This window comes from Vigna umbellata, chromosome 9 (assembly GCF_029865625.1).
Source record: "Vigna umbellata cultivar VRB3 chromosome 9, Vumbellata_1.0, whole genome shotgun sequence".
NCBI lineage: Eukaryota > Viridiplantae > Streptophyta > Magnoliopsida > Fabales > Fabaceae > Vigna > Vigna umbellata.
The window spans coordinates 31647009-31715022 of NC_142173.1; the positions used below are offsets into that span (position 1 = coordinate 31647009).

A 68014-nucleotide genomic window follows, 5' to 3' on the forward strand; every position below is an offset into this window, starting at 1 on the left:
TTTTAAAATTTGAAAATTTAAAGGATTATTTCAAAAGAAAATATTTTTATGAAATAAATGTATAGTGTCAGGACCATTAAATTCAGCAGTGAGTGGGAGTCAGGTGTAGGTGTAAGGATTTAGAAATCCAGAAAGTGGAAGACAAGTGTGTGTAGCTGATTGGCCAATCGGTTTTTGACAGTAGTATATAAGTAAATTTTTTAAAACGTCGAGTCACTTTCTGCATGCATCTCTTCTCTCCAAACTCTCTGAGTTTTTCTCCTCTTTCTCTCTACAATTCTCCTTCTTCTCTCTACAAATTCTCACTTTCTCCTTCTTCTGATCATCATCTAGGCGGTGTCTGAGTTTTTTCTTGGTGGCAAGAGTTTTCCTTTCCATTAATCTAGCTGTTGTGTGAAGTGGAAATTTAGTAGGTTGCCTTAGAAGTTGTTTGCTAGTTAGTCCAAACAGTGGATGTAACATCCCAAAATATAGTAATTACCATAATTTAGAATTAATTACAATTAACAGTAAATAAGCAGTCTTTACATTAATAAAGCAGAGTTCAAAAGCCGAACGACTTGGATAATAAAAATAGCGTACGCTTAAACAGAAATGGAGATCATTAGGACGAACGGCTTTACAAAATACATAGCCGAACGTTCAAATTACTCTAACATTTAAACGAGCGCTCTAAGGCTCGGTCTTTACTTCCACTTGCACCAGATTTGCTTCTTCTAAATTTTCTTCTTCCAGCATTTCTTCCAGGGATGCACCACCATCTGCTCACATCCACAACGGATGATCATTGCATTTGACAAGACGGAGATACGTATACAAGACAACACAAGGAAATGCAAGGGTAAGCTTATAATATTTAATTCATACGTTCATCATACACATTCAACGTATCAATGCACACGTATAACATACACTTTAACATATTGGAATATAGAAATTTTTATAAATATAAAAGACGACCGTCCGGACTGTATGAACCGTGTAGCTACAGGCGTCCTTGCACCCGAGTGATGTAGTAACTGGGATACCCTCAACAGCTGCCACTCGAGGTTAATCCTTCGCCCCTGCTAAGTGAGGGATACGAAAGACCTCCTGCCATTCCCACACATGACTACTCTCTTCTACGTGAAGATGAGCATCACGGAATATCAGGATGGACCAAGCCAGCATTAGCTAACCATAGTCATACTTTACCAATTCAATCTTTCAATATATATATATGAGACGTTCCTCCCTGGAACGCTCGTCCAAAATCCAACATCATAAATTCAGTTCTCATAGTGTTCACACTTTAACTTATCATAATTCATCATCTTTCACATCATTAGGTTCAGGAGTCAAAAATGACGAACGTTCAGTCCAATGAAGGGTGAGGACGAACGTCCAAATGAATTTACTGGATAATCAGTAAAAATATATAACGAACGTACTTTCTGTTTGACCAATTAAATGAACTGACTCAATTTTGAAGTGTACTGGTACTTAGAAAAATATTTGGGATAAAAACTTGCACCAGATTTAATGCACAATGGAGGATCAAGAACACTTAGAATTATTTTTGAAGAGACTTGCATATGAAAACCACTGCCAGGAATGGAACGAACGTAAAGAAAATTGAATATTTAATACTTTGGACGAACGCTGTTTTATCAAATGAGTATTCAATTAGAACGAACGATTGGTCTGAGACATTGCGCAATTTAGAACGAACGCTCGTTATAAGACCGAGCGCTATTTTAGGACGAACGCTCGACATAAGGCCGAACGCTATCAAAGACGAACGCTCGACATAAGGTCGAACGCTATCAAAGACGAACGCTCGACATAAGGTCGAACGCTATCAAAGACGAACGCTCGACATAAGGTCGAACGCTATCAAAGACGAACGCTCGACATAAGGTCGAACGCTATCAAAGACGAACGCTCGACATAAGGCCGAACGCTATTACGAACGAACGTTCGACATAAGGCCGAACGTTCTCATTTCAGCATTGTTTAATTTAAGGCGTACGACAACTCTACGTTGAGCCGAACACTCAAACATAGTAACTCAATAAGGACGCTCGTTCTCACACCGAATTCTTCCCAAATGAAAGAATTCAATTCTAAGCCTTTGCAGGGAAACCGAACGGTATAAGACCGTACGGTGACGAGCGTTAATTATCATAGGGACTTTCTCAGATACAGATTTTCAACCTTAACAGGATTCCAGATTTTTTTTTTTCCAACTTATCTTAACTCAATATTTCTCATGTAATTCATACTTTGTAATTTTAAATCAACACAATTCCAGACTTTATACAATTCACATTCATACGTATCAAATATACTCATACATCACAGCCAACACATATTCCATGCATCCAGTTCAATCAACGTTCATTCATACATGCTAAAATCAACATATTGATCATACATACAGTTCATATCATACGTTCATGATTCATACAAGTATAAATTAAATTTATAAGCTCCCCTTACCTGGATAGCAGTGTACGCCCTAAAATATGATTTCCACACGTTCAACTACAGTTCTTCTATACGCAACAGCCCCTTAAGTTCCTTCTACTCAATCTAACCACTTGATCTAAACACCCACAACCAGAATTTATTCAGATACAGTACATGCATAAACCGATAGCATGGTTTCGCATGAAACCCTAATGGACAGCTACTAAAGAGAGGAACTTACCAGTTGGATTCCAGTTCTGTTCGGTCCAAAAGGAAGACCACAGCTGGATGAATGTTCCTACGGTGCTGAAAACGGGTTTGGAGAAGTAACGTAAGATTAACAGTAGAGAGAAGTTGGAAGTTTTAGAGAGAAGATGGAGAAAATGGAGGTTTGGGTTCAGAGGAAGACGAAGAGTGCGTGGTGCAGGTGAGAGGGTTTTCTGAAAATCCAGTTTTGTGAAATTCACGTTCGTTTGAGCGAACGTACCCCAAGCTGACACGTGCCCACTAAATTCTGAACTGGAAGCTTCTTCTGCAACACGTGGCGTGTGTGCAGGGGAAGCCATGTGCGTTTTCAGAGAATGATGGGCGTGGTTTCAGTGAATGTCAGAGAGTTTATCAGATTTGAAAATGGGTTTTAAAATGAGATAAGAATGGATTGAGGGGTGTATTAATGGTGATGTGACAGGTAATTACAGAGAAATTTTCAGGGTCTCACAGTGGAAGCTTAGGAAGTGTCTGGTTTATTCGAGGTAAGGGAAGCTAGTAATTTAATTATGTTTTTCTATGTTTGGAATTATGTTTGAACGCTTGCATGTATGAATAATGGTATGTTTGATTGAATTGTATTCAAATTCTGTGTTTGGCCGAGACATGTGAAATGGTTTGGAGTTTCCTGCTGTAGAACGTTCGGTCATTTTTGGTTTGGGAAAAAGAGTATGTGAAAATGTGAGTTGGAGTCAGTGTGAAATAGGTTCAGTGGAATAGGTTTAAAATAACTTAGGAATCAAGTTTGGAGGTTTACAAATTAAGAGAAAATATCTTATTTTGGTCTAAGAAGTGTTATTCAGAATCTTGTTTTGTTGACCGTTCGGCCATGTCCCGTACTCAGTCATTAACTGGGTTTGGTCTATTAGAGGTGTTATCTATTTATAATCGTTCGATCTAATCACAGTTTTTTTATATTAAATTAATGTTCGGTCTAATCACAGTTTTTCGATATTAATTTTCGATTTATGACCATTCGATATGTAATGAATTGTATAAGTCTGTTTGTAGAATCGTTCGGTTTAGTTTTCTATGTTTTGTATCAGACTTATATTACTCTGTAAAGTTTTTAGTTTTATGGTTATTTTGGATAACTGTAATGTTAAAATACTTTACTAACTCTTGAAGAACTGATCTATCATATTGGTATATGTGATTAATCTATGATATAGTATTATGTTATATTTTGGATGTTGCATATGATAGTAAAAGGGAAACATGTAAACAGTAACAAAACTTGATTTGAAAATTTTGGAAGAATTACAGATTTTAGAGAGTTGAAATATTATTTAATGCACAATATTTATTTTAGAAAAATTAAAGAATCCACAAGTTGTCATGCTTTAATTTTATTAAATTTAATATCATAAAAAGTAATTATACGAAACTAACGTGTTTTTGGATAACCATTCTAACTCTCAGAAACAGATTTCCGAATTGAAAATTGAAAATTGAAAATGTTTATTATTTTTTTATTTCCAGTATAAAGTTAAAATTAATTAAAAAATTAAATCTAACCCAAATTCTAAACTAAACAAGATGTTATTGAGTCTGGATCAATAGAATTTGTTGCAATGAAGACCACCATGTGCACATGCATGCGACAAATAACCTTCAATCATGGCTATCTATTCTTCCACTCCTCTCCCTTTCCACATATCATCATATATATATTTTAAAATTTTCAGAAAAATCATTTTTCCGAATATTATACAAAATCCAAAAAGAAACTCTCAATTATAGGAGTCACAATTTAGAAAATAAAATGGCATTAAACAATAGTGTTACTTAGCCTGGAAAAAAGAATAAGTAATGTTTAATTAATAATATTTTAAAACTAATAATTAATTTCACCCACGAGGATCTCACTTTTATTCCTGCTACAATATTCCTCATCCTCACATATTTCATACTTCAAAGGAATGTTTCAGACTCAGACACAGTCACATAAATTGTATCTAAAAACTTTTATGTGTTCAGTGTCTCTGACATATATTCTGGAATATACCTCGGATCTTCCTTTTGTACCACTTGCTGATCATATATTCTGCAATCCAAAAAGAATGGGATATAGCTACATGCACAACTCAGACATAGTATTTCAAATATTTTTTTGTTTTTATATTTTTACAATTAAAATTTGAGTTTTATTGTTTTAATACATATTTAATATATTATTTTATTGTGTATAGTATTGAATTAAAAGTACAATTTTGAGTTTAGAACTAATATTTAGTATCTATATTAATTTGTTCTGTGATGTGGGCTGTGTGTGATGGTCTGGACCACACTCGTGTGGTTCGGTTCCTTGATGACGTAAGTGAGTGAACTTTTGTCTTGTTTGTTGGGATCAGCTTGAAGGAATGAAAGAAGATAGTTTAATTTAAGTAATGAGTGGAAAGAAATTATTTAGAAAAAAAAAAAGAATTGTGGTGGTCCAATGAGAGTTGTCACATGCATACCATATCTCTCTTTATATGATTGGCTTTGCCTCATCTATATATAATTGTTTCTCTCTTTTTATGATTGGTTTTCTGGCTTTTCACAATTTATACTTTATTGTATAACGTTAAATATTAAAAAATTATACAAATGGGCCCTCAATTTTTTTAATATTTTTAAAAACTATATATAGGAAGATATGAGTAGAAAATTATTTTTATGAAGGAGTAAAAATAAATAAATACCATTAAAAAAAGTAAATATAAATTATATAAATATTATCGATATCGAAATTTCAATAGGTTGATTGAGGCTCCTCAATGCTGTGGACCACCATTCAAGCATATTAAATGAACCAATTGCTTGCACCATTTTAACTCCTTAGGAAGTTGCTCTTAATCACTTTTCTTGAATCGTGGAATATATATAACTTGTATTATTTACTTATTCCATTGAAAGTGCATGCAACCTAGATGGAAAACATCAGCGTTACATTCAATGTTTGTAACGTTAAGTAGATGTACGGTTTATGAATACGTGTATGATGATGTATCTAACATGATTATATACGACAATATAATTATCTAAAATATATTAAATGTAATAAGTACAATATCAAAAAGTTATAAAAAAATCATAAAGCATAAGGAATATAAAAATTTAAATTTAAAAATATAAATAAAAATTAAAACTTTATTTCATCAATATTATTAAAAATGAATAAATTATAAATATTGGTCATTATAAATTTCTCTTAATTATTTACAAATTGGTGTCAATTTCATTACTTTCTTAATCATCAAATAATGGTTCTATATTATATATAAAAATATATATTTTTTAAATGGAGGTAATAATAAGAGAATTTTTTGAGTGATTTTTATGAGCATACTAATGCTATTAGCACTTTAAAAACTCTTCACATTTATAATTTGGGTGTTTCATCCTGGGTCTCTAAGTTTTTCCTCCTATACTTCCAATTTCTTAAAATATCTCTAATTAATAAGATGATTTTATATTAATTTTATGTTTGTTGAGAATTTTTGTGTTAAGCATTGATTACACTGGCCCCCAAGCCCAGTTTCAACACTGGCCCCCAAAGCCCAGTTTCCACACTGGCCCCCCAAAGCCCAGTTTCTACACTGGCCCTCCAAGCCCAGTTTCCACACTGGCCCATAAAGCCCAATTTCAACACTAGCACCAAAGCCCAGTTTCTACACTGGCCCACAAAGCCCAGTCCACACTGGCCCCCCCAAGCCCAGTTTTCTTTGGCATCCTAAGTTCAAGTGTTCTGCTAGGCAATGATCGAACTTTCTTTGTCGCGTCATGACACTCTTCATTGATTTCAATTATCGTATTTGGATCAGTTCTTACTCTTGCTTTTTCTCTTTTGAAATCCAGACGAAATTAGTGTTTCAATCTTTACTTAGCTTTTACTCAGATAATACAAAAATATCAAATTTCATATTATCCGGTAATATCTAAGTAAAGAGGGGCAGCTCTCAACACTCGATTTCGTCCGAATGACTAGATAACAAGATAATAATGTTTTTATTATTATTTTATTTTGTTTGATCTTATTATATTTATTTTTATATTATTTAATTTTTACTTTATTACCTTAATTCTATTTCATGTATTATTATTATTATTATTTTCTATTATTTTTATTATATTTCATTATTATTACATTAGTTTATTTCGTTTCTTATTTTATGTTAATTATACGTTATTTTATTTTATTTCGTATTTTATTTTATTTTATTTTTCATTTTATATTATTTATTTTAATTCTTTTTATTTTACGTTATCGTATTTCATTTCTTTTTCATTTTGTTCCACTTTACTTTATTATTTTAATTCTATTTTTATCATACTATACTATATAATTATTTTATTTCATTTTATGTTATTATTCTGATTTTATATTAGTTTATTTTATTATATTTTATTTAGTCTCTTTTAAAGGAAAAAAAAACAAAAAAAGTGATGATCAGATTGCACTTAACGTTCATTTCTGTTTTCAATGCTATCAACTTTTTTTTGTCTTAAATCTTTGCGCATCTATCATTTTTTTGGTGAAAATCTTTGGCTCAGACCCATGCTGCAGCAAGAAGCAATAGCTTTAGCCAATTGCAGTAAGAAGAAATGCTGGCAATAGGGTGGCACGAAGCAATGGAGTGTCGGGAGGCTGAAGTCCTCACGCAAGGAAAAAGACAAAAAAAAAAAATCAAAGAATGATCTTGGGAGCAATATTCGCTGGGTTCAGTATTCACCCTTCAGATATTATTCATGTGGGAACCATCAATAACCTGGGGGCACAGACAAAATGGGATGGAGAGTTCCTTTTCATATCTCTGTCGTCCTAAAGACCTGAAAAAAGAAAAAAAAAACCCTAGCCATTCGTTGAACGAATTCATCTTGCATTCCAGTAACCAGAGAAGCATATATGTGAACTTCTGATGAACCCACTTTCGCCGGCATTACATCCATCATTCACCTCTCACCCTCTTCTCTATTTCCTCATCACGCACATCGCAGGAACCCACTACTCCCTCGACCCACACCATTAACTGCAAAAACAAAATCCTCCTCCATTCACTCGTTGGATATCACCATCAACTGGAGTTCACTCTCATGCCCATTCTCCCTGGAAAAAGGATTACAAGGACTTACGAGAGGAAAACGCAAACATACAAGGTAAGTTCCCCTTAGCTCCATCGCTCGCAAAGGTTATGAATGTTAGATGATTATAATCTACTCTTAATTGGGTTTCTGCTTCTGTCTTGACTTGATAACGCCTGGCTTTATCTGCTCGTATTGAACTTGCAATTATATTGAGTATACATGATTTGCTTCTGCACATTGTTGGTTATTCATTCATCCCAACAAACAGAAACCCAAATTTGCTTAAGCTGATTCTTCCATTCTCTGTCAACACCCACGGTCCATATCCATCCACCAACCACCAAGAATCCAAGAGCCAAACCAGATATTGATACTAAGCCTTCACGCCTCTGTTCATCTCTAACCATTAACAAGGTTAAATCATAAAAAATCATAAGCACACCACAACATCAGAGTAAGAACCCATACATAGAACCCCCAGAGATTGTCTCGGCAAGCCTCAGTGGAATCAATGGAGAAGAGGGAGGAAAGAGTCACGTACGCCGGCAGCGAGTTGCGTCACCGGTGCGACCTGGTTCGCGATTCGGAGGCGGCGACGACCAGTTCCAGTGTAGGCTATGTCCGTTGGCGACCTTGGCTGTGACGGGTGACGCCGGTGGTGTCTTGATTCGAGACGTCTGGGCTCGCTCAGGCGGTGTTCGACGGAGAAAAGGGAAAACTTCCCGCTCGCGGGAAGAAGAGAAGGAAAGGAGGGTCCGGCGCCATGACCGGTAACGACTCCGGCCGGCAATGGTCTCGACGGTGGGCGGCTGAGCCGGCGATGGCTTGGACGGTGACACGCGGTGGTCGGTATGGCGGGGGCGGCAGTGTGCGCGCAGAGGTGATGACCCTTCGTTAGGGTCCCTGGCTGGGACAAGAGAGGGTCTCTTGTTTTTCTGAGATGGAAAAATGAAGAAAAATTGAGCAAACCCCTAGTGGGTTTCTGAATAATGAGGCTTTGGGCCTAGCATGGGCTGCTTTCTTTTCTTTATGTTGATACATATTTCCCATTCACACCCATTTCTGTTTGGGTTGAAGCCTACTCCGTTTTTTACAAATCAAGAGAGCCTCAAGTTTTATTTTACACCCCCCTCTCATCCTGGCACCCCCGTTTTTCTTTTCTTTTCCCCTTTCTTAGTTGGGCCTCGAGCCCATAGGCAAATATGAGTATGTTTCCTCTTTGCAGTTACCTTTTTTAGGTTTCTACCTCCCCATTAATAGTTTGGCCATGTCTCCTTTTTAAAATTTTCAATTTCTTTTTTATGTTGTCCATTTGTCTTTTTTTGTTTCTTATTTTATTTATTATATTTTCTTTTTTGTCTATTTATTTATTTATTTTTCGTGTTATTTCCTTTTATTGTGTTATCTTAGTTTTATTTTATTTTATTCTCATTTTATTTTGTTTTATTTATTTTTCTTTTTTCTCTCTTTTCCGTATCTACTTTTTAATTATATAAATATTAAAAATATTAATACAAAAATATTTTAAAAGGTTTAGGCACATGTGTGATCGCACGCATCGTCCTTGTGCTAAAACCTTTTCTTCTTCTTTTGTCAAACAATAACAAAAATATTTAAAAAGATTTAGGCACATGTGTGATCGCACACATCTTCCTTGTGCTAAAACCTTTTCTTCTTCTTTTCTCAAATAATAATAAAATATTTTAAAAGGTTTAGGCACATGTATGATCGCTCGCATCGTCCTTGTGTTAAAAACCTTTTCTCTTTCTTAAATAAAAAATTACAAAAATATGTTACAAAAGGTTAAGCGCATGTGTGATCGCTCGCATCGTCCTTGTGCTAAAAACCTTTTCACTTTCTTTTTTTACAAAAAATGTCAAAAAAATATAAAATCTTCAAAAACTAAAAACATCAACACTTTCAAGCAAACAAACAGTCTTTCGGCCAGAACTACGTGTTCCTTGATTCTTCATCAAAAATGGAGATACGTAGGAGCAAGGTTAGCCCTTGTCAGGTTCACTTCCCAAAAATCCAAAATCATTTCAAAACAAATTTTCAAACAATTTCCAAACAAATTTCTCAAACAGATTCAAAAGAACTACGTAACCCTGATTTTTCTCATTTTGAATGAGAATACGTAGGAGCAAGGTCAATCCTTGTCGGGCCCAAAAAACTAAAAAAAATATATTTTGTTTATTTATAATTTTATTTTAGGGGATAGTTAAACATTTTGAAAACCACATCAGATTCGTGCATTTAGTTAAAGGTACTGCCTTAAGGTAGGCGTTGTAGGGTGTTAATACCTTCCCTACACGTAACCGACTCCCGAACCTAGAATCTGGTTCTTGTAGACCACGCTTTATCATTTTATGGTTTTTCCGTAGTTTTCCATAATAAACTATGGTGGCGACTCCAAATCTCTTTTCGAAACCCGTTTCTTTTTGGATCGTCGTCCCGTCGCGATTCCGGTTGCGACAGATGGCGACTCCACTGGGGACGTGAAGAGAGTCAGGCCATTTAATTAGATGTGCGAACTCGATGTGGTTTTTTGTGTGTTTTTCTTCCCTTTTTCTTTATCTATGTCTGATATTTGGAATAATTGCATGTGAGTTCTTCTGCTTGTTTCTTTAGGTTTGAAATAATTGTGGAATATTGAATTCTAGAATAGATAACATGCTTATATCTGTCTGGGAGAATTTTCTGGTTGTTTTGCAGGTGGAGGTTTGGGTATGCATTGCATTATCCCTTCACACACGCGCATTATGCATATCATGAGTGGGGCCCTATACCCGGGTCTGAGTGTAACTTAGAAATAGAGGGGTTGTGTAGCGGTGCCATTTGGGACATACTTCCTGTTTGGCTATCGTGAGAACCCCAGCTAGAGTCTGTTCTCTTCATTTGTGTTTTCACATCTAGTTGATTACTCGATTGTTGTGGAGATGTTGTGAAGGGGGCCATAGCTCTAGTGACCATTGACCTTTAGGCTCAGGGAACCATCCTTGTGAGATTGCATATACTTAACCTTGAATCTTAAGTGTCGAACCTTCTCTAGGGCACAAAGGGAGATGGGTGCAATTTTCATAACCCTCATGTTTGCTTAAAAAAATCACGCACCTTGAATATATCATCATATCTATTTATACATTTATTTTTTCTTCTTTCTTCTTTTTGCCTTCTTTCTTTTTAGCTCGTGTTTTTTATGGTCTTGTCACACTTTGTGGATTATAGTCGAGAAATTATAAATTTGTGACTAAGCCTTTAAGATAAAATGGGAATTAACATGAGATCTGAAGTAAAGGAGGGTAATATGGATGGCCTGAGAGAACTGCTGAAGAAAATGAAGACAACCCCAAAAGGATGCATTCAGGAAGGAGTATGGGAATCTGTTGAGCCTGTTAAAGGTGAAAGTTCAAACACGGCCATTACTGTTTTAGCCCAGTACTATGAATCACCACTAAGATGTTTCACTTTCTGGGATTTCCAATTGGTGCCTATGGTAGAAGAATTCGAGCAAATTTTAGATATACCTCTCAAGGGAAAAATTCCCTACAACTACCTGGGGCAGTATACCCCTATCTTGCAGCAAGTGAGAATCATAAGAGTGCATCCAATGAAGTTGGAAAGAGGATTCATGCTTAAGGGTAAAGCGAGGAACCTTCCTCAGGGTTACCTAGAGTGGTACCTGTATCGTTCGGATAAGGGGGAAGAGTGGGAAACAATTACGAATGTGCTAGCTCTTGTCCTCTATGGTGTCACGCTCTTTGCTAATATCTCGGATTTTATCGGCTATGTCACCATGAACGCATTTTGTGGGATACAAAGTTTTCTCTAAAGAATCCACTCCCTATTGTCTTAACTGAAGTTTCCAAGACCCTTAGTCAAGGTTATGATCCATGTAGAGAGAAGATCTCTCGCATGAGTAAGGCCATTTTGAATGCCACATGTCACGTGAAGAAGTTGTTGCGGTGTAAACCAAAGATGAAAGAGGCAAATGAATGAGCGCAACTCTGTACGGGCTTAGAGGAGGAAAGGTTTAAATGACGTGTTTTCTGGGCAGCAAGGACCACACATCATATATCATTGCAGGAAGTACCCTAATGTACCCCTCATGGGTATTCGATGTTGTACTAATCACAATACTGTGTTAGCACAAAAGCAATCTGGGTAGCGCCCACGCCTGCATCTCTGGCCATATCGCAGATCTTAAGAGGAAGGAACCTTTGCTGAATTGCTTCATCAGGTTAGAGACACTTGGGGCAATGGTCGGAGGGAGGCTCAAGATTATGGATTATTAATGAAAGTTTTCCTTAGGAAAGGGAACGTAGAAAGGGTTAAGACAATCAAGTTGTAATTCACGTTAATTTCACCTACCCAAATTGTGAAAAACAATTTCAAAATGATGAGCAGTGGATAAAAGCAGTAGTGACAAAACTGAAGAAGGAACGCTGGCATCGGGCTGGATCAGAGAAGCAACATAAAGAATTGATAATTCAAATGAAGAAGCATATTGTTGAGCAAGGGGGAATTGAAAGAGAGGTCTCTCATAACTAGCTTCCCTCGCCAATGAAGCCATTGAAGGTCTTCTAAAGTTATTAGCTGATGCTGAGTCTGCAATACCAATCTCTAACACGCCCAAGGGGATTCAAAATTTCCTCAGTTGTTGCAAGAATCTGATGGATGAGGCCCGAGTCAGTTGACCAAGACTTCCTATGACTCACTTTTTTGGAACTTCTGAATGATGAGTCATCCTATTGGCTTTGTTTCATGTTAATTTCCAGATTATACATTTGGCAATGTTTTCACATCTTTATAATTTCTTACTATAGTAATTGCGTTCCTTTGTCTTTTCTCTTTTTCTTCTCGTTTTTATTTTCGTTTTCTTAATTTATTTCATCTAATGAAATTCAGATTTAAAAATAATAATACGGCTAAATCTCCAAAACACCCTAAGGGACACGGACCAGTGGAAAAATCATGGAGAACCAAGGAGAAGTTCAAGAGGGGATGAAAGCCGATATCCAAGAGCTGAAGGGACAAATGAGTCAAATCTTAGAGGCTCTGAATGCCTTACAAAGCCCTGGAGATTCGTGCGCACAACGACCACGACAAAGAGTTCCAGAGGCACAAACTTTCCCTTCCTATGGTCTTCCCCCGAATTACACTCCACCCTCAGTAGTGGACTTGGAACATCTTGACGCTCAAAAGGCCGAAGACAATGCAGTTGAAGTACAAGACGAGCCTGCGGCAACCACTTTCACAATTCCGGAGAAGACGATCCAACCAGGTATTGAGAGCATGATAATGAAAAAACAACCTGAGATGAAGTCAACATCTTATGTCGTTACACCAGCAGATTTTAAGGACGACAAGGGTAAATTAGAAATGCTCGAGAAGAGGTTGAGAGCCATAGAGGGCGAAGGGAGTTTTGAATTTGGAGATGCTAGAAAACTATGTTTAGTTCCTGATGTGGTGATACCTCCAAAGTTCAAGTTGCCAGAGTTTGAGAAATATCGGGGAAATACTTGCCCAAGGAGTCATATAACCATGTACTGCAGAAAAATGGCAGCTTATGCCAACGATGAAAAACTTTTGATTCACTTCTTCCAAGAAAGTTTAATTGGCGTGGCTTTAACATGGTACATGCGCTTAGAAACGACTCACATCTACTCATGGAAAGATCTGGTTGATGCATTCCTAAGGCAGTATGAATATAATAAAGATCTAACACCTGATAGAGTACAATTGCAGAACATGTTGAAGAAAGAGTCTGGATCATTCAGAGAATATGCCCAAAGGTGGAGAGAAATTGCTGCTCAAGTAGAACCGCCTCTGAGTGACAAGGAGATGACTACCATATTTCTGAATACTCTACAACCACCATTTTATGAACACATGATAAGCAGTGTCTCCTCAAGTTTTGCTGACATAGTAGTAATTGGAGAGAGGGTTGAGGGTGGCATAAGAAATGGAAAAATTGCACTAGGCCCAGAGCTAGTAGCAAGTTTAAATGAGTATGGTCCTAGACATGAAGAACGAAGAGCTAATTCACATTTTACTGCCTATCCTCAAGTGTCACATTCCTATGGGTCCAATCGAGTCATTCACCGAAGAAATTACAATCGCGATGAAAAGGTCGCCAACTTTACTCCTATCCCCATGACCTATACTGAGCTACTGCCAGATATTCTCCGCAATAACCTCATAGAGGTTTGTCCCACCAGGCCTGTACGACCTCCTTATCCAAAGAACTATGACATAAACGCCAGGTGTGGTTATCATGAAGGAGCGCGTGGACATCCAACAGAGGCATGCAAGGCTCTAAAGCATAAAGTGCAATCTTTGATCGATTCAGGATGTTTAAAGTTTGAAGAAAGTCGATCCAGCACTGTGGCAAGGCATGAGTTCGCCTCTACAAATGCCATGAACGAATGAAGAGGACTCTAGGACTATATGGGAAAGCATATGTTATTGTAAAAGGCGAAATTGATGTTGTTTTGCTCATGTTTTGCATTGTCTTGCTATGAGGGCCATGCTCATTGATATCATGTTTCCATCCATGACTTTTAATGTGAACTTTCATTACGAGGTATCTCCAAGGTTTACTGGAAATCATGTCCTAGTAGGGTGTCGTAGAGAGAACGAAAGCCGCAAAGAACAAATTGAAAAAACAAAAAAAATGAAGGCAATCTTGAGTCACTTGTCTTTCTTGTGAATCGTCAAACTCTTGTTTTTCGAAAATAGAAAAAAGGAAAAGGAATAAAAAAATGATAATAAAAAACAAAAGTTGCAGTGTCAGATTATTCCGAGGTCAAATGTCGAATCAAAAATAACAATTTGACGTTTTTTTCGAGACGTTTGTGCTCATGTTGCTTGAAAACATTCACCCTTCACCTTCCAAAATAAAGGATTTTCCCCAACGAACACTGTCACTGCCCTCAGTAAACCTTTACACTTGGGCAGATTGGTCTGACCAAAATTTTTCTCGCTTGTTCTATTTGGGTGATCCCTGAATCCATTGAGACAAACAAAAGAACTTTCAAAAAGAGAATAAGCCCACTAGATTGAAAACCCGAAAGGGAAGTCTAGAAAGGAAAAGAAAGGAAAAAAGAACTCATGTTGAGGTCATCTAGTCGTAGAATTAATCTTTTGAAAATAAAGCAATCAGAATTTGAAATGATGTGTGGCCATCTTTTCTTTATCTAAAAAGCAAAAAATATATATCCATTGTCACCCCGTTTGAGCCAAAAGTAAACTCTTTCTCAAAATTATCCCCAAGCAAGGGTTGTCATCAGGTAGGAGTCAACTCATGATGCAAATGAAGAACACTCAATGATTAAACGAAGAAATTTCATCAAGAAGAGTGAACAAAGAAAAAACAAAAAGAACAAAAAATCACAAAGTGATGAAAAAAAAAATGAAAAACGGAGATTCAAGAAAAACATAGTGCTCAAAAGGTCAAATAGTTGACACAATGCCAGATGATAACCATTGTTTCAAAAAAAATAACCGACAAGCATTCATTTGGGCCTTTAACCCTTTCTTTCGATACCTTCTAACCCTAGCTACATTACAAGCCTAATAAAGTCCACACAGATTGAATAATTTTTGCTCAAACTTTCATAAAGCTTAATTTTGCGATAAGACGAAATGACTTGCAATGTGTCCAAAAAAAAACAAAAACAAAAAAACAAAAAAATTTTTAAAAAAAAGAAAAAGTAATGTCTCAGGAAGAAGGGATCTCTTTGCCAACCAGCTAGCAGCATGGAAAAGAAAATCAAACCAATTGGGGTCGTTCTTTTAACCAATCCTTTTCATGCCCACTACCTCTTCCAAACAAAACCTCATGAAAAAAAAAACAACAAAACTGGGGCAGCTTGGTGGATCTCACCACGCGCCTTTTCCTTGAAATTCATCAGCCCATAATCTCAAGACTGGGGCAGCTTTGCGAATCTTACTTGAATTTTCCACCCGAATTATCATGGATTCATCATCATACTGATTACACCAAACCGGGGCAACTTTTGGGATATCCCGTTTCACTTTGACATTCACATATCACATCTCCGGCGAGGAGTGTATGAGGAATGATGTGCCCACGTGGTTGTCTTAGTCTTCTCCAAACCATCCTAAACATCTGTCATTTTTCTCACTTGCCAGTAAATTCAAGCATGTGCGCGTTGATGTCTCGGAAGAAAAAGTCAAAAATGTAATAATCTCAAAGTCAGATCTCGGATGTATGACATTCCTCGCTTTTCAAATCATTGAAAACAATGACCAGTTTGATGATTGCAAGTAAGACAATTGACTCAAGCAAAAAAAAAATAAATAACATTAAGATTTTCTCTTTCAAGCCATATTGTTAAATGTCGATCAAACTTTTTCTCTCATATTAGGGTCTTGACATCCTGATCCCGCATCAAGATTTTAATACTTTATAATGAAGGGGTTTCAGCGCCTTGATGTCTTTTCAAAAATCAGATTTCTGTCAAAATTACAAAACATTTCACAAATTACAAGTTTCAAGAATTTCAAGATTTGAAAGCCCAGTTCTACACTGGCCCCCCCAAAGCCCAGTTTCCACACTGGCCCCAAAGCCCAGTTTCCACACTGGCCCCTAGAGCCACGTTTCTACACTGGCCCCCAAAGCCCAGTTTCTACACTGGCCCCCAAAGCCCAGCTCGCCTGGCCTCCAAAGCCCAGCTCGCCTGGCCTCCAAAGCCCAATTTCTACACTGGCCCCTAAAGCCCAGTTTCTACACTGGCCCATAAAGCCCAGCTCGCCTGGCCCCCAAGCCCAGTTTTAACACTGGCCCCCAAAGCCCAGTTTCCACACTGGCCCCCCAAAGCCCAGTTTCTACACTGGCCCCCCAAGCCCAGTTTCCACACTGGCCCATAAAGCCCAATTTCAACACTAGCACCAAAGCCCAGTTTCTACACTGGCCCACAAAGCCCAGTCCACACTGGCCCCCCCAAGCCCAGTTTTCTTTGGCATCCTAAGTTCAAGTGTTCTGCTAGGCAATGATCGAACTTTCTTTGTCGCGTCATGACACTCTTCATTGATTTCAATTATCGTATTTGGATCAGTTCTTACTCTTGCTTTTTCTCTTTTGAAATCCAGACGAAATTAGTGTTTCAATCTTTACTTAGCTTTTACTCAGATAATACAAAAATATCAAATTTTCATATTATCCGGTAATATCTAAGTAAAGAGGGGCAGCTCTCAACACTCGATTTCGTCCGAATGACTAGATAACAAGATAATAATGTTTTTATTATTATTTTATTTTGTTTGATCTTATTATATTTATTTTTATATTATTTAATTTTTACTTTATTACCTTAATTCTATTTCATGTATTATTATTATTATTATTTTCTATTATTTTTATTATATTTCATTATTATTACATTAGTTTATTTCGTTTCTTATTTTATGTTAATTATACGTTATTTTATTTTATTTCGTATTTTATTTTATTTTATTTTTCATTTTATATTATTTTATTTTAATTCTTTTTATTTTACGTTATCGTATTTCATTTCTTTTTCATTTTGTTCCACTTTACTTTATTATTTTAATTCTATTTTTTATCATATTATACTATATAATTATTTTATTTCATTTTATGTTATTATTCTGATTTTATATTAGTTTATTTTATTATATTTTATTTAGTCTCTTTTAAAGGAAAAAAAACAAAAAAAGTGATGATCAGATTGCACTTAACGTTCATTTCTGTTTTCAATGCTATCAACTTTTTTTTGTCTTAAATCTTTGCGCATCTATCATTTTTTTGGTGAAAATCTTTGGCTCAGACCCATGCTGCAGCAAGAAGCAATAGCTTTAGCCAGTTGCAGTAAGAAGAAATGCTGGCAATAGGGTGGCACGAAGCAATGGAGTGTCGGGAGGCTGAAGTCCTCACGCAAGGAAAAAGACAAAAAAAAAAATCAAAGAATGATCTTGGGAGCAATATTCGTTGGGTTCAGTATTCACCCTTCAGATATTATTCATGTGGGAACCATCAATAACCTGGGGGCACAGACAAAATGGGATGGAGAGTTCCTTTTCATATCTCTGTCGTCCCAAAGACCTGAAAAAAGAAAAAAAAAACCCTAGCCATTCGTTGAACGAATTCATCTTGCATTCCAGTAACCAGAGAAGCATATATGTGAACTTCTGATGAACCCACTTTCGCCGGCATTACATCCATCATTCACCTCTCACCCTCTTCTCTATTTCCTCATCACGCACATCGCAGGAACCCACTACTCCCTCGACCCACACCATTAACTGCAAAAACAAAATCCTCCTCCATTCACTCGTTGGATATCACCATCAACTGGAGTTCACTCTCATGCCCATTCTCCCTGGAAAAAGGATTACAAGGACTTACGAGAGGAAAACGCAAACATACAAGGTAAGTTCCCCTTAGCTCCATCGCTCGCAAAGGTTATGAATGTTAGATGATTATAATCTACTCTTAATTGGGTTTCTGCTTCTGTCTTGACTTGATAACGCCTGGCTTTATCTGCTCGTATTGAACTTGCAATTATATTGAGTATACATGATTTGCTTCTGCACATTGTTGGTTATTCATTCATCCCAACAAACAGAAACCCAAATTTGCTTAAGCTGATTCTTCCATTCTCTGTCAACACCCACGGTCCATATCCATCCACCAACCACCAAGAATCCAAGAGCCAAACCAGATATTGATACTAAGCCTTCACGCCTCTGTTCATCTCTAACCATTAACAAGGTTAAATCATAAAAAATCATAAGCACACCACAACATCAGAGTAAGAACCCATACATAGAACCCCCAGAGATTGTCTCGGCAAGCCTCAGTGGAATCAATGGAGAAGAGGGAGGAAAGAGTCACGTACGCCGGCAGCGAGTTGCGTCACCGGTGCGACCTGGTTCGCGATTCGGAGGCGGCGACGACCAGTTCCAGTGTAGGCTATGTCCGGTGGCGACCTTGGCTGTGACGGGTGACGCCGGTGGTGTCTTGATTCGAGACGTCTGGGCTCGCTCAGGCGGTGTTCGACGGAGAAAAGGGAAAACTTCCCGCTCGCGGGAAGAAGAGAAGGAAAGGAGGGTCCGGCGCCGTGACCGGTAACGACTCCGGCCGGCAATGGTCTCGACGGTGGGCGGCTGAGCCGGCGATGGCTTGGACGGTGACACGCGGTGGTCGGTATGGCGGGGGCGGCAGTGTGCGCGCAGAGGTGATGACCCTTCGTTAGGGTCCCTGGCTGGGACAAGAGAGGGTCTCTTGTTTTTCTGAGATGGAAAAATGAAGAAAAATTGAGCAAACCCCTAGTGGGTTTCTGAATAATGAGGCTTTGGGCCTAGCATGGGCTGCTTTCTTTTCTTTATGTTGATACATATTTCCCATTCACACCCATTTCTGTTTGGGTTGAAGCCTACTCCGTTTTTTACAAATCAAGAGAGCCTCAAGTTTTATTTTACACCCCCCTCTCATCCTGGCACCCCCGTTTTTCTTTTCTTTTCCCCTTTCTTAGTTGGGCCTCGAGCCCATAGGCAAATATGAGTATGTTTCCTCTTTGCAGTTACCTTTTTTAGGTTTCTACCTCCCCATTAATAGTTTGGCCATGTCTCCTTTTTAAAATTTTCAATTTCTTTTTAATGTTGTCCATTTGTCTTTTTTTGTTTCTTATTTTATTTATTATATTTTCTTTTTTGTCTATTTATTTATTTATTTTTCGTGTTATTTCCTTTTATTGTGTTATCTTAGTTTTATTTTATTTTATTCTCATTTTATTTTGTTTTATTTATTTTTCTTTTTTCTCTCTTTTCCGTATCTACTTTTTAATTATATAAATATTAAAAATATTAATACAAAAATATTTTAAAAGGTTTAGGCACATGTGTGATCGCACGCATCGTCCTTGTGCTAAAACCTTTTCTTCTTCTTTTCTCAAACAATAACAAAAATATTTAAAAAGATTTAGGCACATGTGTGATCGCACACATCTTCCTTGTGCTAAAACCTTTTCTTCTTCTTTTCTCAAATAATAATAAAATATTTTAAAAGGTTTAGGCACATGTATGATCGCTCGCATCGTCCTTGTGTTAAAAACCTTTTCTCTTTCTTAAATAAAAAATTACAAAAATATGTTACAAAAGGTTAAGCTCATGTGTGATCGCTCGCATCGTCCTTGTGCTAAAAACCTTTTCACTTTCTTTTTTTACAAAAAATGTCAAAAAAATATAAAATCTTCAAAAACTAAAAACATCAACACTTTCAAGCAAACAAACAGTCTTTCGGCCAGAACTACGTGTTCCTTGATTCTTCATCAAAAATGGAGATACGTAGGAGCAAGGTTAGCCCTTGTCAGGTTCACTTCTCAAAAATCCAAAATCATTTCAAAACAAATTTTCAAACAATTTCCAAACAAATTTCTCAAACAGATTCAAAAGAACTACGTAACCCTGATTTTTCTCATTTTGAATGAGAATACGTAGGAGCAAGGTCAATCCTTGTCGGGCCCAAAAAACTAAAAAAAATATATTTTGTTTATTTATAATTTTATTTTAGGGGATAGTTAAACATTTTGAAAACCACATCAGATTCGTGCATTTAGTTAGAGGTACTGCCTTAAGGTAGGCGTTGTAGGGTGTTAATACCTTCCCTACACGTAACCGACTCCCGAACCTAGAATCTGGTTCTTGTAGACCATGCTTTATCATTTTATGGTTTTTCCGTAGTTTTCCATAATAAACTATGGTGGCGACTCCAAATCTCTTTTCGAAACCCGTTTCTTTTTGGATCGTCGTCCCGTCGCGATTCCGGTTGCGACAAAATTATGTCATCAACATATAAGCTAACAATTAGAATATTACCATCAAACCTTTTAATGAACAAGGTGTGTTCACTGGAGCACCGATCAAAATGTTCTTTTGCAAAATATGCTTCAATCCTGCTATACCAAGCTCGTGGAGCTTGTTTAAGCCCATATAGAGCTTTCTTGAGACGATACACTTGATTTTCTCTACCCCTTTTGATAAACCCTTCAGGTTGCTGAACAAACATTTCTTCTTGAAGTTCACCATGCAAGAATGCACTCTTTACATCAAGTTGGAAGACTTCCCATGTTTCTTGGGCTGCCAAGGCTAGTAAGACTCGCACTGTATCAAGTCGAGCGACTGGGGCAAAAACTTCAGTATAGTCGATTCCAAATCTTTGAGCATAACCTTTAGCCACCAATCTAGCCTTGTATTTCTCTACCAGACCTCTTTCATTGAGTTTGGTCTTAAATATTACTTTACACCGATAGGTGTAGCTTCTTTTGGAAGATCTACGAGTTCCCAAGTGTTATTTCTTTCTATTGCTTCGATTTCAGCGTTCATTGCATCTCTCCATTTTGAATTTTTATGGGCTTCTTCAAATGAGAGAGGATCTTCAGGCTCGCACATCATCATGGCTAGTAAACTCTCTTCTTCTGCTATCGAGAGGTTCGTTTCATAATCGGTCATCCATGCATGTGGTCTCTTGTTGTCCTCCCTTCAGTTGGAAGATGATGAGATTCTGAGTCTGAATCAGAATTAATTAGTGGATCTGAACTGGTGTCATGACTGACTGGAAGTTCGTGCAGGAAAGAGTCTACTGGTGTCTCTTCTAGGACCGGATTTTCACCTTCTCGAGTATCATCCTTTGCATTGCCATGCCAATTCCAGCTTTTGTCCTCCTCAAACACTACATCCCTGCTTATGATGACCTTATTGTTGGCAGGATTGTATAGTTTGTAAGCTTTTGATTCTTCACTTATCCCTAAGAGTATACACGGTTGACTTTTATCATCTAATTTGTTGCGCTTTTGATCTGGAATATGAACGTGGCCAATGCAACCAAATATTCGAAAGTAGCCAACATGTGGTTTGACTCCACTCCAAAGTGCTTCTGGTGTTTGGTGATCTATTGTCGATGATGGACTTCGATTTTGGACGTGAACGCACCACCGAACAACATCCGGCCAATATGACTTTGGAACACTTTTTTCATGTAAAATTGCTCGAACTACATTCAAGATAGTGCGGTTCTTTCTTTCTGCAACTCCGTTTTGTTGCGGAGTGTAAGCTGTGGTCTTTTGTCTTGAAATCCCTTGATGATTGCAGTAATTTTCAAATTCCTCAGAGGTAAATTCACCACCTCTGTTAGTTCTTAGACAGATAATGGAAGCGTTGGCTTCTTTTTCCACACGGGCTTTGAAGCTTTTGAATGCACTAAATGTTTCAGATTTTGCCTGTAGAAAGTAAACCCATGTTTTACGAGAGTAATCATCAATGAAACTTAGAACGTACTTCTTGTTGCTGTGAGACGAGGGTGAAATGGGACCACACACATCAGCATGAATTAGTTGGAGTTTCTTCAACGCTCTCCAAGGACTTTGTCTTGGTATGGTGTCCCTATGTTGTTTTCCAGTGAGACACGATGTGCATGTTTCTTTGGACGCCTTTAGAGGTGGAAGGTCGGTGACCAATTGCTTGTTGGCAAGTGTGCAAAGTCCCTGAAAGTTCAGATGAACAAACCTTTTATGCCAAAGTTGTACTTCTCGTTCAGAAGATTCATCTACATGAAGACACTGTGATTCACGAGGATTCATTGAGGACGTTAGATAAAACATCCTATTTCCTTTCATGCTAGAGTGAAGAAGTAATCCGCGATCTGGATGGAAAATTTTACAAAAGTCATTTTGAATCAATACAGCCAAACCTTTCTCTTGGAGTTGGCCTAAACTTAGAAGATTGGTTCTAAGTTCTGGAACATAATATACATCTGTGATGATATGTGAACAACCATTAATACAAACTCGAATGTCTCCTTTTGCTTCTACAGCCATAATGTTGTCATTACCAAGCTTGACGGTCTTGCATAGTCCCTGTTCGTGTATCTTGGTAAACCACTGTTTATTTCCAGTCATATGGTTACTGCAACCAGAATCAAGAAACCAGTCTTCTTGCTGTACATGATTTGTTTCTTCATATGCTACCAATAATATTTCATCTTCTACCCTTGATGATTCCTCGTACATTGCATAATATGCTTGTTTTTCGAGTCGTGGGCACTCATATTGGAAGTGTCCTAGTTTGTGACACCGAAAACACTCCACAAGTGCTTTATTCAATGATTGTCTTCCGCGACCTCTTCCACGACCACGTCCACCACCTCCTCGGTTGTATCCGCCACCTCCTCGGCTGTATCTGCCACCTCCTCGGCTGTATCCTGTTTCTGATCTACTATCATGAGAAATTTTCAGCACTTACTCATCGGGTTGCGAGTCCTGCATTCTCTGCTCATGAACCAGTAAGCTTCCATGGAGTTCATCAAGACTTAGTTTACTCAAATCATTAGATTCTTCTATTGAGCACACAACATAATTGAATTTTGAGGTGAGTGATCTGAGTATTTTGCTAACCACAGTACTTGAGTCCATCACCTCTCCATTCGACTTCATCTTGTTGACAGTAGTGAGAGTACGTCCCAGATATTGATCAATGGTTTCAGCATCTTTCATAGTGAGTAACTCAAACTCACGTCTCAAGGCTTGGAGTTGTGCTCGCTTGACCCTGGTTGAGCCTTGGAATTTTTGTTGCATGGATTGCCAAATCTTCTTGGACGTACTTTTGTCCAGAATAGTGTCTAATATCTCCCTGTCAATGGCTTGAAACAGGTAATTTTTTACCTTCAAGTCCTTCAACGTAACGTCAGCTACAACCTTTTCTTGAGCTTCAGTGGGGTGAGTTCCTAAGAGCGGTATCCCATCTTGAATAATCTACCACATCTCCTTGCTGCGTAAGAAATTTTCCATGGTCATAGACCAAAATTCATAGTGACCATCAAATTTGGGAATGGCAGGTTGAACAAATTTCTCCATATTGGACATCCTTCCTTCTTTCTTCTGTTTATGCACTCACACCGTTTCCTTTTTCCTGTATGTGCACTCCCCACACTCTTTTCACTGCTTTCACTCACGGGTTCTCTTTCTTCTATATGTGCACTCACACTGTTTTCCAGACCCCACACTCTTCTCACTTGCACTACAGTTGTTCACACTTTATCACAGCTGTTCACTCCGTATCAGGCCCCGTATGGAGCTCTGATACCACTTATTAGCTACACAGAGCACAACCTGCACACACTGTTTGTGAATGGATAATTCTCTGTGTATATTTCAATTGAAAGAGCACGGCTTTTTATAAGCCTTTACAGAGAAAAAAACTGAATCTAAGTAAATGGCTAAAAAATAGTCACGTACACCTAAATAATAGCTAACAGGCCTAGACTAGTTCAACCCTTAGAAATAGGGCTTTATTTAAAAACAAATAATATTCCAACAAAAACTTGGTGGCTGCACGAAACGGAGAAAACCAACTTCAACCTCAAAAGGAAGAAAATGAAGCTCCCTATGTGTGTGTGCATGCAACCATGCAACCAAAACCTGAAACCAAAACAAGCAAACTGAAGCAAGGATCGAAAGAAAGAATGAGATATTACGCACCAACTTCGCGAAGAGTATGGACGAACAGGAAAATGTTGGTTGCAGTGCTCTGTATCTGTGGCCAAAGTGCGACGAAGGCTAGTTGCGTGCATGTGTGTGATGCAAGAATGGAGAGAGGAAGAAAAATGCGAGAGGGAGAGGGAAGCACGAGAACGAAGGTTGTGTGCCTGTGTGTGTTGCGACAATGGAGAGAGGAAGAGAAAAGCAAGAGGGAGAGGGAACCGCGAGAAGGAAGGTTGGCCCGTGTGTGCTACGAGAATGGAGAGAGGAAGAGGAAAGCGAGAGTGAAAAATGAGATGCAAGAGAAAGAAATGAGATGCGAGAGATGAATATTTGTGTACACTGACAACATTCATGAAAAGAATCTTTGACCACTTTTTCATTTTTTAAATATTAAAAGATTTTTAATTACAGAGTAATTTAGACGTTTTAAAAAAAAATTGGAGGTGCGGGGTAAGACACCCATATAATTATTATTTTTTAAGTTAGAATTTCAAATATGATCACTGATTCGTGCAAATAAGAGGTCTAAATAAGAAAAATAAAAATTAAAAATATAATATCAAGTGAATATAAAAAAATTAGGGTTAAATATGTTTTTAGTCCCTTAAGTATCAGACGATTTTGTTTTTAGTCCCTACTCAGAACTTTGATGGCTTTTAGTCCTTATTGTTTTGAAACACTGACTATTAGTCCTTAAAATTGGACGGTGTTAAGTTTTAGTGGATGTGGCAAACGACGATGCCACGTGATCACTGATCTGCTCTCTTCACTCTCTGCCACGTGATCATTGATCTGCTCTCTTCAGTCTCTGCTCTCTTCCATTCCCTCACTCTCCAACCCCACCCAAACGCTTTTTCTTCAGAACGTTTAGGGTTTCTTCATCTTCGTCAACGATCGTCTACACTTGAGGGTTTTAGTCTTCCCAATACAGACAGGTAGGTAGGTAGGCAGGTTGTTTCTCTTCTTTATGCTCTTATATCTCACTCATTCATCCATTCAATCATTCACCTCCTCTCTCTGCACCATTGTTATGTAATGTGATTGTTTCAATTGCTGGCTGAGGGCGTGAATCGTGATCCTTTGGAAGGAAGCACACTACACAGGGCAAGCATGCCAACATCGTGGGCTGATTTGGCTGCAAATTCCGCCTCTGAAAATGCGGGAACATCCAACTCCACAGCTCCGACGCGGCCTGTTTATGTGCCTCCGCATCTGAGAAACCGTGCAACATCAGCATCAGCATCAACGGAATCCCCCCTGCTCCGCCCAATGTGAGTTCTAATAATAATGTCGGATCACGGTGGGGTGCGCCCAGAACGGTTGGGGGAACAGAACCGGTGGTTGGGATCGGCGGGAAGTGAACCCCTTCGAAGATCAGGAGGATGCAGCTGAAGAGGAAGCAGCAGCTTCTGGCGAGGAGCAGGGAAACATGGGAATTAATTTTGATGCTTACGAGGACATTCCCGTTGAGACGAGCGGTGAAAACGTGCCCCCACCTGTGAATACTTTTGCGGAGATTGAATTGGGCGATGCTCTTAATCAAAACATTAGACGCTGCAAATATGTTAAACCAACGCCGGTCCAGCGGCATGCCATACCCATATCCCTTGGCGGACGGGATTTGATGGCTTGTGCTCAGACTGGTTCCGGAAAGACTGCAGCATTCTGTTTCCCTATTATCAGTGGCATTATGAGAGGTCAAGGGCAGGCCCCCCTGCGGCCCCCTCGCGGTGCCCGTACAGTCTATCCACTTGCCCTTGTTCTCTCGCCGACTAGGGAGTTATCTGTGCAAGTCAGTACTTTCTTATTATATACACTCTTCATCTCACATGCTTCCTCTCTTTTTGATTCCCTCCACTGCTCTGCCCATCTATATGAAATATATCGTCTTTTCGTTCCTTTCAGATACTTGAAGAGGCTAGGAAGTTTTCATACCAGAGTGGGCGCGTCGTTCTGAAGAAAAAGCGTTTGGGTGGGGTTGGAGAGTGAGGGAATGGAAGAGAGCAGAGACTGAAGCAGTGATCACGTGGCAGAGAGTGAAGAGAGCAGATCAGTGATCACGTGGCATTGCCACATCCACTAAAACTTAACACCGTCCAATTCTAAGGACTAATAGTCAGTGTTTCAAAACAATAAGGACTAAAAACCATCAAAGTTCTGAGTAGGGACTAAAAACAAAATCGTCTGATACTTAAGGGACTAAAAACATATTTAACCCAAAAAATTATGTATTAAAATATAATTTTTCTATTTTTATATTTCATGATTGGATTCGAAGTCACATAAAATAGCAATTTTGTTTCCGTTTGCTTGACAAGATCCATTATGTCATTCCTATGAAGTTTTTCATATGAAGATTAAAGATTCAGCAAAAGGATATTGAGAAAAATCCAAAGTGTACGTACTTATGAATAACTTCATGTTCCCTCATTTTTCTTATATCTTGTTTCAATCCACACAGTAAAGCATTGCTTGGTAATTGAGAAAAAGAACAGTGAAAAATGATAAAATATTTTGTGGAAAATGATATTTCATGCGAAATTATGTTCTTATTATGAGTAATGAAGAAGATGAACAGAGCGTAACCATACTATACCCGAAGACATAAGATGTGTCTGAATATAACATATGATGGCAACTGGAAACTACTTTTGGTCTTTGATATTAAGCACAGTATTTTGATGTTCAAATATCATTTTCCATTCTTAATGTAAAATACATGCATGAAATAACTTGCTACAAAAGTCAGCATCAAAATCATGGAATGGAGACTATTACACAATAGGTTGGGCAGCCATAACAATCCCACATGAGGTCAACACAAGAGTTAACCATTATTATTATTATTGAGATGTCAGTAGTCACATAATATTTTCTCAAAGGTAAACCACAAACAACAGAAAAAAAAAATACACAATGTAGATGGCATCAATATACATGTTATTTATTTGTTTGATTTATTCTGAGGATCTAAAATAATATCCTCCAGCATAAACCTATGCCTATAGTCCACCAAATATACAATGTATAAATTAGCAACATTAAAAAATGGTAAGCCTGCATAATACCTGACCACAAGAGTAATAGAAGTTGTAAAAGGGTAGCCATAAAAAATATCATGGAGAGAGCTCTTGCACTGTGGAAAGGCTGGGTTGCCATCCCAAATTCGAGTGTGATCTTCTCTTAGGAAGAGGTGGAGAAAATGGTTTCTTCATTATTATTCCTTTTTTTCTTGAATAGTTTGCTGACTTAGCCTTTGCAACATAAAAATCCTTTGCAAAGCAATGAACTTCCTCCACACCCCCTCCGCATAGAGACACATTCATCTCTGCATCCACTTTCTTTCCTCCTTGCCCATTTGCCTCTTTGACTTCATCATTCTCATGGACTTTGCATTCAATGGGGGATAGAGTTATCCTTCTGTTCATCACATCAAGGCCTGCTACTACATTTTTGTGATTGTCTTCTGGTTTGTGTCCTCTAGGAGACCTAATGATGTTTGGTTCCAATGTTACCACCCCATTGTGCTCTTTGGTTTCGGCTTGTTGATGACGTCTACGCTTCAGCTTCTCCACCTTTTTACATGAGATTATGACATACTTGTGGCCAGGCAGTAAATGCTCTTCAGGTCTTAGCACTGAGTGATCAGGAGCAGTGAAGACTTGTGTTCTTGCAACACACATCCCGGGATATTTAGTCATCAACATAGATGCTGGAAATGCATGATGATATATCTCTTGTTGTCCACCCTGATGAACTGTCCTCACATATGGATCCTTTGTTTGCAAACCAACCTCAAGGAATGTCTTGGTGCCTCTCACTTTGTTCTTTGTTGGATTTTTATCAGTGTTCTCCACTAGGCCTAATGAGTGCACAACACGCTTCAGCATAGCGTGGTCCAACTGAAAGTTATGCAGTCAAAATGTTTCATCCTCGCACAGTAGGTGGAACTATATTATGGCTTGGATGAATGAGAATAAGTGAAATACTATTGGCGATTTTTGTTTCTTATGGCCGGCTGTGTATTATTACTTGATATTTTCACATGAGAGTGATGAAAACGAGGCTTTGCATGTTCGAAATTAACTCCGTGACTTGATGCTGCACTAGGCACATTCTTGTATTAGGAACTTCCTGCTGAAAACCTGGCTACCTCGACATTTTCTCATGACATAATAGTCTGAGGAAGCAACATTTGAAAATAAATAAAATAATCTGTGGGAAAGACGATGCCGAGTTTGTTTAAGGTTGTACCACATATAAGAAATCACCAAGCTGTTGAACTCGTCGTGTGTGTGTAGTAATTTTTGTTGCTTTCTCCACAGGAGACATGGTTTCGACATAAGAAAAAACATTGAATAAGCCACAGTTCAAGCATCTGAAAGGTTTTTGATCCTCCAAAAATATTCATTATCCACGTGTGAAGTAAAAAGGAAAAGAAAGTATACTTTTGGAAGTGTCACTAGGAAGTAGGAAATATTGATGAAAACATAAATAACACAAATCTAGTCAGAATATTAAGCTATGGTTCTTCAAATAAATCAAAATATATTGAAGACGTAACCCTGTTTATACAGAAGACAGGAATATTGCATGTATGCACTATATAAACCAACACAAATGAGAAAAGAATATTCATACTTATCAATATGCATTAAGGCATTTTATATATTTATTGACGATGTATAGGTGATTGTATAAAGCTAAAATTTGTTGCCAATAATCTCTTAACATGAAAAGTTCTCCATTTTTTGAAAGCTCAAATTTTATAGATTTCAATATTATGAGTACAAAGTGTCATGAAACAGGGGCAGGTGGTATTTTAAATAAAACATCATCAAGAGTTAAAATTTAAACTACATGTATAAAATGAACAATCTATATGGTTATTGGCAGTATCATCTGACGCTTCTCAGCATCTTGACTATGAATACGGCCAGTAACTTAGTTACGTTTGCTTTTGAATCTGCCTTGGAACCTGATAGAGTGAAATCTTTCTGAAGCCGCTATGCATTTTAAATCAAAACTTCTGTGCAGCTTCCCTCTTTGCTGAACTTTTCCAATTTTCTTGTATGGTACTATAAATACATTGATCAGCAACAAGGAAAAAAATAGTTGCTGCCTCACTGTACTGCCTCTAAAATGAAGGCTGATGAAAAATAGAATATCTGCTTTTGAAACCCAAATCATGCCATGGCATCAGCCTGTTTCCTAGTTAACCGTGCATATAAACCATCTCTTAAGAGAAGATCCCTGTGACTTCCAATCTGCATGGACAGATGACAGAGAAAAATAATGCTTCCAATAATAGCAAATAAAGGATTTGAAAAAATAAGCATCAGTTATTATTCAAACATTTGAAGTCCTAACAGTTTCAATAATGCACGGGATGTTAAAGAAGCCTTATTCTAAGAACAATAACGCAATTTACAAAGAGAAGCCTTACCCAAACACACTCTCCTCCAAGAACTGTTATTCCTTTTAACAAGAATAATAGGAGATGAAAAAGGACTCTTGCAGGTAACTAAGATATGGAACAGACTGTTTGTGATCAATCAACTTCATACTATACACTTCAACAATTGCAATAGTGGCAACCATGAGCCGACAAAGGAGGGTGTTTCACCTCACTTTTTAATGTAACAAATTTGTAATTATGTAAGAATTTTAAGTGAAAGCCTCACAGTTTGCCACGTAAAGTTCAATAGTCTTTAACCAATTAGCTCCCAAGATAAGTTTTCCTCCTGAAATTTGAAGTAAATAGAAAGACAATTGAAAAATATTCCCGTGCTTGGATCACCAATTTCTAAACTAAGCCCTCTCCAGTCAGGTAGTTTCCATTACCCACCATCACTTTAAACATGGGAGTTGGCTCTATCAGAAGCTTAAAAAATTTTGCCACATGAGGTTGCAAAAAAATATTAGAGCTACCTCCAATTAAGACAGTAACAAGTAGTAGCTTATCAATGTAAGCCACAGTACCCACAGCGGTGCCACCCTTCAGTTCCAGATCATTGACCGACCAATGATGGTCATCCAACACAGATCCATAATCATGAACAAATTGGTCGAGAAATCAGGTGATGTATCATTATTATAATCCTCTAATTTCAAAAACATTTACTGTTGATTGGGACACTTCAGATAAAAAGCAAATTTCACATCCCAAAAGTAACAATCCTTTCTCTCTATGCATTTGCATCTTAGCAGGAGGACTAACTTTTTTCACATTAGCATTTCTTAACGGTTGTTCAATACGAGTAGGTAACAAGGGTAGTAACGTTGATTTAACAACTTGATTGGACTGATTCCGGGAAGGAGTATAAGACAGAGATGATACTGGGGAATAACATCGAATAGGTTTAACAGCAGGCGTATGTCTATCCTTGTATAATTTTCTTAAAGCCATTGCTCTCAATATTGAAGGCCACTCAAAAAGCAATTTTACGAGGCCTCATCCGTCAACCTATTTGATCTATTTAGCTAATGACATGAATTTAAGATAATACTCAGAGATCTCACCAGTTTGTAGTAGTTTAAACAACTTAGTCATCAGGCAATTATTGTAAGAGGGTCCAAACTGAGATTCCAAAGCTCACATTAACTTCGTCCACGAACAAACTACAAGGAGTCATTAGAGCATCTAAAACCAAGGCACAATGTCCTTCTCAAAATGAATAGCAACAATGTCCTTCTCAAAATGAATAGCTACAATGTCCACTCTCTCATCATTGGGTGTATGTTGTGAATCAAAAACTTCTCTACCTTGAAAATCCACTCTAGTGCCGAAGATTGTCCATCAAAATGAGGAAATCCCAATATCTTTTACATAATAATTTGTCGAAGGCCATCATGGAAATGAGACTGAGTTCGAGATTTAAGAAGGATGTCTAAGGATCTCTAGAATAGGTCAATACAAGCTTGAGCTTTAGCTTGAACTTGGGCATGGTTTTATTGTTCATGATCACAAGGTTTGAAGAGATCCATCAATTTATGGAGTTCTTCACTGTGACCGCACAATACATTCTGCAATGCTTTTAATCTCATGTTCTCAGCCATGGTGTTAATGAAGGCACCAATGAAAGACTATCACAATTTATAAAAGTGGAACCATCTGTCATGGTTGCCACATGAGGAAGAGGAGGACGTGGCACTAGAGGAGGAGGACGTGGCACTAGAGGAGGAGGACGAGGAGGTCGGGGACGCCCTCAATGCACAAACTGTAAAAGGATGGGTCATACTCAAGAGAATTGCTACTCCTTACATGGTTTCCCTTCCAAAACCTCCAATATTTCGAAGACTGAAACTTCCACTTCGAAAACTGAAACCTCCACCTCTATGTTTTCTGAGGATGAATATCAAGAGTATTTAAGGTTAAAGTCTAACAGCTTGGCACAACCATCTCAATCTCCCAATACATCAACAGCCTGCGTTTCTCAATCTATGGAATGTCAAAATTCATAGGTAATTGACTCAGGTGCTTCTGATCACATTTCTGGTAATACCTCTTTGTTCTCATCTATTTCCTTTCGAGAAAAACCTCATTTCATAACTCTTGCAAATGAATCTAAAACTTCTTCCAAAGGAGTCGGTCATGTTTCTTTGTCTCCCTCCCTCAATCTCAACTCAGTCCTTTTTGTCCCTAATTGTCCTTTTAATTTAATTTCCTTAAGCCAGTTGACTAAAATGTTAAATTGTTCAATAACCTTTGATCATAAATCTTTTGTTATACAGGAGCGTGGTTCGGGGAGACAGATTGGAGAAGGATATGAAGCTGGCGGATTATACCATTTTGGATCTCGTCCAAGGGTGTCCTGTGTTGCTGCTCCTAATCCTAAAGTGCTACATGATCGACTTGGCCATCCTCATTTGTCCAAATTAAAAAAATTGTGTCCTGAACTTAGTGGTATCCAAACCTTAGAATGTGAGTCATGTCAATTAGGAAAACATGTTAGATCTTCCTTTCCTAAAAGGTCTCAATCAATATGTAATTCTAGTTTTTCCATCATCCATTCTGATATATGGGGACCTAGTCGTATCTCCTCCTTTGGTTTTAGATATTTTGTTACCTTTATTGATGAATATTCAAGATGTACTTGGAGATCTTATGAAAAATCGTTCTGAATTGTTAGCTATCTTTACATCCTTTTTGAATGAAATCAAGAATCAATTTGGTCAAGTAATCAAAATATTAAGAAGTGATAATGCAAAAGAGTATTTCTCATCCTCCTTTTCTGCCATCTTGAGTTCCCATGGTATCTTACATCAGTCTACTTGTCCTCATACACCACAGCAAAATGGTATAGCAGAACGAAAAAATAGACACTTGGTTGAAACTGCTCGTACCCTTTTGCTTGGTGCCCATATTCCTGTCCATCACTGGGGGATGCTATCTTAACTGCATGTTATCTTATTAATAGGATGCCCTCCTCCTCTCTTGATAATAAAGTCCCTTTCTCCATTTTGTTTCCTAATGATCCTCTCTTTCATACATCTCCCCGAGTGTTTGGCTGTGTATGTTTTGTTCATGACATGTCTCCAGGTCTAGACAAACTCTCCGCTCGCGCTCTCAAATGTGTCTTCTTAGGCTATTCTCGACTTCAAAAAGGATATCGGTGTTACTCTCCTGAAACTAAGAAGTATTACATGTCTGCCAATGTCACATTCTTTGAACAAACTCCTTACTTCTCTCCATCTATTCAGGATGTTTCTATCCTCCAGCAGGTCCTTCCTATTCCAATGGCTGAGTCAAATAGCTCCACTGTCTCTGTCATTCCAAGTCTTGATCACAATCCTTCTACACCTGTTTCTCCACATACTGAGATCATCCCACACAGGGCCCCGATGGATAGTCCACCTCCCCAAGACAATGGTGAATCTCCTACTTCAGATTCTTCTCCCTCGCGGTGCAAATGATTCAGCATGGCCTATTGCCCTCAGAAAAGGTACTCGTTCCACTCGGAACCCTCATCCCATTTATAATTTTCTAAGCTATCATCGATTGTCGCCCTCCTATTTTTCTCTTTTATCCTCAGTGTCCTCTGTTGTTATACCCAAGAATGTGAAAGAAGCACTTGATCATCCTGGATGGCGACAAGCTATGATTGCAGAAATGCAGGCTCTTGACCACAGTAATACTTGGGAGCTGGTGCCCCTTCCCCCAGGAAAAAAGGCGGTTGGTTGTCGATGGGTGTATGCAGTTAAAGTTGGCCCTGATGTTGAAATTGATCGGCTCAAAGCTCGGCTTGTTGCAAAAAGTTACACTCAGGTTTATGGTCTTGATTATTGTGACACTTTCTCTCCTGTCGCCAAGACGACTACTATTCGTCTCTTCTTTGCCATGGCAGCCATTCGTCACTGGCCACTTCATCAATTGGATATCAAGAATGCCTTCCTACACGGTGATCTTGAGAAAGAAGTTTATATGGAGCAACCTCCTGGGTTTGTTGCTCAGGGGGAGTCTGGTATGGTATGCAAATTGCATCGTTCTCTATATGGCCTCAAGCAATCCCCACGTGCTTGGTTTGGAAAGTTTAGCTCCATTGTTCAAAAATTTGGGCTAAAACGCAGTGAAGCAGACCAATCAGTTTTTTATTGTCATTCTTCTCTCGGGAAATGTGTTTACTTAATAGTATATGTTGATGATATTGTCATTACAGGAAATGATGCTGTTGGAATATCTCAACTAAAAGAGTACTTGTGTAGACATTTTCAAACCAAGGATCTTGGAAGTCTCAAATACTTCTTAGGCATTGAAGTAGCGCAATCAAAAGATGGAGTTGTAATCTCCCAAAGGAAGTATGCTCTTGATATATTACAAGAACCAGGCTCTGATACCATGTTAGAAAGTGGATTTTAAGCCTAACTCAACCCCACAAAACCGGCTTGTAAGGTGAGGTTTGCACCTCACTTATATATTATAATTTGGCCTTATCTCTAGTTGATGTGGGACTTCCAACACAAAACATGTATATTAATAAACCAAATGAGTTAAACTAGTGAATAAGGGGTACTCATACGTATTGTTGTAATGGTTTATGCGAGCGGTTTTGCTGCATATGGGATTGAGGAACGCTGCATCTCAATCCTATTATTCAAACGCCAATGTTATGTTCCAGCAATTTCTGTTATTGGCCTCATGCTTTTCCTTTGACCACTCTGATTCGGATCATATGGCACTAGACTCCTTCACGTAACTACTTTCCTTCTAAATCCATCTCAGTATTTTCTTTTAATTCCATATTTTCTGAATTGTCTTTCCTTCTAAACCCAGCTTAGTATTTTCCTTCAATAAGACATTTTATGAATTGCTATTTTGCCCATACGTTACATTCTACTCTAAGTTCAGTGAGGGTAACAACTTCACGTGAGTTTTATCTTGCATAGTATTATACAAAAAAAGAGTTCATCCAATGGAGGAGGTTCCGTTCTGATCAAGTGGAGGCTAGGAAGGGTAGAAAAACGGTCTTGTCCCTTTAAATGGTCTTTTTCCAATCTTGGCAACAACCTTTCTGACAAACAATGGCTCAGCCTAAGCTAAAAAGAAGTATGGGAACAATTACTGCTTCATGGTCCTAGCCTACAATATCCATCACAATCTTGCACAAGAGTTTGAGGAATCAAATTCATAATCACAGTACATGTATAACCTTCCAAACCTAACCTTTTGTATGATTTCCAATGTTAGAAATTTTAGAGCATTCAAAATGAAACAATAGTTTACCAACCTCAACAATTTGACCACCATCCATCACCACAATCCTGTCAGCTGCTTGTATGGTAGAAAGCCTGTAAGGCAGCTCATACACTTCAAAACTAATAGTCGGAACACCACTTAATTCAGTTCATTGACACTGACAAGAAAATTATCACCTGTGTGCGATGACTATGACACTTCTGGTTGCAGAATCACTTCTCACAGACCGAAGAACACCCTACATATTATGGAAACTCAAGTATCAGTATCTTTGCAATCTTTCTCACAGTTAAATATTTAGCATGCAATCTGGCTTCTAGTAATTTCAGTGGCCCACCTTGACATTATGCTCACTTTCAGCATCAAGTGCACTGGTGGCTTCATCAAGGATCAATATTTTTGGGTCCCTAAGAAGGGCCCTAGCAATAGCAATTCGCTGCTTTTGTCCTCCACTTAACAGATCATCATCAACAAGTGTCCCATAACCATTGGGAAGTGCTGAGATAAAGTCATGGGCATAGGCTTGCTTTGCAGCCCATTCAATATCCTCCTGCTTTACATCTCTACATCCATATCTAATGTTTGAACTAATATCCATCCGGAAGAGTTTGGGTTCCTGTACAAACAAATTTTTGGTAAGAGAAAAGAAATATATATTCGCTGAATTTTATCTATGCTGGAAACATAAACCTGGCCCACAAATCCAATTCTCTCTCTCCACCACATGATGTCCAAGTCTTGAATAGGGATGTCATCTACCAAAATCTGCAACAAAACTGTGTCATGAATCATGATTATATTAAAGGAACGTACTATCTGTTCTAAAAACATTGTCAGGCAGACTAACCGGTAATAGGTGCTACATATATAATATAATTCCATGAAAGAAATCTCTAGTCAATATCCGTTCTCAGAAAGCAGGAAATGAAAAACCAGTAGCTCTCTCAAAACTTCTTGTTCCAAGTCTAGAGATTAATCCAATTATGTCATGTGAATTATTAAACTGAAGAGATGGTCATCTTACTAGGGCAGAAAGGGAATTTCCTTTTAGCCAATTGAATAGAGGTAGAAAAAGCAAAAATAGTCCCTCTTCTCTTCCAATAATTTTTTAAGCCAACCATACAAGTCCACTCAAATGTAATGAGATAAACTAACTCTACCTGACCATTCGTAGGCTCATAGAGACGGAGCAAAAGATTCACCAATGTGCTTTTTCCACTACCACTAAGTCCAACCTATGACACAAGTCAAAGGAAACGGCAGATTATCTCATCCATAGTGCATGGAAAGAATGAATTGAAGAGATGAGATGTGGTTTCTTACTATTGCAACCACCTCACCAGGATGGACAGCAAAGCTAACATGTTGCACTACAGATACCTGTTACAATATCTGCCATTACTTAAGCCAGTATACCTAACAAATAACATTGACAATCTTAATTCCATATAGATGCACAATCAGATTGAATACACTGGGTAACCTGCTAATTGAGAAAGCTAGATAGTCATATCCATCATATAACATGAGAAATTGCGTTGAAGTTGCATGCATGCACAAGGTGTGTAGTGCAGTGGGGAAGAATGATAGACTTCTTTTGTCAAGAAGTCAATCACACGTAACAACCCACACACCAACACCATCAAGAAATGAAAGAATGCCTATTATTGATGAAAGAATGAACAATGTACAATCTCAACCTCCTAGAAGGTTCTCTCCCTCCACTGGAATAGATGTCCAGTCTATACCTAACAGTATACAAAAAGAATACCCCCCTGTACAACCCATTCCCCTATTTATACAACCCCATTTCCCTCTTTATTACTGACTAACCGACAGCTCCGCTTTTTCCTCCTACTAATTATTACTGTTAGAATAATTACTGTTACATATCATCATTAAGGCTAGTCTGCTAGACCAGTAATGAGTGGTACCTAGTTCTGTGCCCAGAGGTCTAGTGTAGACTCTTGGTGTTCCATGTACTCTTGATTTTTCAATATATATATAGAAGATAATGAGAGGGATCTGTTAAGCCCTCAAGAATATATTTTTACAGTTCTTAATCTCAAGTATTACTAACTGATCAACCGCACCTCCTTTTCTCCACTCATTTATTCTTTCTTCTTTCATATACTCTAAGTATTCTATCAAAGAATCATATAAACACACTAGAATCCAACCCCCCAGAGCCCTCCCGCTCAAAATATTATTTTTAAAATTCAATCAGCACATTCTTCTATTGAACATGCATTTTCCTAAATGTAAGACACTATACAACTTCACTGCATACATGCACAATTCCCAGTCATATACTACTATAAAGAGAACAATTTATGCACCCACTTTGTTTTGGGGAGGGGAGTGCCTAAAATCTCAGTAATGAACTTTTCTATTCCTATTGTAGCAAGATTCATCCTTCTGCGAAGTAACCGAGGAACACAGATGGAATCAAATAGCTACAATTCTAAAAAAGTGAAGGTGTGAGAAATAAAGGTCTACCGTTGGCCTCGAAGGATAGTGAAAAGATACATTTAGAAACTCAATACACCCCATTAACCTCTGCAACTTTATACCTGAAACAAAAGTTACACCCAAACTTCAATATAGTAAAATTAAAACAAACAAAAGTTATGCGGGAATTCATTATGTTTCACTTTCTCTAGTTATTTATTCATCAATGTAATGTTGTTGGTAGAGGAATAACAATAGATGCACATGCTGTAGTTGAATAATAAATTGGGAGCGGCACATGACATAACTGCAGGACACTTCATTTGATGACCCAGTCAGTTCACTACAGGTGTAGCTAGTTTTTCTTAAAACAAAAAACCTATATTGCTTATGACGACCACCAGTGTCAAGCAAGTATCTACAGTTTTAAAACAATTACAGTTGGTATAAGTGTGAGCATCCTTATTCCTCACAAGTAAACTACAAAGTTTACTTATTGCATAGTTTGATAAAATAATAATTTATCCCTTACAATTCTAGGGAAAATATCAATGCTCAATGTACAAGTAGAATAAGAATTGAAAATGCAGGGACTAGGCAGTCCCTGGATAGGTGATGACTTGAAAAGATTAAAAAAAAAGCACGAAAAGGACTTAAGTTAATATGAAGGTGTTCATTCAAATAAATGAGTCTAAAAGAACTTGCCTTTTTCTGTGAATTGGCTGCTAGGGGAGAGATCCATTAAATGGAATACTTTTTCACTAGCCCCAACTGATTGCATCAAATTGGATATATTGTCTCCCACCCACCAGGTAGAGTAGATTAACCATTCACTGTATAGAATAAACTTGGTAAGTTTCTCAGCTGTGATATGACCCCCTAGAATAGACATTCCTCCAAATAGCACAGCAATAACCTATAAGATTTTATGTTTCAATAAAAGAACAAGTCAATTATAAAGGTTTAACTAAACTTCAAAAAGTTTATTGATTACTAATTCAACAAGCTTTCTTCCAACAATAAGATTACATACAGGGTTAAAAGGAAAAAAAATGAAATAAATAAATAAAATGGATAAATATATGATTTTAGAAAACCTTAGCTATACCTGAGTTGAATGATAAAGGATATTAAAGTTAAAATTCCAAACTCCATAAGCAGCACTTTGTCGCAAGCTGATGTCAGCTAATTTCCCTAGCCACCAATTATACCTGTAGATAGAAATGGACAGCATGTGTTATGGCAGAGAAATAACAGGAATACAAAATAATAAACGACAAAATTGTAGTAGGATCATCACCTTCCATATTCTTCTTCTTCTGTTCCATAAACTCGTACAGTTCTAATAAGAGAGAATGTCTCTTGAGCTACCTATGAGAAAATTTGTTACTAAGATTGCATTTAGGAAACATAAAGGAAAATATAGTATAATATAAGATATCTTATTCTATACATCATTTGCCGAAGCAGTGACTTCTTGGATCAACCTTGCTGCCTTTTTCTGGTAACTACACAAAAAAATATGCGCAAATCAATACCATTAGGATAAAGGAGACACAAGGAGAGCGGTAGAAGCCTTGAAGGGAACTTAAAAGCATTGATATTTCGTTTTTACAAATATATAAATATCTCAAATTCTCAATAACACCATTGTAGCAGATTTTGGAAAGAAGGCAGAGCCCTTTAGCTTTTACAGAGACATATTTCTTGAGATGAGAATTATTTAGAGTCTACCAATTGATTTAATTAAGAAAAATTCAACATGACTAGCATTGATCCACATTCTGGTTGATATTTTCATCACCAGACATGCCTGAACTAGTCAATGGCAGGAACTACAAATGCAAAATAAAATTTGTGTTTTTGAAAGGATGAATTTGAAGAAAATAAACCATAAGTTTACCTTCCATAGCGTAACATGACTGCTGCTAATATGGAGCAAATCACCAATGTACATAAACCAAGTGGCCAAGATAAAATCAACAAGTAGATTAATGAACCTCCACCCTAACAAGATGAGAAAAAACAATTAAAGCTTCTAATATGTGAGATGAATTTTACTTGCATTACGTCTATCAAAACTAAATCAACCTGAAGAAAGTTGCGCAATATCAAGTTAAGATCATTTCCAATAACTCTTGACACTTGTTGACAATCAGCCCCAAGCCTACTTGTCAAATCACCTACCGTTTCATTGTCAAAAAACGATATGTCCTACAATAAGTACACTGCTGAATGAGTTAAATCATACACCAAACAAAGGAAATAAATGAATGCAGCAAGAGAATCAGTTACTGAGAGCAGGCAAACCTGCAGTAGAAGAGAAGAGTATAGCGTTTCTCTCATCCTCTTAACCTGCACATATTTCCAAAGTTTGAAAGGTCACTTACACTCAAGAGTTGAAGAAAACACAAAGTCAAAGTATCGGGAACGGGGAGGCTACAACATGGCCACTGCTGAAGCACATGATCTTAATTCGATAACTGCAGTTCTTATTCCATTATGCTCTAAAGGATTTTACATGGACCACAGAATCCCCATCCCCAAATATCAGACAGATAAACTCACCAGAATCATGTTTGCAATGCCAAAACAGCAACCTCGTATCCCACTGAAGCACAGGAAAATGTTTGTTACGAATACTCAAATCTCACCGGTAACAAAAAGTTTCAAATGACACAGAACTGAGGGCATCATTGAACGCAAAAAAAAAAAAAAAGTTCAATTTTAATAACATACTATACAAGTTATAACTACTAGCTTCTCGGTAAACCGTGAAAAGCGACTTTATGATTGGTCTCAATAACGATAAAAGGATTAAAGAGCAAATCCATTGCGTTTTCTTATGGAAGGTTCTTTCAGCACCATCAATTAAGACTCACAAATGAAAGAAAAGAAAAAAATCATATCACTTTCAGCAAGTAGAAGGGAGATTCGACCATACAAGATTTTGACCTGCATATTCCCGAAGTCACGCACAACAGAACCAACAAGCGTACATTCCGATGAAAAACAGCAAGGTCCGCACTTTGTGCCGAGAAAATGGACGCCGTCAAGAAATGCGGAATAGAAATCTCCGAAACCTGAAACCCACGTAGAAAAAACTCACAACTTTGACCCCACCTTGGAACCACACAAAATGGGCACAGACCGAATAAAAATAAACCAGCAAAGAAAAAAAAAGCTACTCACAGCAGCAACAATGAGAGCAGAGAAAGCAGCGATGATCACCCATCTGTCACGCGCGACAAGCTCCCACATTTTGCCTAGCGCGCGCCACACGGTCACCGGCTGCGCCACCAGCTGAACGTCAACGTCGTCAGAGAAGTCCCACCACCGCCCGCCGGGAAGTATCAACGGTAAAAAGTCGAGCCATTTGCGAATCCTCTGAAGTAACTCGCCGGCGTGGACTTGTTCTGTGGAAGCTTCGGGATTGTTAAGAATGGGGACTCCGTTGATGGAGGCGCACTTGAGAGGCGATGATGCTAGAATGCGCCGGGGAAGAAGAATTGGCCCTGCAATGAGAGGGAAGCGCTTCTGAGAAGGTGCGATTAGAAGGTGGTGGTTGTTGTTGTTGTAGTGGTGGTGAAGGATTGGAGGAAGTGAAGATGGTGGTGTGCGAGCGAGTAGAAGAGGCATGGTGGTGAAGCGCGTGGGAAGAGGAAGATGGGGTTGGGATAACGGTGGGAGCTTGAGAGGAGTGTGTATATTGCTGTGGACCATAAGTATGGAGAACAAAGAAGAGGGAAATCAAATGGTTAAGGTTGCTTCAGCTTCTGTCTTGAATATACTTGTTGTTCCTTAGCTTCACCACAAACGCACGCCACCAAACGACGTCGTTTATCCTCGTCATTTTTTTAAACACGTGCAAAATTATTATTATTATTTTTATTTAGATTGAACTGCAAGAAATTCGTCAAAGAAGTGTCCACAAATGTTTTTGCCTTTTTCTTGGATTTATAAAATTACTTGTGTTAATGAGGCGTGCAGAATTCCAAACTTGTGGGAGTGACCATTTTGAACTCAACAAGATCTTCTTCTCTGAGTGGATTACAATTCTTTTTATTTCCTTCTTTCTCCATCTTTTCTTTTAAATTTTATATTGATTAATTAAATTTCAAATTAGTGAAAATTTTAAATGAACCTTTATTAATATTAAATTTTTATGATGTAAGTAACATTCCAATCATTACACTAATATTCCAATTATTACACTTAACCAACAAATAATAAGGTTTTTATATTAAGAAGAGAATAGTGAAATTAATCTTTCTATTTTATATCTTAACACTCCTATGGTCACACATAATCTATAATCTGTAAAAGAGAAAACAAATACACAAAGATAAAAACACAACAAAGTAAGCTAATATCAAAAGAATAAAACATGAAATTCATAAATTAGCATATATTATATTTCACTTTCAAACTAAGCACAACACAACATATCTTAAAAATATAGACTCAAACATCCGGATACATATATTGTCGAGTTATGGTACGTTATGCACTTGTGATGGTTTCTACTACTCTACAGAACCATTGTCAATAAGTTTCATCATATCACATACAAGGTTAGTCCATTAAATGTCTTAGGTAAAGGTAAAAGTCATAAATTATGACCTACTACTACTCTTACCACATGTCTCACCATTTTATACTTGAGAATTGATGACTATTAGAGTGTTAGGATATCCCCCAGAGTTCCTATAATAATACATACATTACTTGAAACAACCATTAAGATTTTCCATTTAAAAACTCTTTTTAAACCATACTTAAACACATACATAACCTCATGTATAAACCATCATATAATTCAATAGATATTACTAAACATTACATAAGAAACAAAACAAAAGTAAACAAAAACCTAAACCTAAATACAAGGCATTTAGTGCCAGAATCATGGCGCTCAACGCCAGACCATGCTCGCCCAATGAGCTCACCCAATGCCCAACGAGAGCGCAAACAGAGAGTTATTTAAGCCCAGCGAGAACTCTCACTCAGTCCCTGAAACATGCAACCATTATTCACTGTTAACTCATCTAGCGACACAAGACTCGCCCAATGCCTAAAAACCCTTTGTAAAAAACTGCTTAACACCAAAATGGAGCGCTTAGCGCCCTGGAGCACAATGGCTCACTGTTTTGGCAACATTGTCACATGGTCGCTCAACGTCATATCGGATTACAAAAACTTGTTGTTCTAATTTATATGCACTTTATACCTATCCAAATGACCAAATTGACTTCTCTAACACCAGGATTGATGCAAAAACACATTTATTGATGAAATTTTGCTCATTTGGTCATGAACAATATGCATTAGACCAACCCAACCACTAAAAAATACATATAACCAATTTTATACATTATAAACCAAAATTTAGCAAAATCAATATCAAAACAAGTCACGATTGACTTAACGACAAACCCTAAACCTTCAATTTTATCACAAGCTTACTCCTTTAGATTTTCACCTATTAAAACCCTACAATAGATTAAAAACAACCTATTAACTAATTACCAACTCAACATCAGATTTATAGTTAATAAAAGTTCTAGACAAGTTTGTAATGATTTTAAAACAACTCCTTAACATCAGATATGTTGGAACAATCGGTACCGTTATTGCGCAGCAGAAATATAAAAACACAGAGTACGATATATATTGTTAAAAGCAAAGAACTTGTTCGGTCAATTTTAAAAATGGTTCCTTTAATTTTCTCTTAAATGTTTTATCAAACAATTGATGTGCAAAAAATGTAAAAAATGTAGGGAGTAGAAAAAATCACACAAATGACTTTTATCCTAGTTCGAATCAAAAGATTCTACGTCCAGTCATTAATCACTATGAATAGTGATTAACCTTTTTCACTAAAAACAGTTTCACAGTTTATATAGATTATAGAATAGTGAATGTAAATAGAAAAGCAAAACCTTTATTCGACAAACGAACAGGAAGGAAGCTTCCTTTGACAAACGAACCGGAAGCAAGTAGCCAACACTTTCCTTCGACAGACGAACCGGAAGAGTGCAACAAGTATCTTCCTTCGACTAACAAAGCGGAAGAGAACAACTTTGCCAACTTAAAGAGAACCGCTCCGACCTTTGACATACAAAGCGCGAGCTTCTCCTACTCATAAGACTTGACAAGAGTGATGAACTAACACTTGAGAACTTCCTCAAAACACACTGTATTCTCAAATGACTTAGATAAACCCTCTAAGGGTTTTAGACAACTATATATAGCCCAGAGGTCTGAAATTAAAAAGACACAATACAACTGTCAATGATAATTTATTATTGTAAGTAATAATCGATTATTCAAGTCCGTTACAGGGTTTTCAAAAGAGTGATAATTGATTATCCTGAGGAATAATCGATTATCTGCGAGACTTGGGCAATTCTCATCCAGACCAGGATAATCGATTATTTCAAGCAATAATCGATTATCTGCGAGAGCAATGGTTTTTCAAAAAGGCTCATGATAATCGATTATTACATCAAATAATCTATTATATGCGCAGATATCCTAAAGACATGAAATTTCTAAGTGTTTACATGTTCAAAGTTATTCCTAATACATTTTCAGTCTACAAAAGTGCTTTTAAATAAATTACAACTTCATTCTTCGAGTTCTTCTCTTGTTGCATCATCAAAATCATTATCTTTTAAAATACCAATGCACCTTATTGGTAACAAGATATAGTTCCAAAATCATTCTTATATAAATGCACCTACCAAAATCTCAATTTAGATCGACAACCAGCCCAAAAACACTTCATTTTCACTAATCTTAATTCTATAAAAATTTGTACCTCCTAGAACTCCAAACAACAACATTCAAAGTTCAAGCAAGTACCAATTCACAATCATTCGCAACAACATTCATCCATACTTCAAATTCATTCATCAAACACAATTATTACTAAATAATTATCTTAAATGATAACATGTTCAATCAAACATCATTCTCATAACCTACAAAGATGAATTCATACTTCTTAACACAGATTAAAGCAACTATTAGCTTCTCTTATCTAATAGAAAATTAAACCGCTTTAAAAAGTCTAAAACAACTCCAACATACATGAATTTCTATATGCTCCTACAAACCACAAAAATACGATTGGAGTACACTATTGGCTCCATTGATCACTAGATAATCTTATAAAAGACTCAAATTTTACATGCAAAACAAAGAGAGCTAGCATGCAAGAAAAACAAAAATCAAAAATCAACTTATTTTATATAAGAAACTGATAGATTAAACTTGAATATTTCACTGTGATGATTACTTAAGTGGTTTCGATCTTCAAACAAATAGACAAAAGATGATAATTCTTAAAAAAGTTCAGACAACTTTAGAAATTTTTTTATAAAAAAATTATATGCTTTAAAATAATAAAACTAACTTGTCATCAAACTAATTATATTAAAATCTTTTAATATTAAAATAATTAAGTTTCGTTATTTTTAAATCACTTATCACTTCAATACCATTATTTAGTTCTCTATACTAAAAATTATATTTCAATAAAGTTCTTATTATTTAATTTTTTATTAATATGATAATATAACTCTTAATTTTGTTATGTGATTATTAACACGAGGATATCAACCTTACCATACAAAATTAACGTCATATCAGCAGTCAAACGAAAAATTAAACAACAAATATACAATCAATTTTTTAAGTATTTAATAAATTCAATAAAAAAAATCAATTAAAATTTATTAAATTTATCATAATTTTTCAAACTTAATTATACCTTTTAGACTTTACCATTTTGTTTACCTATTTTATCTACCATTTTTTAAAATTTATGAAAATAGCACAGCAAAAACTTATTTCTTAAGATTCTGATGTAGGTTTTTTTTCATAGATAAATTTACAAAAAAATAAATAATGAGATGGAAAATAACTTTTTTTTTATCTACAATAATACGTATTTTGTGTAATGGTTCCACGTGCAAGGGCCACGATGACACAAGCATTAGGCAAATGGGTGTTGCTCCCTCCACCACCACCCGTTCTCCCTCACCTCCCAAAGTTTCTCAAAAAAAAAATTTAATTAAAAACATAACCTTTTTTTTTTTAACTTTATTTATTTACTTTAAACTCAAATCCTACCCATTTTCACTTTTCACTCAGTCTCACCTCTCAACTCTCCTTCTCTCTTTTTAGATTCTTCCCCCACTCTCAAACTCCTCCATATCCGTTTTATCTCATCTCCCATCTCTAATTTGAGAAGCAACATTATTATCTTCCTTGTTGGGTTCCGTTTGCGGCAGCAATAATGAGTGTTTGGAATTTGGGAAAGGTAACAACGAAAATACAGTATATGAAGGAAAGTCATGCAAAAAATATTGGCACCCACTTCTGTGAGGTCTTTGCATCTTTCCTCCAGCCATGCAGAAAATTAGTATTGGTCTTCTATTAGTCGGTTGTTAGGTTATCTTTCATTGCAAGCTTCATCGATGTATGTAACATGATTTTGTTAGGTTGAGAATGACAAGAAATAAACACACAAATTATAGTTTCATAAAATTTCTGACTCAACTGTTTTGATATAGAGTTCTTTTAGTTTGTGTGTGTGCCCAAGTTTTTACTAAGGGTTTAATTACATTAACATTTGACAGGTTGGGGGCACTGGCAGCGAACGTTTTGAACTTTCACAACAGTTCTTGCAGAGCGTTTTGAAGTCATCATTTCCATTTAATATTGGAAAGCAGGCTGTTAAATTTTCTACAAGGCTGGAGGAAAGAGGTAAAGACCTCACAGAAGTGGGTGCCAATATTTCTGAAGATTTAGTAGGGCATAGGGTTGAATTTGAACTTTGTGCTGTTTTATTTCCAATACCGTGACAACATTGTTGATTTCGATTAACTATCTCAGACAAGAACAAGGAATTTTACGTTAACTTGATCCCCATAAATGATTTTTGTTTGGACTGAGGAACAATTTTTTTATTAATATGTATAAGCTGTAGGTGAGTTGCGTGTGAAAAGAAAAAATTTTGTGTGAGATTGAGAAGAAATTGAAAGAAGAGAAATAAAAATGGTTATTTTTGTAATTAAAATTTTTTTTGTTGAGAAAGTTGGGGAGACAGAGGGAGAAGAGTGGTGGTGGAGGAGCAACACCCTCGGCAAATTCATAGACTTCTAATTTATAACACATAAAGGGCATAAATGGATATTTGAAAAGAAGCGGGTGACTAGTACAATATGGGTTGCAGACTGTAATAGCCCATATGTAAGGCCCATTAGGTCTCAGTCACAAAAGCCCAATAAATTCCAAACCCTAGGAGTAAAGAGGTAAAGCTCACTCAATAAATCTTACTTATCCCCAAACCCTAGATCGTGCGGCCGAAGACAGAGAGCAGAGCAATGACGACCCGATTCAAGAAGAACAGGAAGAAGCGTGGCCACGTGAGTGCCGGTCACGGTCGTATTGGAAAGCACCGGAAGCACCCCGGAGGTCGGGGAAATGCCGGTGGCATGCACCACCATCGGATCCTGTTCGACAAGTACCATCCTGGTTACTTCGGGAAGGTGGGAATGCGATACTTCCACAAGCTCCGCAACAAGTTCCATTGCCCCATCGTCAACATCGACAAGCTCTGGTCTCTCCTGCCCCAGGAGGCAAAGGACAAAGCTCTAAAATCCAAGGACACTGCCCCTGTCATTGACGTCACACAGCATGGATACTTTAAGGTCCTTGGGAAAGGCGTCCTACCCGAAAACCAGCCCTTCGTTGTGAAAGCCAAGCTTATTTCGAAGATCGCCGAGAAGAAGATTAAGGAAGCTGGGGGCGCTGTTGTTCTCACCGCTTAGGTTTAATCGGTTTTATTTTTTTTTATATACATTGCAAGTTAATGTGTTTTCGTTTTGTTTTGGATATTTTTTTACATTATATATTGCAAGTGATATATTTTGTTTTTAATTTGTTGTCGGATTTAGGATGATTAAATATTTGTGCCAAAAATTTGACCTAAAAGCTTATAAACTTGTTTTTGGTTGATTAGATAATTTATAGAATTAATTTTCGCTTGTTTTTTGGAGCTCTGATATCTGGTCTGGTTTCATCATTTGGGCTGCGCGGTTACTGTGTTCCACGTACACAATGAGTGATGAGATGAAGTGAAATGCCATTGAGTGAGTTGATTTTTGTTTTCGGATGTGGAATTCTGAATTTGTGTAAATGTTTGTGATTCATTACTACAGCGTGCTTAAGTTTTTAATTGAATTTAGTTAGTACCACTATTGGGGCAAGGTTTTAGAGTGGTAGCAGTTGCTTTGGTTGAATGCTGTGTGATACGGCATGCTTGTGTTTGCAGAATTTGGTTTATGCTGTGATACGGATTGTTTTATAAGTTGCAGAATTATGTTTTGCAATGCTGTGATATGGATTAATTTCGCAGTTGTAGATTGAGTTTTTTGCAGTCATGGGTTTTATTCCCTTGTTTTCCAGAAGCACTTGTAGACATTGGTTAGAAAAAAAGATCAACGAACTCAAAATACTGTATGAAAACATAATTGAGAAGTCCCCCAACAAAATTGTTTAAGATGCTATAGATTTTCTGCTGGATTTGGGGTTAAAAATATAATTTAGAAGTCCAATTTCCTTATTTTGATGAGACTGGTCCGATGCTAGTTAAATAGACTTCAAATTATTGATAGTCCAACATCAGTTAGTAAATCATATTTAGTCCTTTTAATAATCAACTAAATTTAGAGCTTTGGTTGGTTGGATATTATGTCAACTAAACCATTGTGTAGGCCAGAGTGACCCATAAACTTTGGTCAATTTGGACAGTCTTTTCTAAGGAGACCATTCTCAGCAACCTTTCCAATGAATTATCTTTTCACCATTCATTCATGTCTACAAATTATTGGATGTACTCTCGAAAGCAAACATGGACGTGAATTTATATAGTCAAACAAATAGTTATAATGTTATATCAAACATTCTATGATCTATCGTGAAACATCAAACTTGAGAACAAGATTGAATCCATATGAGTGAAATTGTTCATATGTTACACAAGAGAATTACATCAGTAAGCATGAGAAAGTTTGTCCTTCAGTATATTTTTGTTCAAGTTGAAAGAGTTTCAAATCTAGCTCATGGCTAAAGAGGGTGGATTGAAACATTGTTTTCTTAAAATATTTATCGTAGCTCTCCAACTAGCTTTATGCATTCTATACAAGCCTTGGAGACCTATCTTGAAAGTGAGAAATAATAATCCAAATAAAAATTATACTTTGATACATAAATTTTTTACATTTTATTTGATATTATTTTACTTTGATACATAAATTTGTATGATTATTTTACTTTTATGCTGTTTGTTAAGTAAATGTAAAAGTTTGTCACTTTATCATTCCTTTAATTAAATGTCATGTTTTTTCTTATTTTGGAAAATACTCCCGTTAAGAACATTATTGTTGAGCCTATTGGTTAATTCGCTACTGAAAAGAATAAGGATTTTATGTTTAAACAAGTCCGAAGGTAACTATTATTAACTAAATATAGTTCGAAAGTCTACACGAAAACAATGTAATTAACTTTTAACCATAAGAGAATCTTCTGCAGTGGACCTCCATTCTGTTCTTGAAAGACCTTCTCCAGAATGTTTCTCATCATAATCAACCACACGACACAAATACATCACTTCACTAACAGCACGTCCAAAGACACTCCACATTTTGATGAAAACATAATAGTTTATCTAAACAAAGCATTTTAAAGACTAAATTAATTATAAATGCAAGAAATTAAAATTTCTAAAAGTTTGTAAAAATTGGTAAATCTTTTTTGAGCTGAGTTGAAATGTCATATTTCATCTTATCGTACCAATTCTGGGAGTGCAATATTCAAGTTTCTTCTTCTGTGTTTTCTTTGTCGTTCCCTACTTTTTGTCCACCCCATGTCTGTACCCTATCTCCAGCACGAGAGGCCTATAATTTTGTGTAGTTCAAATTAATAATTAATTGTTTATATGCTCAAAAGCAAGAGTTCACTTGAACTTGCAAATTTTCATACTATTTTACCTCTCTATTCCAGTTAGTTTTGTAAATCATCACCAAAATAACAATCGTTTGCAGCACAGTCCCTGATATCATTCCTTGCCAGATTCCCTAAAACCCAACCATTCACAACTCGATATGATCAAATAACTTTTCCAAAAATAAATCAATTTAAGAAGGTGAATTTTACATATATCTCATGCTTTACCTTAATACCTCGGTGAAACTTATAACCCAACAAGAGACCAAGAGGTATTCCGAAAAGGTAGTAGCATCCTATGTTTACATAAGCGACAAAAGCTTGCCACCCTGCTCCAACGGCCACTCCTGCATAAAATTGAAAGTGTGAGACATGCAATAATCAAAAGGAAAATTGATGTTTTTGTCTTTGAACACATGTTACCTGAAAGAACAGGTTGGACATTGTTAATGATAATGCAAAAACTCAACAATGGTGTGAGCTCCTTCACTATGTTTTGCACTTCTGTGTCGTTGGAAAACAGAGAAGGATACACATTCCGTGTGACCATCAACACAAAAGCCAGAAAAAGTCCTATCATAATGGAAGTGATCACAGCAACCACAAGAGAAAATAGTGCTGTTCTTGGGTGATGTGCCCCCAGTTCATTCGATATTCTCACACTGCATTTTTTTTTCCAAAGCTTACTACATTAACCAATTGCAAAATCATGGAATGCATATTTATTTGATAATTATATAACCTTATGAGAAAACATATAAATATATTCTTAAGATGAAATTATGCTTTTTACTCATACAAAATAAAAATTCATCCTTAAACTTTAATACAATTTAATTTTCAAACTTTTAAAAATAAATAAATATAATCTTTTTAATATAACTATGTTAATTTTTTTTAGTTCACGTTTTAAGAATTAAAAATGACATCTGAGTTATATAATATATTAAACTAACTTAAATTTAAGTTTAAAACTTAAAAATTTAACACAATTAAATTAAAATAATCATATTAATTTATTTCTAAAATTTAAAAATTAAATTATATTAAATTTAGAACAAATATAAATTTATTTTAAAATATTAACACTAAAAATATATTTAACTTTTAATTTTATATTAACTAAAATAAACGAGATGAATAAACAAGAATTAATATTTTGGTTTAGTATAAAGTGTAATCAAACCTTGTGGCAGCATTCATTCCGAAAGATACCATGATGGTCCACCCCAATATATTCATGCTGCAAAGTAAAATATAATTAGGGCATTTACTTAAAGATTTATTCTGGTTATTGATTTTTTATAATTATTAAGTTAAAGAAAAAAAATTGTTAAAAGTAAAAAAGGATACAGAAAAAATAGAACACGCTACAAAGTAAATACATCTAATACCTTGAAAGTAAAACTAATATTATCTCTTTATTTGTGATTTTCTTTCAACAATATTATCTCTGCATATAATTAGTTATCTACTCTTTTTTTTTTTTTTTTTATATTCATCTCTCTATTTATGATTTTTTTTTCAATAATCATCTCATTTTTTATATGTGTTTGTTGTGTGTGTATTTATTTGTTTGTGTTTGTGTTTATTTTTGTAAGTGGTGATACTTTTTCCTATATTTTTATACCATTTATTGTTTATCTAACATTAGGTAAGAAAATAGCCTACTAGAAAATCATGTGAATAAAGAGATAGAAAAAAAAGAGAGAATTATAGTTAGCGGCAAACAATCTAGTACAAAACCCATTAAGAAAAAAAAAAGTGATAGCTCTATTGCATGGCAAAAGTGATAATTGCAGTTAGTGGCAAATTATCCAGTACAAAAAATCACTTAATAAAGAGATAGAAAAAGTGATTATTGATTGTAGAAAGAGTGATAAGTATGGTTAGTGGTTCTGCCACTACTAATTAAAGTTGATAAGCTATAAAGTTATTCAATGTAGAGACAGAATTTGCGTTTCTATTAATACTCTTAACCATTTTCAATTAAGTTATTTTTAACATAAGTGCTATTCCAGTTTCTTTATAAGAAATTATTCCATATTATAAAAGTTAAGAGCACTATGAATATTAAATGACACCTTTAATTATAAAAATAAAAAAAATATTTTTAGATTTTAAAAAATTCAAATATAAATTTATAACATCATTGTCTTAAAAAAATTATTAGCAAATCTTAACAATAATATAAAAACCAAATAAAACCCTATAATATAATAATAATAAAAATAACCTAAAAATGATGTATTAAACTTATAATTGTAGATATAATTGTTAGATATATCCTTAATGAAGATGTTGTTATATAGTGACTGACCAGATAGAGAAGGCGCCTACGTAGATTTTTGCATTTTTGAGGTATCCAGCGAACAAAAGCAGAGCCATAAAGTACCACATTTCCAAGCTGCATGCATCGGACAAAATATACATAAAATTAAATATATATTTTTTATACCACCTATTTCATAATTCAAATTAAATTGTTATGTATTTCACAAAATATAGAGTTTCAATCACTATATATAATTAACCCATATTGTTTCATTCTTTTAAATAAAAAGAAAAATCAATACCAAATGAAACACTTCTTATTGCCAACTTTTCTTTTATTAGTTTCAAATCCATTTTTCCACTTTATTTTTATTTGTTTAATATTTAATTGTTTTGATAATGACATTTTTCTTCACCTTTTATGATAAGAAAAGGTATAAAAAATAATAAATAATATGATAAGAAAATATAAAAGATGTTGTAAATAAAACATAATGTGCCATGCTACTTTTAAATTATCCTCTTATGACATGTTTGCTTGTAAATTAAAAAAGTACTCAGTTCGTCTGGATTAGTGACTAAGACACATAATGTCTTCAATTCAATTTAAGTTTAAAACTTTTGCAACTAAAATGGTAATATGTCATTAATCAGCTTTTGTTTTGTCCATGTCAAAACCCTTTTTTCAATTATTCCATAACATAAATAATAAGAGTAGTGGTATATTCACAATCTAATGAAGTATAAAATTGTTCGACAATTTCTATAGTGATATATATATAAAAGAAACACTCTCTAAAGTATATACTTTATACTTGTACGATGTTGTATATTATTATAATTAGGGACTGGTACTGTTTTGTCGGGTTTTTCTTTTTTTCTTTTTCATTTATTTATTAATTTAGGTTAAAGAAAAAATCAACATATCAAAACTTTACAAATAAATGAAAAACTAACTGTAATATTATTAAGTTTTAATTTTTATATTATTTCAATTTCAATAGATAATAGTAGTTATAATTAATAATAATGATAATATTTTTATTATTCTTACAATAATTTTTTAATATTAATTTTATTTACTATAAATAATACTGTAATAAAAAATATTATAATTATCATTATTATGACGATGCAGTTAAAATCGCAAAAAAAAAAATATAATAATTAATGACTTGATTTTTTTTAAAAAAAAATTTACGAGTATTTCTTGTTGCAAAAGAGTTGTAATATAATTATTATGTATTGGGTATAAAAGAAACTTCATTTTAATCGTGTTTCTTTAATATGGCTTCATTTGATTTAAAGAAAAACAAAATATCCATATATTTATAATAACAAATATATTATTATTAATATTTATTTTTATCATAATAATAATTATGACAAATAATATTTTTATAATACAATTAAAATTGTATAATCAAAGACTTTAACGCTATTAGAATTAAAAAAAATTAATTTAAATTTTTTTAAAATTTTGGTATTTTTATTATTTATGAATAAATAAATAAAGATAAAAAAAGAAAAAGTGAAAGAGACAAAAGAAAGAAACGAAAGGTTCAGGTGAGACTGACCAAAGCATGACGGCAGAGGCAAGAGATAGGCGAAAGAAACTCCAAAGATTGCCAAAAGCCTCCCATGAAAACCCCTTCCAGGCTGCCCCACACCTACCACTGAGCACATACGCCAACTGAGCCACCACTATGAACCACCACGACGCATTTAGCACCACCGCCGCACCCACCAGACCCCACTCGACCTTCATGATGAGTAACCAGCTCAAGAGCGGGTGCAGCGCCATGGCCACCCCTGATATTGCAGCGATCACGATGACCTTGCTCTGCGTCTGCAGGAACTTGGCCACCGGAAAATTGAACGCGTACGCAAACAGCTGCGGAATCATCCATATGGCGAATTTTCCTGCCGCTCGAGATATCTCTGGATCTTGGCCTATTAGAGTGAGAAAAGGTCCTGCGAAGACGTAGAGAAAGCATAGAACACAAGCCGTGATCGAGAGTAGCACCCACGATCTTTGCATGTAAACGCCTAACATGTTAAGCTTCCCTGCGCCCACTGCTTGTCCACACAGCGTTTCCAACGCGCTTCCCATCCCTAGCTGCTCCAAACAAAGCGTTATCATGTTACATTCTACTCTTTTTTTCAAAAACGTTATATTACCTAAACAACACAAAAGATTACAAACAAAAACACTTACTTTTTCACTCATCATTTTTTATACAAAAGAGTATATACAAGTGACTGATCTACCTCCTTCCTTAATCATCCACCACCCAGTAAAGCAAAAGCAAAAGTTGCTCTGTGACTCAGTTACCTCTCTTTTTATTATTTTCCGCTTTTAATGGAAGTTGTGCATGCATGCAAACCTTCTTTTTTTTGTCTTACTTTTATTTTATTATTATTATTATATGCTTTCCACTTTATTTAATCATTTTCTATTCATACTTTTTTAATAATTTATTCAAATTTAATATATATAATTTTTTTAAGAGTGTTGGTGCACTTAAATTTTGACCAGTCTTTTTAGAATATTTCAATTCATTAGTTCGTTTTAGTTTAGTGCCCCCAATCTGTGAAATTGATAACAACAGCAGGATGAAATAGTATTGGCCCCTTTTTTTTAAAAAATAAATAAAAAATAATTTTAAATTTCTTATAGTATATATATTTAAGGATATAAATATATAGTGGCATTGTAAATGAAAAGTTATTATTATTTAATACATAAATTTCAATTATAAATGATAATATAATAGTTTAACATGTAATCAAAAAAATTATTTTAGTTTATTTAATTAAAATATTAATTATCATTAAAAACTTAGAAAGCATATATATATATATTATATATATATATATATATATATATATATATATATATATATATTGAAAAAAATTAAAAGAAAGTTGACAAAGTGGATCACATATTCAATCTTAATTGACTACGGGGACCATCGATCCAATCCATTTTTATTCTTGTTACGGAGCTGAACTTATTTTGCTAATTTTAATTTTTATTTGGGTTAACTAGGTTTCTATAATCTGAATTTTGAGCAAAATTAAAATTTGACTTTATTCAAAATTTTGATATATTTTTAATCTATAAATTTTTATGAATAAATATATTTTTTAATTTAAAATTTTGACATATTTTAGTTTATAAACTTTTAAAACAAACAAATATAATTATTTTAATTTTTATAAGTTAAAAATTTATGACGTGTTAAATGCGTATTTTAAAATAGACTGAAAATAAAGTTTATCAAACAGATTTAAAAAGGATTATTTATTTTTAAGAACTAAAATAGATAAAAAGTTTGAGACTAATTTCAATTTCGTATTGAATTTCAAAACCTAAAACTATACTTAATCCTTTTTATTTTTTCTTTGTAATAAAAATGAAAGCTCAGTTTTAAAAAAGTATTACATAAATGATTATTTAAATTATAATTTATTAATCAAATTATTTAGAGAACATCTCAAAGTATATTTTCCCAAATAAAAATATTCTTATATGAAAACGAATGGAAAACATCACCACATAAGGAGTACTGACACAAAGTGATGCATGCAGGCACTTTCATACGAAAACAAAAGAATAATTATAAACAAAGAGAGAAGTCTTTTTGAATAATGAAAAGCCTTGTTATCCATTTGCAGTAAGTTTTTATTAATAATTATTTTCGCCAAGACATGTAGCAGTTTCATATATCTGCAGGACTTTACCAGTATGCCGTAGGAGAAGCCGGCGATGAGGGAGTTCTCGACGGAGACGGCCGTCAGCTCGATCGTTCCGATATGGCCGGCAAAAATCTGAGTAAAGGCGCCGAGGGAGTACTTCGACACGAAGGAGAAGATCCCCGGACCTGCCAGGAACCAAAGCTTCTTGGATTCCAACACGAACTCCCTATAGAAGTCGCCGGGGCCGGTGATAGGAGACATGTCAGCGGAACCGGCAGTGAAAACCGCGGCAGTTCTTTGTTGTGAACGGGTTTGATTGGATTCATCTTCAGCCTGTGGTTCAGTGGAGTTGCCATCTGAATGCTCCATTGCGCAGAGAGAAAGAGAGAGATTTTTGAGAAAAAATGGAAGTGCTGAATAAGTGAATTAGAAAAGGATATAAAGGAAGAGAAAGATATCATGTTAGGTTATGCTTATGCACCTAGCAGTGAAGGAAAGTTGTTTCAATGAGATATGATAATAAAATGCATGGAAACAGTACTGTCAAGTCCATGAAATTAATTGATGTGAAATTCTTTTAGATATTGCTAAAACTTTATATCTCTTAATTATATAATTTATTTAAACATTTGGTGAAATTAATTTTAGGTTTTTATAGTCCTGTTCCATTTAAATATATACTTCTTTTTATAAAGTTACATCTATAACAACAGTGTTAACACAAATTATCATACCGAGACGAAAGCATAATAATAATATCACTGAAAAATTCAAATAAATATCATACATACTTTTTTTTTTTTCAGCATAAATTGTTTCATATCTAAAATTAGTATAATTCAAACTTTTGAACCACTTGATGATAAAAAGTTTATATATATGGTCATCCTTATCCTTATAATGAAGAACTTTTCCGTAAAGGCAGATGAAATTTATGATCACGATATTTCTAATTAATGAACGACATCGTTTAGAATTACTCATTATTTATTTAAAACGAAAGTAATAATTTTAACAGAAAAAGTATGTTATATCATTTTAGTCACAATTGTACAGTTGTCCAACTGTCGCCTCTCCCACTAACTTCCAAACCTAAAACTTTAATGCAACATTTTTCCCATGAATTTCATTTTCAATTTTAGGACAATGTTAACTTTCATTTTTTTCCTTCATTTTTTATATTATTATTTTGTTAAATATATAAGCATATAATAAATCATTGCCTTGCCAATGCCATGTATATATTTAATCCGATTTTGGTAGTTCAATTGCATATAAATAATATTGTTTGAAAAAGAAATGAAGTTTCAAATATAAGTTGATTAATTTAGTTACTAATAGGATGATTAAGAGATTTTTTTTATATGAGTGGAACCAAAATGAAAAATTATTATCTATATAATTATAAATTTTCATATTAATAATTTAAACTAAAAAACAAAAATATACCTACATTCGTAATAATAAGAAAACGAATAGGTTTGACCTTTTAGACCAACACAACATTTTAGTAATTTCATCATTTCTTATTGATAATGAGATGTTAGTCAAAATAGTAAAAAATAAATTTTATATGGGCTTAATATATTTATGTAAAGACATATTAGATTGTTTTTTAGCATTTCTATTTATCCATTATAAAATAAATTTATTTAATCACCATACATAAAGGTCCATAAGTTTTCATATACATATATATCTGCCAAAAAAAATAATTTATATCATTTGATCACTTTTAATTTAGCATAATAAAAACAGTATAGATTCTTAATATATTGTGTATACGATTATTTATATATAAGATCAATGTTGATTAAGTTTACACACGATGTAAATAAGAATTACTACAGTGTATCCTTTCTTTATAAATAAGAATAATGTGTATAGAGTTATAACGTACTTACATCATTTATATTTATAATTATACGATAGCAATGTTCAACTCTTAATTAACTCGGATTATTTGAAAGACATTTTGCATGTTTATGGGGGCAGTGGTATCTCTGATCAAATGTGTATTACGCTAACAAAGTGGTAACTCGGATTATTTTGAAAGACATTTTGCAAAACTTGGTTATCAAATGTGTATTATGCTAACAAAGTTGTCACATAGTTTTAAAAAAATAAAATATACTATGAAAGAAGAAAATACATACTTGTACTATTATTTATTTGATTTTTGAAAATTGAGGTAGATTTGCTTGTTTTTGTATATTCTATAATCAAATGTAAACATGAAGAATATGAATTTTAATTAAATCCACAAGTTAATTTATAAAAAATTAAGCCAAGATAAAAGAAATCAAATATACGAGTTTTCATACACAAGTTCAATAAATATGTCACGTCTACAAATATCACAAGATTCCAGACACAACAAATCATATACTTGTTTTTAAATCCTAGATGCATTTATAATTCAATGTAATTGGAATAAACTAAAAATAATTTCTAAAAAAATTATGAAAAAATAGTAAGCAAATGTTAGATTAATTGTAAATACAAAATTAAAATAAACCTAATTTATTGCTACTAAAAGAAGATAATTTAAAAATTAAAAACAAAACATATTAAAAGTATTTTCAATGTACTATAAAATGATGCGTGTATAAAATATGTATTAACTTGAAATTTTAGATATAAATATTTTTAAGGATTGTTCAAGATATACTGTGTTATTACATGTTTTGAAGGTGAGTCTGTATGTAACAAAACTTTGTAAGACAATAAAAAAACTCTCTTAATTTGAGTGAATTTATTTTAATAGTGTAAGGAAAAAAATTAAATACCAACTCACTCTTTATGTGATACAAAATCTAATTTTCTTTACAATAATACATTTTAAAAATAATTGTTATAGAATATAATAATAATTAACTTGCTAAGTAATTTAAAATACCTGCAGTTTTAATCTTAAGAGTTTCTCACAGTTTCTATATAGGTCAATATGCAACTTCAATTTAATATTCATGTTATGTTTTTTTTTATCGATAAATATTAAATGATATATATATTTTTTAATATAAGAGTTAAATCCACGATGTGATAGAGACTTTCACAGCCATGTACGCATGGTGAAGGTTTTGTTTATTGTTTGGGTTTGTATTTACATAAAATGTAAATTTTCCAAAAAAATTAAATCATAGGAGTTAATGTCGCGTGATACTGGAAGCAATAATTTAGGACAACTTTTACGGGGGGACTCTATCTATCATGGTCTTCCTTTTTTGTTCTCCCAGTGGAAACACTTTCGTGTTTTTTACTATTTTACTATTTTTTTTCCTACAACTTTTGTATTGTATATAATATATAATATAATATTTGGTATTTTATATTTTTTATTTCATAAATATATCATGTTGAGATAAAAATATATTAAAACAGCTAGCTTAAAATAAAAAAAATATTATAAGAAATGAATAATTCCTTAAAGTTGCTTCTAACAACTCTCTGGTCGAAGTATCACACAAATTGTTAAAAGTAAAAATTGATTCAAATTAAAACTTGCTATTTTATTTTTCTTATCAAAAATCACGCTTTAAAATTGTACCATTGCTAGAATGAATAATTATCATACAAAAAAATCTCAAATATTACTTTATTAAAACATCGTATACACAATATACATATTTAATCATAGTACCTCTTATAAATATTTGTTCACATAATTTAGTCGAACTTCCCAGCAATTCAACCAATATTTTCAATAGCCTATTCGGTTTGCCACAATCAATCCCCTACTAGTCCTACCCAATTCCTGTCCAAACTTCTCAACCATCTCCATTCTCAAATTTAACATAAAACCTTACTCGAATTTGGCGTAAGACCATGCACCCCTGAACAAAAACTAAAAAAAAAAATGTTAATCATGAAGAATAATGTAGGAAGATATTGAAACAGAAAAATACATTACACGTAGGATGACACATGTTTTACACAAATTTTATTTTTTGAATTAAAATTAAATAATTTATAATTTAATTCAACACTCCTTTTTTGTAATTTTTTTTCACTAGGGCTTCACTTCCACCTTCTCCTCACTGTCTCTACCAAGCCCTGCTGTACTGACCTTCATCTAGTCACCGGCGAAGACACGGGCCATCACAGGGGACTCGCCAGCGTCATAGGCCGTCCCGGAGCCATTGCCAGCGTCAAGCCCGACCCCTCTCTTCTTTCTTCACCGCCCAGGGTTTTCCTTTATCCCATATTTGACACTGGCACAACCCCCGTCCCCCGTGACTGATCGCCAGCGCAGACGTTGTTGCAACACACGAACGGGATCACCGCCGGTGCTGCTAGTGCCACTCTTTTTCCTCCCTGCGCGAGGGCTTCCTTCTTCCAAGCGCGAGAGTTCCACTGCCTAGTACCACCGGTGCCGCTCCTTTTTCTTCCAATGCAAATCCTCCCTTCCGCGTTCTCTCTCGATTTTGTTGTCCTTCTTTGGAAAAATGGGTGTTGTTTCAGTAGGGATGTAGGGACCAAGATACGAACCTAACAACCTTACTTTCTTCCTTCTCTGTGTTGCTTTCACTATGTCGTCTTTCTCTCTTCTCCAAAGCTCTGAGTACGGTGGGCTGGGTACCTGCAAAGGCACTCCGACGCTCAAGTCAATAATGGTCTTAGTTAGAGCAACTGAATCTTTCTTAAATTTCTCTTAGGGGAAAAACGTACCTTTTTTCTGGTATGCTGTGTGTATTTAAAGGAGTAAAATAAACCGTTTACCTGAAATCTCGGGTGGTTACTGGAGTTGGCTATCTATAAGTTATAACTGCTAGATATTGAGTCAAGTACTTCCATGATTCACGGCGCTTGTTAGCCAATATGCGTAACTGTTTATTTGTAACCGCTAGATCACGATGTCGCATATTGTATGTCGATCATCATGCGTGTCGATCTGGGCGGACGACGTGTCGATTGTCGAGCCTCAACTGGACGACAACGCCACATGGTCGTATGTTATTATAGTCGGTTGTCTAGTGGTCGACCACACTAAGTGGTCGGATGTCATTACGGGCATGAGAATGTCCTGCATTGGTTTAATTGTCGTCGGGTTATTGGTCGACAGTTGGAGGATTAGGTATCCTATAGTACAAGCCCCCCAAGTCCGAATAAATGGGTGATGACAGAGTTATGAAGGACTTTTAAGTAATGTGTGAAGTGTATGACAGCTGTACGGGGCGTTACGAATTTTGGGTTTTCCCGCTCCTGTAGGGAAGTGAGGGGACGCGTCGTAATAGCCGTTAGATTAGAAAGGATCGGACGGCGCCTGACGATTAAACGGTTTGGCTTCTTCAGCACGATTCAGAAGGAGGTTATTCACTTTTGCGGAGGAACAGAGTTTGACAGTGTGCATCCTGAGCGAGATTGTTTCTCTTCTATCCTCACTGCTTACCCTGTTACGAGACGTTACCAGGTAACCCTAAAATCTCCTTCATCTTAGTTTGTTTAGTGTTGACTATGGAAGGAAAGGGGCAGAACATTGGGGGCGAGACGCCGGGGCCGTCATCTACGGCGGAATGTTGCGAAATTACCACATTGCCTTTTGGGGAGGAGGCTTTTACATATGGAAACGTGTGTGGTGAAGGACCGGGGGGGCGTATAATATCTCCGATTAGTGGAGATGAGTACGCCTGGGCGGCGCGTGAGGTGAAAGAACTTAGAAGCCAGTTTAGGAGTAGGGTTGTGTTAGCAGACTGGATTGAAAATAGCTGCGTGTTGCGAACCCTAGGGTATCAAACTTGTATAAAATTGATAGCTTGCCGGGATGATGAGAGAGTGTGCCATGGGAGGGAGAATGCTTCTGAGGAATTCTTTTATTTTTATTCTGTGTTATTCTACGACTTGTATGTGAGGCTGCCTTTTACCAGCTTCCAAATGGATGTTCTGCGTACCCTAAACGTTGCACCGAGTCAGTTGCACCCCAATAGTTGGGCGTATGTGCAGGCTTTCGCCATAGTGTGTCGGGCACTAGCTATTAGGCCCACTGTAGGTTTGTTTCTGCATTTCTTTAGATGTCGACCAGTAGCCACAAAGGGATGGGTGTCATTGATTTCGGAGCCGGGTAACGCGCTGTTAGAGCTATATTTGCAATCATATAGGAATTTCAAAGAAAAATTTTTTAAGGTGTCGATTACCGCTGTCGGTCGACAGTATTTTTTCGATGATGAGGGGAACCCTAGATTTCCCCTGTACTGGACGCAGGACCCGCTGAGGTTCACCTCTTGGTCGGAGGATAAGATGACGGTTGAAGAATTAGAGGCGTTGAGTGTGTTGACTGCGTTGCCACGCCCCCTTTCTTCTCGTCAGCTTATTAATTGCCTCGAGTTCGACGACGCAGGGGCGAGGGTGTTTGGTATGTGTCCTTGCTTATCATTTTTGTAACTTGTTATGTTGTTGCTGACCATGCTGGATGGGGTTTGGTGTTTTGCAGAGATAATGGGGAGGAAAGGAAGTGGTCGCAGTTGGTTTCAGACCATCGACGATGAGAGGGATGAAGGTAATCGTCCAGGGTCATCCGCTGGGCAACAATGCCCTCCGGTGCCACCATCTGGTCCACCTCCTGTCGTGGTGGCAGCGGCTGCGGAGACGACATTAGCTGAGGTGCCTCTCGTGCGCAAAAGGAAATCCAAGACAGGCGACATCAACCGCGAGGCAGCAAAGAAAAGTAAGGAGGTGGTTGAAGAAACTGAACGCCCCCTGCCGCAGGGTATATGGGATCGTGCCTTCATGCCTGGTCATAGGGTAGACCTCAACTTGGATGTTTCAGAGAAGAAGGTGATCGAAAACATGAGCGAACAACAGATTGCTGAAGGCTTACTAGAGATGAACACACGAGCACAAGCGTTGGCTTGGCATCTAGCGTATGCCTCGGATAGGGGTCAGATGCGGTCCGAGTTAGAGAAGGTGCGCGCCCAGCTGAAAGAGCTCGCCGAGATCCATGCAGGCTGTGAGGCCAAGCAGAAGCATACTGAACAACTGCTGAAGGAGGGCGAGATATTGTTGAATAAGGCTCGAGAAGCTGGTGTGGCCCTTCAACAAGAACGTGATCAGATGGGCAGGGATTTGGATCAAGCAAAGAACTCAATGTTGTTAGTGGCCCGAGAGAGAAACGCACTAAAGGTAGAGATCTTTGACAAAAATGAGTTGATCGAGGAGTTGAAGGATGCAATCATGGACGAACATAAGAGAGGTTTCAGGAAGGCCTTGAGACAAGTCGAGCACTTGCTTCAGGTATCAACCAAAGGAGCTGAATTTGACGTCCGGAAGGATGTGCATGAAGGTCATCTGAAGCCCTTGAAGGAAATTCCGGATGACGCTGTCCTGGAGGGGGAAGAGAATGAAGAGGAGGTCGCCGACAATGAGCCTGAGGGAGCAAGGGAAGCTGACGAGCCTGCCAAAGAGACTGCTGAAGCTGTTGAAGGCGACGCACCCCCAATTGTAATAGAGTAGGAAGTAGCAATGATCTGCGTATACATACTTGAGTATTTGATTGACGACTATGAATGTTTAAACTTGGATTATTCACGAATGCTTAATCATTGAAATAAAGTGCGCTGTTCGTTTAACTTAGCTGTTTTGGCGATTGATTTGCTGTAGTGATCGCTAAGTGTGAATGTCGAGTGTATTGATAGCGCCTTGTGTGACAGTGGAGAACGATAGTCGAGTGAGGAAAATATTGGGTGTTCAAGGGTGAACATCGGCCAGTGAGTGGGAGTGTATCCCGAATAGACTGGGTGTTCGAGGGTGAACATCGGCCAGTGAGTGGGAGTGTATCCCGAATAGACTGGGTGTTCAAGGGTGAACATCGGCCAGTGGGAGCGTATCCCGAACAGACTGGGTGTTCAAGAGTGAACATCGGCCAGTGAGATTGCTTGCATCCCCTTTGTGTATGGAAGTGTCTGGTACGACAACCCTGGGACTCGACACTAGAGTAGTGATAAATGAATCTAAGCAATAATCATGAAGAAATATAATCTTTATTTGATAATTGAAGTTGATAGTGTTGTAATAAGCATAAACAAGAAATGGATGTTAACTAAAGTAATATTTAAGGTGAGTGGCGTTCCAAGTGTTGGGAACTGGGTGGCCATCTAGAAGTTGGAGACGATATGCGCCGTTCGACATGTCCTCCACAACCCGAAAGGGTCCCTCCCAGTTAGCTGCGAGTTTGCCATGGGCTCGATTCTTCCGAGCTTCTCCCCGCTTCCGCCACACCAAATCGCCACTTTTGAAGGTTCTGGGTTTGACCTTGGTATTGTATCGTCGAGATAGCATGCGCTTTTGGGCCTCTGCGCGAATGGTGGCAACCTCACGTCGTTCAGGAAGGACGTCGAGATTTGTCCGTAATTGCTCTTCATTAAGGGACATATCAGTGATTTGGCGCCTCAATGAAGGCTCGCCCACCTCGACTGGAAGCATGGCGTCAGTGCCATAGGTTAAGTTGAATGGCGTGTCCCCCGTAGATCCATGGGGAGTACATCTGTATGCCCACAGGACCTCTGGTAGCTCCTCCACCCATAAACTCTTGGCTTCACCGAGTCGCTTTTTTAACTCTGTCAAAATGGCTTTATTTGCGGCCTCGGCTTGGCCGTTGGTTTGAGGGTGCTCGACAGATGACGTGACATGCTTAATGCCCAAACTGGTGAGGTAATCCTCTAATTTGCGTTCGATGAATTGGCGACCGTTGTCGGTGATGATCTTCTGAGGGAGACCGAACCGACAGATGAGACGCCAAATGAACTTCTGCACTCGCTGGGCGCTGATGACGGACAGTGGCTCCGCTTCTATCCATTTTGTGAAGTAGTCAACTGCCACGAGGAGGAACTTGTTTTGCGCTTTGGCGATCGGCAGTGGTCCAAGTATGTCGAGACCCCACTGGGCGAACGGCCAGGGAGAGACAATATTGTGTAAGTCTTCAGGAGGTGCACGGAGGTCGTGACCATGTGCTTGGCAGGAAAGGCATTTCTTGACGAATGTCTCGCAGTCGCGGTCGAGAGTAGGCCAGTAATATCCGGCGCGAAGAACACGTCCTCTTAATGTCCGTTTACCAGAGTGAAATCCACACATCCCTGTGTGCAGTTCGCGCAACACATAGTCGGCCTCTTCTTCCGAGAGGCATTTCAGCAGAGGAGTGCTATGGCCGCGACGATATAGGTCGTCGCCTATACACACAAAGCGTGCAATGTGTTTGGAATCAGCCGCGGTAATGCTAACGCCTTTGTCCTGTCGCTCCATGAGGTCTTTCACTTTCTGCCGCCAGTCTGTTATAGGTGTCGACACATTAGTGACAAAAGCTTCCACCACAGGGCGGTCGAGTGTCATTCTAATGATTGAGGATAACTGCGCTCGCTCCTTAGAATGAGTTAATTTGGACAAAAGGTCCGCTCTTACGTTTTGCTCCCTGGGTACATGGATGACATTCACTTCGACAAAATTGCGGAGTAAAGTCTGAACCTTGTGGTAGTAACGCAATAGCTGATTGTCCTTGACTTGATAGATTCCATTGACATGGTTGACGACCAATTTCGAGTCCATCCGACACTCTAAACGCTCGACCGACAACTCTCTAGCCAGGGATAGGCCGGCGATTAAGGCTTCGTACTCGGCTTGGTTGTTGCTAGTTGGAAACTGGAATATGATGGCTTGCTCTAGGACCACATCATCTGGCCCCTCTAAGACGACACCGGCTCCTCCCCCCTTTTTGTCAGAGGAACCATCCACGCTGAGGAGCCATTTTGTCGTGCAGTTCTCTGGTGCAGGTGTTAATTCGGCTGCGAAATCTGCCAAATGTTGACCCTTGACAGATCCGCGGGGCTCGTAGCGAAGGCCGAATTCTGACAGTTCCACTGACCAAGCAACCATGCGTCCTGCTAAGTCTGGCTTGCGGAGGATCTTGGCGATGGGCTGATCTGTGCGGACTATCACTTGATGGCTCTGGAAATATGGTCGAAGCCGGCGGGAAGCTGTGAGCAACGCCAAGGCAAACTTCTCAATGCGGGAATAGCGTTCCTCGGCCCCTTGCAAAGAACGACTGATGAAGTAGATCAATCTAAGGGAGGGTGTCTCTTGTATCAAGGCGGCGCTAACCGCATACGGGGAGGCTGCAAGATACAGCTGTAAGTCGGATCCCTCGTCCGGTCGGGCCATAATTGGAGGACTGGTCAAGATGTGCTTGACAGTGCTGAATGCAGCCTCGCAATCATTGTCCCAGTGTTGGGTGGAGCCCTTTTTCAAATTCTTCAGGATGGGTTTAATGTATTCAGCCAGCCTTGGAATAAATCTGGACAGGGCGGTAAGGCGACCTACAAGACGTTGTACTTCTCGTAGGGTCGTTGGAGCTGGCATGTCGAGCACGGCTTTGCACTTGTCGGGGTTGGCTTCAATACCTCGACGTGTGAGCATGAAACCTAAGAATTTTCCTGCGGGGACGCCGAAGGTACACTTGGTAGGATTGAGGCGCATGCTGTACCGTCGGAGCTGGGCAAAAACCTCCTTCAAATCTTGCAGGTGCTGTTCGACAGAGTTGCTGCGGATAACCATGTCATCGACATATACATCCATGCATCGCCCAATCTGGTGATGGAAAACTTTATCCATAAGGCGTTGATAAGTAGCTCCGGCGTTCTTCAACCCGAATGGCATTACTTCATAACAGTAATTTGCTCGTTCGGTAATAAAGGCTGTCTTGCTTTGATCGGGCTCGTACATCGGAATCTGGTTATAGCCTGAGTAAGCGTCGAGGAAGCTTAGTATTACATGACCTGAAGCTCCATCTACCAGACGATCGATGCTGGGTAAGGGGTACGAGTCTTTAGGACATGCCTTGTTAAGATCAGTGAAATCGACACACATTCTCCATTGGCCGTTGGACTTTTTGACCATAACTACGTTTGACAGCCACGTAGTGTACGTCAATTCTCTGATGAATTGGGCATTCAGCAGTTTCCCAACCTCAGCTTGGATAGCCTGGCGTTTCTCTTCCCCGACTCGTCGCTTCTTCTGGGCGACAGGTCGTGCCTCCCGGAAGATGGATAACTTGTGGGCCATGACCCCGGGATGGATGCCTGGCATATCAGCAGCTGTCCATGCGAACAAGTCTGTGTTGTTCCGTAGAATGCGTCCCAAATCGTGCTCTTCGCTGGAGGTGAGGTCTCCGCCAATGCTAGTGGTTTTGGATGTGTCTGTCGTTAAGGACAGGAGTTTGACTTCGCCTTGCGGATGTAGACGCTCGTCTACGTTGGTGCGGGGGTCTAAATCGGCTGCCGCTGCCTCGGGTCCTTTTGTCCTTCTGGTTGGGACGAAGGGAGTGATTTTTAACCCGGCGACATAGCACTGTCGAGCTGTGCGTTGATCGGCCCTCACAGTACAAATGCCACCATGGTCTGTTGGGAACTTCATGGCGAGGTGAGGAGTAGATACGATTGCCCCAAACGCGTTCAGACAAGGTCGTCCTAGCAGGGCGTTGTACGATGCATTTGCCTCGACCAGCAGGAATCGAACTCGAAGTTCTGGTGCCTCTCGACTCGTTCCGAGCCGAGTCCGCAGGTCAAGGTATCCTCTGGTATCGACCCGTTCTCCTGAGAATCCGACAATCTGCTCATTAAACGGGGCGATGAGGTCCTCTGATAGGTCCATTTTCTGAAAAGTGGACCAATATAAAATGTTGACCGAGCTTCCTTGGTCGATGAGGACCTTGCTGACATCATACCGAGCTATATTAGCTGTGATGACCATAGGATCATCATGATCAGGATCGGGGGCATGGAAGTCAGCGTTAGTGAACGTGATGTCAGGGATCGACCGAGCCTGTCGCTCGACCATATGGACCGACTTCAACTGTCTCAAATGTCGCTTCCTCGCCGAAGCCGACACGCCTCCCCCCGCAAAACCACCAGATATGGTGTCGATGCGGCCTCGGACTGAGCGCTCTCTCTCTGTGCGTCGAGGTGGACTGCGCGATCGCCTACGGTGTCGATCATCTTTAGGGGGAGATCGCTGGGGACTGCGCCTAGGAGGATCTCTTCGGCGAGGAGTTGTTGCTCTAGCGGAAACTCTCTCCTTGACGTAAGTCTGGAGATAACCTGCACGAATGAGTCGTTCTAACTCGTCTCTTACTGCGTTACATTCGTCCGTGTCGTGCCCACGGTTCATGTGGAACCGGCAAGTTTTGCTGTTATCCGCGTTCTTTGGGGTGGCGCTCCGCCGCACGGTGAGAAGCTCGGCGTGTAAGGCCTCTTCTAGCACTCTCGCCCTTGGTGCGTTGAGAGTCGTGTAGCGATCGTATTTAGACGTCCACCCCGACTCCTTCCTAGGTGGTCGATCTGGTCTGTAGTCATTGGGGGGTCGTTTCGTTGGTTTTCCTGTTTCACGGTTAGGGGCATCTTGCTGGTGTTTCTTCCTGGAGTTACGGTGATCTTCGATGCGGATGAATTTCGCCATCGTGGATTGGAGTTCCTCCATGGATGCTGGAGGGTCAGCATATAATTGTTCTGAGACTTGTCCTGGCCTTAGGCAGGACGACAGGTTGCTGATGATAAAGGTGGGAGTAATATCTGGCACGCGC

General features: G+C 37.1%; 3 protein-coding genes, 1 long non-coding RNA gene and 2 pseudogenes across 6 annotated transcripts; 3 read left to right on the forward strand and 3 right to left on the reverse strand.

The window, feature by feature from the left end:
• Nucleotides 1-528: 528 nt before the first annotated feature.
• LOC148193219 (uncharacterized) lies at nt 529-3153 on the reverse strand. The gene is made up of 3 exons (XR_015782369.1): nt 2693-3153; nt 2482-2587; nt 529-761 (listed from the first exon to the last, which is right to left on the reverse strand). It is a non-coding gene; the product is annotated as an uncharacterized LOC148193219 (long non-coding RNA).
• A 9609-nt stretch (nt 3154-12762) lies between these two features.
• LOC148193220 (uncharacterized) lies at nt 12763-14220 on the forward strand. Its single transcript, XM_088099384.1, has one exon. The coding sequence runs from the start codon at nt 12763-12765 to the stop codon at nt 14218-14220; it is 1458 nt and encodes a 485-aa protein (XP_087955510.1).
• Nucleotides 14221-25421: 11201 nt separating this feature from the next.
• Nucleotides 25422-26300, forward strand: LOC124848361 (DEAD-box ATP-dependent RNA helicase 37 pseudogene; annotated as a pseudogene).
• A 2738-nt stretch (nt 26301-29038) lies between these two features.
• On the reverse strand, nt 29039-41221 carry ABCB26 (transporter associated with antigen processing protein 1). 2 transcript variants are annotated; one of them, XM_047326014.2, is made up of 18 exons: nt 40651-41221; nt 40414-40541; nt 40027-40069; nt 39769-39813; nt 39550-39672; nt 39362-39465; nt 38912-38966; nt 38759-38829; nt 38567-38669; nt 38164-38374; nt 37507-37580; nt 36331-36387; nt 36168-36242; nt 35698-35772; nt 35345-35623; nt 35184-35245; nt 35039-35099; nt 29039-29578 (listed from the first exon to the last, which is right to left on the reverse strand). In XM_047326014.2, the coding sequence occupies exons 1-18, from the start codon at nt 41179-41181 to the stop codon at nt 29498-29500; spliced, it is 2178 nt and encodes a 725-aa protein (XP_047181970.1). In that variant the 5' UTR covers nt 41182-41221; the 3' UTR covers nt 29039-29497. The 2 variants fall into 2 exon arrangements, with proteins under 2 accessions (XP_047181970.1, XP_047181971.1); XM_047326015.2 differs by having other exon boundaries at nt 40403-40541; nt 40651-40834.
• Nucleotides 41222-46795: 5574 nt separating this feature from the next.
• On the forward strand, nt 46796-47527 carry LOC124848362 (large ribosomal subunit protein uL15x pseudogene; annotated as a pseudogene).
• A 1427-nt stretch (nt 47528-48954) lies between these two features.
• Nucleotides 48955-55926, reverse strand: LOC124848363 (protein DETOXIFICATION 30-like). 2 transcript variants are annotated; one of them, XM_047326019.2, is made up of 9 exons: nt 55498-55926; nt 53328-53869; nt 51797-51883; nt 50663-50719; nt 49900-50138; nt 49705-49823; nt 49521-49607; nt 49324-49427; nt 48955-49198 (listed from the first exon to the last, which is right to left on the reverse strand). In XM_047326019.2, exons 1-8 carry the CDS (start codon nt 55819-55821, stop codon nt 49344-49346), a joined length of 1539 nt encoding a protein of 512 aa, XP_047181975.1. In that variant the 5' UTR covers nt 55822-55926; the 3' UTR covers nt 48955-49198; nt 49324-49343. The 2 variants fall into 2 exon arrangements, with proteins under 2 accessions (XP_047181975.1, XP_087954618.1); XM_088098492.1 differs by having other exon boundaries at nt 48955-49427.
• Nucleotides 55927-68014: the final 12088 nt, after the last annotated feature.

Bases quoted from the DNA above. Each gene is read 5' to 3' on its own strand.
- ABCB26 (XM_047326014.2), bottom strand. From the start codon at position 41,181: ATGGTCCACAGCAATATACACACTCCTCTCAAGCTCCCACCGTTATCC. The intron at 39,673-39,768 runs GTTTGCCTGCTC...TACTTATTGTAG, and splicing joins ACTCTTCTCTTCTACTGCAG to GACATATCGTTTTTTGACAA. The intron at 29,579-35,038 runs GTTGGTAAACTA...CTGTCCATGCAG, and splicing joins ATGGTGGTCAAATTGTTGAG to ATTGGAAGTCACAGGGATCT.
- LOC148193220 (XM_088099384.1), top strand. From the start codon at position 12,763: ATGGAGAACCAAGGAGAAGTTCAAGAGGGGATGAAAGCCGATATCCAA.
- LOC124848363 (XM_047326019.2), bottom strand. From the start codon at position 55,821: ATGGAGCATTCAGATGGCAACTCCACTGAACCACAGGCTGAAGATGAA. The intron at 50,720-51,796 runs GTCAGTCACTAT...TTTACTTTGCAG, and splicing joins GTAGGCGCCTTCTCTATCTG to CATGAATATATTGGGGTGGA. The intron at 49,824-49,899 runs GTAACATGTGTT...AATTTTATGCAG, and splicing joins TGTCCAACCTGTTCTTTCAG to GAGTGGCCGTTGGAGCAGGG.